Source organism: Gracilinanus agilis, chromosome 1, assembly GCF_016433145.1.
Source record: "Gracilinanus agilis isolate LMUSP501 chromosome 1, AgileGrace, whole genome shotgun sequence".
Classification (NCBI taxonomy): Eukaryota; Metazoa; Chordata; class Mammalia; order Didelphimorphia; family Didelphidae; genus Gracilinanus; species Gracilinanus agilis.
The window spans coordinates 138,886,006-138,943,559 of NC_058130.1; the positions used below are offsets into that span (position 1 = coordinate 138,886,006).

The 57,554-nt window shown below is 40.4% G+C and overlaps 1 protein-coding gene across 1 annotated transcript; it reads right to left on the reverse strand.

The window, feature by feature from the left end:
- Positions 1-22,230: 22,230 nt before the first annotated feature.
- On the reverse strand, positions 22,231-29,675 carry SOX8 (SRY-box transcription factor 8). Its single transcript, XM_044657115.1, has 3 exons — positions 29,196-29,675; positions 25,647-25,885; positions 22,231-24,551 (listed from the first exon to the last, which is right to left on the reverse strand). Exons 1-3 carry the CDS (start codon positions 29,642-29,644, stop codon positions 23,815-23,817), a joined length of 1,425 nt encoding a protein of 474 aa, XP_044513050.1. The 5' UTR covers positions 29,645-29,675; the 3' UTR covers positions 22,231-23,814.
- Between the last annotated feature and the right edge of the window lie 27,879 nt (positions 29,676-57,554).

Here is a 57,554-nt window from a genome sequence, read left to right on the forward strand (position 1 = left end):
TCTCTCTCTCTCTCTCTCTCTCTCTCTTTCTCTCTCTCTCTCTCTCTCTCTCTCTCTCTCTCTCTCTCTCTCTCTCTCTCTCTCTCTTTCTCTCTCTCTCTCTCTCTCTCTCTCTCTCTCTCTCTCTCTCTCTCTCTCTCTCTCTCTTTCTCTCTCTCTCTCTCTCTCTCTCTCTCTCTCTCTCTCTCTCTCTCTCTCTCTCTCTCTTTCTCTCTCTCTCTCTCTCTCTCTCTCTCTCTCTCTCTCTCTCTCTCTCTCTCTCTCTCTTTCTCTCTCTCTCTCTCTCTCTCTCTCTCTCTCTCTCTCTCTCTCTCTCTCTCTCTCTCTTTCTCTCTCTCTCTCTCTCTCTCTCTCTCTCTCTCTCTCTCTCTCTCTCTCTCTCTCTCTTTCTCTCTCTCTCTCTCTCGATTACATGCACTTTTGAGATTTGTAGACTTCTGCCTTATACCTATCCTGAGCATATACATTTCTATATTTCTTTACTAATTCTTTTTTAAAGGAAAAAAACCTAAACCTAAACCTTCACTAGGTAGCATCATCTATTTAACCTTTTAAATATGGCTATAAAAAGTTTTCCTCTTTAGATCTTGAAAGTACAAGCACAGATAATATTATTTTCCCATGGTTTGAACTGTCAAAGCAGCTGAAATCTTCTGGAAGAAAACTGAGGTTGCTAGGGTACCTCCCTACCTGCCTTATTCTCCTTCAGGAACGAAAGTCGTTCCTCCTAAATGCCTCTAAAATTAACATTCCTACCAAGATTCAAGAGGCTGTCATCTATTGACACTTACCTTTTCTGCGATCATACTTGACTTTCCATCGACTAAATGATTCATCCTGTGACACTTGTGCTGCTGGGAAGAAATTGCAACATCAAGCCACAGATAGCTGAATGTACCCTGTTCTCCCAGAGAATTGCCTTTCCTTTCCCTACCAAACCTTGCTTTAGAGACAGTATGCCATGGTAATAAGAATGTGGGCTTTGAAGTCAGAAGACCTCTATTTGAACCCTGGCTTTTCTACTTAAGCAACTTCCCCTTTCTGGACTTCAGTTTCCTCATCTTTAAAATAGGAAAATGCTTCCTAGTACATCGAGAACTCTTGGTTTAGAGCAGTGGTTCCCAAACTTTTTTGGCCTACCGCCCCCTTTCCAGAAAAAATATTACTTAGCACCCCGTGTCACATACTATCACTGCCCCCTTACAGTTATTCACTGCCCTCAAATGCACCTGTGGCCATCACCGCCCCCCTGGATCACTGCAGCACCCACCAAGGGGCAGTGGCGCCCACATTGGAATCACTGGTTTAAAGTAATAATAATAATTAATATTTTTATATTACTTTAAGGTTACAAAGCACTTTATAAATACAATCTTATTTGTGCCTCATACTAACCCTGGAACACAGATACTATTATTATCCTCTTTGAGGATGAGGAAACTAAGGCAGGCAGGAGCCAATTGATTTGCCTAGGATTACACTACTAGTAGGTATCTAAAGCTACATTTGAACTTGGGTCTTCCTGCCTCCAGATCCAGTGTTCAATCCAGTGTACCATTTAGCTACTTGGGTTTGAGTTATGCCTCTACTGCTTGCCACCTGTATGACCCTAGATAAGTCCCTTGACCTCAATGGGCTTCTATATCTATAAAATAAGGGAACTGAACTAGACTATGTATGATCACTTCTAATTCTAAACTCTATGATTTGATTGATGACATCTGATCCAATTTCTACAATACACAGTTACTTCCATCTTTAAATTCTCCTAAACTACTCATGAGAAGAAAATGCTTCTCATAAAGGGAAAGCATTATAGAAATAAGCTGTAAATAATCCTAGCTTACATTTACTATTTTAAAAATGGGAACTCCAGTTTCTTCATTCAATTCAAATTAATAAATATTTATTAAATGTTTATTTATTGCTATTCATAGTTGTGCCTACTATTTTTAAGGCATTCTGGATACAAAGACAAAGAGAAAAAAGTCCCCATCCTCAAAAAGTTTGCATTCTACAGACTTGTACGAAAATATTTATAGCTGCGCTTTTTGTGGTGGCAACAAACTGGAAAAGGAGGGTATGTCCTTCAATTGGGGAATGGCTGAACAAACTGTGGTATATGCGGGTGATGGAATACTATTGTGCTAAAAGGAATAATAAACTGGAGGAGTTCCAGGCAAACTGGAGAGACCTCCGGGAACTGATGCAGAGTGAAAGGAGCAGAGCCAGAAGAACATTGTACACAGAGACTGACATACTGTGGTAAAATCGAATGTAATGGGCTTCTGTACCAGCAACAATGTAATGACCCAGGACAGCTCTGAGGGATTTATGGTAAAGATGCTACCTACATTCAGAGGAAGAACTGCAGGAGAGGAAACATATAAGAAAAGCAACTGCTTGAACGCATGGGTCGGGGTGGACATGATTGAGGGTGTGGACTCGAAACTACCACAACAATGCAACCACCAACAATTTGAAAATAGGTCTTGATCAAGGACACATGACAAAACCAGTGGAAATGTGCGTCGGCCATGGGTGGGGGGAAAGCGGGGGGTGAAGGGGAAAGTAGGAGCATGAATCATGTAACCATGTTAAAAATGATTATTAATAAATGTTAAAAAAAATAAAAAAATAAAAAAAAGTTTGCATTCTACTGGAGAGGAAATAACATGTACACAGTTATGTGTATATCAAATATTTACAAAATACACACATATATATATATAAATAACTTTGGAGGCAAGAGAATAAAAATATCTAGGGATATTACAAAAGTTCTCCTAAAAGAAATGATACCTGGAAGGTAGCTACAGATTCTACAAGATGAGGTGAGGAGAGAAACCTTTCAGGCAAGAGGAACAACCCATTCGAAAGTATAGAGGTGGGAAATTAAATATCATTCATAGAGAACAGACTCATAGAGAACGTTAGTTGGACTAAGTCATTGAGTGGGCAGTGGGGAATCACATGCAATGAGTCTAGAAAGATAAAAAGGAGTCAGATGGTAAAGGGTTTTTAAATGTTGAGCAAAGTTTATATTTTAGCCCAGAGGCAATCAGGAGCCAGTGAATCTTCTTGAGCAAGGAGTTACATGATTAGACTGTGTCACCTGTAAGATACAAGTAAAACATAGGAGTTTTGTGAAGAAAACACTTTGTAAACCTTAAATTGCTACACAAATATAAGTTAACAATATTTATAATTTAGGCCTCTTTTGAAACTAACTAAACTCTTTCAAGACAAGTGCGTCCATACCCACTTAAATTGGCTCTAGGTTAATGATGACAATATTGATATAGATTGATGGTCAAAGTAGGTTAAGTCTGAGAGAATTGGCTCAGTATCTTTTATATTTACTCCATTGAACTAATGTTCCTTGTGTGCAACAATGGTCTTTATAATCATGCATTTTTGGTTCGCTCCCACTCTACCTCTGAATTTTGATGAGTGCATAAAAACAGGATTAGGTGGTCAAATAAAATATGGATACGTATAAAGCTGGGGCTCTGTGTAAATGCTGAGACAGACCATAAATGGGCTAATAATCTTCATCACACATAGATATTCCAAGACAGGTTTTCAAATGGATAATTGGCACAATAAGAGTAATAAAGTAAGAATTTGGAGATGGTGTGGTGCAATGGACAGAGAACTGGCCTCAGAATCAAGAAGATTTGGATTCGTGTCCTGTTTTAGATATACATTAGCTGTATGACTGTGGGCAAGTCACTTGACACCTAAGGCCCCTAACCAACTCCTTAGGGCTATTAATCACATGGACTTTTTTAAAAGCAAAGAAATAATAATAATTGTGAGGGGAACTAAAACTAGAAATAAAAGATGCTTAAAAAATACAATGTACTCAAAACACATTTTTAAGTTTAATCTACAGTATTAACATCTCCTTCACTTTCTTCAGTTTTAGACAATCAACAATAAAACAACGTTAGCCTGAATCTTTAACATTTGTTGACTTCTGAGATATAAATGTTCATAATGGAAATTTAACAAACTGCTCTTAAGATTTGCTATGAGCAGGAATCCACGAGAACCCAGCCAGGAAGAATCCATGAATCAATGCACCTAAACGCATTACAATTAAACTCCAACATTATCACAATAAGCAAAAAATATTTCAAGCTAAAGAAAAAAACTAAAGGGAAGAGTAATCAGGATTTTGTAGATGTTATAGAGACTAGACTACATGTCCAAAAAAAAAAGTTATGCAGAATCGTGAAATTGTCTGAATATCATGCAACTTTCTAAGTTTTAATTATGAATTTGTGATCTGTCTTAGTGGAATGAGCACCCCCACAATATGTTATTGTCACATAAATCAGGAACTTTGCATTATCTATCCCCGAAATGCCCTTAATTTTAAAAAAATTAATGGAGAGATTTTTATTTTGTTTTGTTTTAGGGCACTCAGAATCTAAAAGACATCTATAGTTTAATGTCCATATTACTCAAGGTATTAAACTTATGATCCTCAGTGAACTAAATTATACTGATAATCACTGCATAGTTTCAAAACACTAACTTCAAACATCAACTTCATTTTAGATACTTAACACCAAGAAAAATCCTATCTACTGGGCTGAGTCCTGCTGGATCTTCTAGCAATCAGCCTAGATAGTAAGAGAGTCTGTATCTCAGAATATTAATATTATATTAAAATGTAACTATAGGTCCCTTCATTTCCAGGTTACTCAAACCTGTACTTCCTTCTCCAATGGCAAGGAACTAAGAATGAATAAATAAAACATTTATTGAATAGTTAGTATTGTTTTAATTTAATAAATATTTCTTTAGTATTTACTATGTGCCAGGAATTGTGCTAAGTACTTTACAAATATCATCCCATATAATTCTCACAACTACCCTGAGAGATGAGTGCTATTGTTATCCTGATCCTACAACTTATATTGACCCAGGCACTGGGTTAATAATAAATGCTTGCTGATTGATTGATCTCGAAGGAGTTTTCCAACCCTAAACCCTCTAAAGATAAGCTGACATTTCTTTCATACTTTAAGAAAGGCAATATGGACTAATGGCTAGAGTCAAGAGCATAACAAGGAAGATCTAAATTCAAGTCCCGCTTCTGACACATACTTGAGACATTGGATTTAGATAACTGTTGCTGTTCAGTCAGTTTTTTTCAGTTGTACCTAACTCTTCATGACCCCATTTGCCGTTTTCTTGGCAAAGATACAGGGATGGTTTACCATTTCCTTCTCCAGTTCATTTTACAGATGAGGAAACTGAGGCAAACAGGGTTAAGTGACTTGCCTCGAGTCACATAGCTAGTGCCTGAGACTGGATTTAAAATCCAGAAGATAAATCTTCCTGCCCATTCAGACACCTTAAGAAGATTAATTGCAGAGAAGATGCTAACCAGTAATGGGCAACCTCTTGAGCTTGGTGTGTCAACATTTGCCAAAAAACCAAGCATAACTCGGGTGGTGTGTCAGCTGGAGAAAAAAAAACATAATTTCGTAATATTTATAGTTTAAATAACAAAAATGTATAATTGTAATATATAACTATATTTAATAAGCCAAAATAGGTAAATTAATATCGGTAGAATTGTCATCTATAGTGCACAAAGTGTCTATACTACACTACAGCAAATGTTTCATCCTCAGCATGCAGCCCCATACTTCTCTGCATGTAGCCACGTGTCATCAAAAATGGCTATGTGTGTCAGTGCTGACATGCATGTCATAGGTTTGCTATCAATGTACTAACCTATAGCGGTAAAGGGAGTTTCCTCTTCCAGAGTTCTAGTCCTAATCTTTTCCAAAAATCCCTATGTTTGAATTTCACCAAAACAAACAAATGTGTGTGATAAATTCTAGGGATATCATTATTCTCATTTTTAAAATGAAAAAAAAAGTGAGCTGGATTCAAAGTCCAGGGTTCTATGTAATACACTGCTATGTGAAATGGTCCAAATCCTTTCCTTTCTATGGGCTTCGGATTCTTTTTTATTAAAATTAAAGTTCCTGAACTATATGGTCTTTTATATGCCTCACGACTCTTCACAGTCTGGAATTCTGAGTTCAATGTACAAAACTATCCATTTACACCCAGAAAACAAATCAGTCAAATAAACTTAAGAACAGTACATTACTCAAACTCATTTTTGTTCAAATAAATAATAATTAGGTGGATGATATATGTTGCCAAAATAAATCAAATGATATATTCTAAACCAAACAGAAATTATTTCTGAACTATCTGTTGTGGTGAATTATCTGTAACAAGAAAGTTCTTTCTTCTTCATTCCTCTATTAAAAGGGGAAATCGAGAATTGGCTGCAGAAAGAAACCTTCCCCCATTATCTGCTTTCAAGTCCTTTACCATCAGAGTTGTGCTAGTAGATATTTAACAAGCAGGCTCTCCAAGAATGACTCACATTTAACTTAACCTTCATTATTAACATTTTAACATCACTTGATTAAGTAGAGATAGCCAACGAAACAATAAACCAAGCCCTGATTTGTAGCATTTGCTAATTTCCAAGGTATAAATGCTCATTCTGAAAATTTAACAGTCACCTTCTCTGGCATTAGAACTTGCTCCAACAGACCTATACTTAAAATGTCCATTCCACCACACTGTATAAAATCCACTCATTCTCATTTTTTCTCTAGCCTCCAAAGTAGATTCCTGACTGAAAACTGCAGCTAATGAAAATAGAGTGTTTTTTTTCCTGGTCAGAGAATATGAAAAATGGTCAGTGCCCCCTAAAAAGTACTGGAAACCATTGTTTATAATATGGCATTGCCCTGTTGGAGGCAGTGTTGTTTTTTTTAATGGAATGGTATTTACTGGGTTTGGGGTTTTGAAATCTGAGTTTCATTCCTATCTTTAGCCAGGAGAATCACTTAATCTCTTTATGCCTCAATTTTCCCATCTGAAAATGGGGGTCATATTTATAAAAATGATGGTGGATTTAATGTTCAAAGGAATGCAGAACAAAAGGAAGCAAGACAAAAGTTCCAAATGGGAGCCTTCTAGTCTTCTTCTACACCTCGCTTCTATAATTTGCATGGACCATGATTGGAATTATATGAATGAAAGGAGTCAAAAGAAATGTTCTCAATCTAGGTGAAACAAACATCTAGTCTGAGGAAACCTGAGCAAGAACTGGCTTAAAATGCTTTCTCTGGCTAGATGGGGGTCTTCAGCACTAGAAGAGCTAAGGTAGCCCCTGAAGCGGCTATAAGCTAAGGAGCTGACAGACCCTTCCCCCTACTGGGGAAGAAATTACATTGCTGAAGACTGGCAGAGACCAGCAGAGAGCACACAATAACACCCACAAATGACATCAGTGGCATTGTTGTGCTGAAGACACAAGCTTCCCCAAGCTTGTGTGGTTCTGGTTCTTAGCCACACATATTATCAATGCATGTAAAAATCCCTCATCCACTTGTGGTGTTGGTAACCTGAGAGGAAATAAACCACTGTGTGTTGGAAGCCTTTCTTGTCATTTACTTTTCTGTACTAGTTAGCGAAATATCTTTTGCTCTGAATTAATTGGTACTGCAGTTGACCTTGTCAAAGTTAACACATCAGCAGGAACTCATAGAAATTATTCTGAGTGGACACTGACCCACAAAAACCCTGAAATCTGGGGTAGTTTCTGGAGACCCACAAAGGAGAGCATCTCTGAGGGTTACACATTATTTACATAACCAACATCACAAAGTTATTGTGAGAATCAGATTTTTGTGGAGGTTCAGTCATTTCAGTTGTGCCCGACTCTTCCTGACTTGATTTCTTGGCAAAGATACCGGAGTGGTTTGCCATTTCCTTCTCCAATGAATTAAATAGGATGATGTGTTTAAAGAAAGTGCTTTGTAATACTTCGAATATTACCCAAGTGTCAGCTATTATCATATTGTTCTTTGACCTACTTAGAAACAGCTCCTTACAGAGTGCATCTGTACAAGGTAGGGGTGCAAATAAAGATTTATTAAGAGAAACCGTGCCAGTGTATACTTGTATATGGGAAAATTTAAAGGCCTAAAGTCCCATATAGCCATTAGGGTCATTCCAGGGCAGGAAAATCCAACAACTTTGTGTCTATGTTAAGTATAACACACACACAAAAGACCCAATTGAGCCCTAAGCGTGTACACTGTAGCTCAAAACAGAGACAAGATTAGCATGGTCTCTAAGAACAGGAAGAAAGCTGTCAGAAATTAAGTTATCAGGGATAGCTTTAGAAGAGAGCTCAGAAAAAGTGATCTTTATCCCCTGCAAGTCTTTGGGATTCCAGAAAGGTGATGGCTGCGTTTTAACTCAGAGGAATGAATCTGTAACAGAGTTGAATAATACACATCTTAATTAACAATGGCTTTTTTCTTTGGCTTTTTTCTAGGATGCTTCCCTAGCAGAAAGCAGACTGTTCTCTCTGATCCTCGCACCTCAGATACTCAAATTGAATTCAATATTCCAGAACCCTTTCCTTCTCTCAGTCTCAGTTTCCCCCTGTATAAAAATGACAGACACGCTAGATGACATCTAAGATCCTTCCTCTAAATCTGTTAGTTGTGCCACTGTTTGCGAGCTAATGCCTTGATTTCACAGGTGTGAGATCTATTGGTGAACGGGTCCCCAGGCCATATTTTTTCTGGGTAGGCAACACCAATAATAACTACAACAATAACAATAACAATGCTCATGCCTCAATTTCATAGGTATACTATCTGTGGGTGAATGGGTCCCCAGGCCATATTTTTTCTGGGCAGGCAATAATAATAATAATAACAGCAATAAAATAATAATAACCGTGATAACAATAACAATAATAATAATAATACCCATGCCTTGATTTTATATGTGTGATATCTGTGGGTGAATGGGTCCCCAGGCCATACTTTTTCTGGGCAGGCAATAATAATAATAATAATAATAATAATGCTGTTGCCTCAATTTTATATATGCGATATCTGTGGGTGAATGGGTCCCCAGTTCATAATTCTTCTGAGTGGGCAATAATAATGATAATAATAATTATAATAATAATGACACAAGTACCAGAACACACAATTCTGGCAGAAGCCCAGCCCCAGAGTCTCATGTATGCTGTGGGGAGCCCTAGGAGCTCCCGCCTGCCAACAAATCCATTTGGCCGACTACTCTGCACCATGCCACACCCGACAGCCCCCAGAACTGAAAGCAGCCAGCTTCCTTCAGACAGCCACTGTTTTCTCTCTTTTGGGGGGGTGAGGGTTAGGGAGTGGAGAAAGGGGGGCGGAGAGGGAGGAGGCTGAGGAAAGAAAAGTTGTCTTGGGACTTTGGGAGAAAACACGCACACACACAAAAGTTGTCCCATCTGCACCTAAATATTTACTATCCATTCTCAACCACACACACACAAAAAATTAATAAAACTATTTGTCAGACTGCTTCCAGTCCCAATTCTTTTGCCTTTGGAAAGTGAAAAATCCCACTTTGGGCATTCTTGTGGCAACCACAATGACTGCAATAGCTAAATCGACAACATAATAAATAGCGTCACAATGCCCGCATAAAGGACTTTCTGGTAGTGCATACAAAATATAAACTGTGCCCTTCCATTATTATTCTGCAGGCCTCGAGGAAACAGTGCAGTTGAAATTCCACCCCCAATGTGCATCTAATCAGCCATTCAGAGCCCCTTAATGACTTGTCAGTTCTTTGCCCTGCCATTTTCTGTCCAATTAATTCTTTTATTGTGCACCGGATAAAGGGAGACAAAGGCCTTTCCAGGCAATAATGAATCATTAAAATTCAGCAGCTCCTCTCTTGTGCACTTGGCTCCGCACCAGCGGCTCACCCTGTTTTGCATTCGTTTTGTGTGCGGTGGTTAAAATTCACTCTACCTCAAACAAGACCTTTCAAAATATTTAACCCCTTCCCTGGTACAGAATTTCACCACGGTCAGGGCCAGAAACAACACACAGACACAAACAAGCACCTTCCCTTCCCTCTTCCCATCCCTGGCCCCGTGAAGGGAAGAGAAGCCCACAGAAGCTACCTCTGCAGGTAAGAGGAGACTAGAAAGAAGAAAGACTAATACATTTGTAGGATTCCGCCCTGGAAGGCACCTCGGAGACCACCTTGCCCAACCCATCATTGGCAGATGAGGAGACAGAGGCCTGGGGGAGAAAATGAATTGCCCAAGTGATGAAGTTAGTAAATAGTAGAGCTGGGATGAGAACTCCGTCTTCTGGCTCCAAATCCAAGAGTTCTTGCCCCAGAATAGAGTATATGTGATGTGTGTCCTGTGTATGAGATTTGGTCAAACCAGTTTCCTTTTGAATATTCACAGCAGGCAGTCGCTTTTCTTTAGGAAACAAAAAATCCTCCTGGATATAGTTCAGTTAGGAAGAATCTTCATGAAAGGGAATTTTTTGGAAACCATTACAAAAAACTCGCAAATTGCTGTCTTCCTTAGGAAATCAATTGGCGATGCTTCATAGTGACTATGGCACAGGGCCCTGGGGCATAACTAGGGCAGGGCTAATGGGGAAAGTGGCCTGGACGTAAGCCAGAAAGATGCACAGAGCAATGCCATTCAATCCCAAAGTTCTTCTCTGCCACTCCAACCCCACAGGAAAAAAGGTCCAGGAGGAAATAATGGGCAAGCTGGGGAAATCCATTGCTAGGATTGGGCAAATAGGGGGAAGATTTAGATGACTAAAAAGTGTTGCACAGAGATCAAGGTCAGGATGGAGAGAGAGAAGTATAATTCCTAGAATTTTTCTTGGACATAGAAATACCAAATGATGCCTCTTCTGGAGACCAGCAGAGAAAATCTAGAGGCCAATTTCTTGATTCACACGCCATTCCCCGGCCCATTTCCCATCCCTGCCAGATTAGAAGGAAGTCATCAGGCCTGTGATAAAGAGAAACGAGGTCGAGTAGAATAAGAATATACCTCAACGCTTCCCTCTGCCCACCTCAATTTACTCCACATCTATCCCACAATTCACCAAGGTAGTGTCCTTTAGGATGGGTGAATGCTTTCCAAAATCATGCTGGCTTCCTTGTCAGCAACATATACAAAAGTATTCTCCCAAAGCAGAATTTCTCAAAATATTGGACACAGGAGAATTTTGAAGGAGCCCCAGAATGAAGTCAAAGAGCCCCACATATTTGTGTTATGATCTTGTATCCACAGGGAGTACTGTCTCAGGAGGAAGGGAAAGGATTCAGCCAACACAGTCATGAAAAGCGGATGCAGGGGCATCATTCACTACTCCGAAGGACTGTGTCTGGACTTTAAAGCAACACATTAACACACTGACATATTCACATAGACCACCCAAGTGACACAGACATCACTTGTGCTCCTTAGTGCTTCTCTTAGAGAAGTAATAACCAGTTTTGTGCATGCACACGTGTGTACACACACACACATAGATAAAGCAGTTCAAAACACCAAACTATAGCTGGACTGCTCCCATGAATATTTTCTGGTTCCTGGTCCTTTGTACATTTCTTGCAAAGTTCTCTCTATAATCGTAATTATATAAAGTCCAGTTTGGGTTCACCAGTAAGGAAAGCCCAAATTCTTCCAGTTTAACCCAGGCTAGTTGCAGGCAGACATTGTCATTGGGGAAGAAAGATTAGTAATTATCCTTCTCTTTCCACTTCTACAGTTCAGCTGCCTTGATTTCCCCACCTACTAACGGCTTGATGCAAATAGTAACAATGGACTGGTAGGCACATCAATAGTCTATTGGAAGAGTCTACCTTCATATCCCCTTAATTTTAGGAATAGATTTCCATGACAACCAAAGTATGCCTCATGAACTCTATGCAAACAATTGTGAAGATTAGGGTCAAGAAAACATTTTTAAAAATCTGAAAAAGTAGACAGGGATATGTCACTATTTAGAGGAACAAGAAAAGGTACGTTGTATATGTGGTTAGGTGGGAGAGACACAAAGGGTGAAATCATTTATTTTATTTTTATTTTTTTGTAGAAATTGAGTACAAATGGCCTAACAGAAAGTAGAGGGAAAGAGAGGGGAAAAGATAACAGATAAATTCTTTTTGAGGTTAAGGGAGTGACATAAAGACAACTGATTAAGCCAACCTAATGCAAGAAGCCACTAGGTGGTGCAGTGGATAGAGTCCTGGGCTTGGAGTCAGGAAGATCTGAATTCAAATTCTGTTCCAGACACTTATTAACTATGTGATAGTGGACAAGACACTTAGCCTTTCTCAGCCTTTCTTTCCTCATCTATAAAATGAGGGAATTGCCCTCCACGGTTCCTTTCAGTCCTAAATCTCTAGTCCAATGAGAGGGGGGAAACAGATCTTACTGACAATTGAGAAAGGTAGAAAGTAATTTCTGAAATAGTTATTAAAAGAAAAAAGAGAAGACCACTAGCTTAGAGGTAAATGCTGTGTCTATAGCAGTCTGCTTGGCACCTCAGTCATACAATCATAGAACACTAGAGTTATAAGGGATTTTAGATGCCAGCATACTTATTTTAAAGTGTGAAACCAGAATGACTTACTCAAGGTCACACAGCAAAACCAGTGAAACCAAAGTAGAAATAGGAATTTTGTTACTTCCAGCAGTTTAATTGTAAACTGTGAATGTTAAGGATATCTCTGAATTTTAGGATCTGAGCATATAAGTGTATATCTAAATAAAAGAGAATAATAATAAGTCCTTGTGTTTATAGAGGACTAAGAATCAAATTCATTTTCATAGCTTTCTCTTTTGTTTCCCATAGGTTTCAGTAAAACTGAGAATCAAGGTTTACTTGTCAAGGACAACCAGTGACATGGGTTGGTAATATTCATATCACTCTGCTGAACATTCACCAGGCAATCAGATTGTGCTATTTTTCCCAGGGTATTTCATGTCATGAAATGCAAAATGAAAATGCCAAGTAGATTTTATCAAAGGGAAATCACTAGACTTTTCCTGTTTCTCTCTCAGTTTTATGTGCCTTTAGAAATTAGGAACTCTTTCTCAAGTGCAAGTTTCTTCTACTCCTCGTCCTGAGCAAAGGACGCTATGCTCCAGCTGCTTAAAGAGTCCTTTTTTAAGACCCACTAAAAAATGTAGAACCGTGAAGGGAGACCCAGCTGCCCCAGTGAAACAAAATCATGCCACTTCTGATTATAGAACCACTGGATTTTCTTGCTCTATAAAGTTGAACCATTTGATAAGAACGAGTTCACCCTTTGACTTATTGTAAGAATAACCCAACCCTTAAGTAAACTAAGTGTAAAAATTGGGAAAAGTACAACTGTTAAAGTGATGAAGCAGGTGCTTTAAGTACCTACTATTTTCCCTAAGAAAAAGTGAGTCACTTTAGGATGTTGCAATAACCCACTTGTGGACAGGGACAACATATACATACCATGGTCTCTGCCACATGGGATGAGCTAGGCTTTCCTTAAAAATAAAAGCCATATTCAAGATTTGATCAGTCCAGAAGACTGGGAATTAAACCTTTAACCCACAGCATCAGGGCCGATTGCCCTGTAAATCAGCACTCCTTTCTGAGCAGATAAATTCTTATAAAGAGAAGAGGGGAGTTTCATGTACCTGAAACAGAGCTGTAAACTAGCTGAATATTCCATGCTACCATTAAGTATTGTTTCCAAGGCAGAAGAGCAGTAAGGGTTAGACCATGGGGGTGCCATGGGTAACACAGCTAGGAAATGTCTAAGGCCATATTTAAACCCAGGCCCTCCTGTCTCCAGGTCTGACTCCCCATCCACCGAGCCACTTAGCTGCCCCAAGAATCTTCTTTTTTTAAAAAAGTGCCTGATGGACTACAAGTCTCTTGTAGATGGTCTCTTTATTTTAATCCCAAGCAGTTCAAGAACCATGTCTTATTCTTTATGTCCCACTCCTCTCCTCTTCACTCCTCCGCCCAGCATGGTCAAACATAAATCTTTGCACATAGTAAATGCTCAATAAATTTATTGAGTGAATAAACTCACAGTTATTGCACTAAGGAAATAACTATTAATAAACATATTAGGGATAAGAATGAATATTAAAAAGACATAACTAAAAAAAGAAATAACTATCAGGATGCCAGGGAAGAGGGATAGCTGTTTTCAAGAGTTTCATGTAGAAGTATGTAATGGTCATATACCTAATGATTGCCAACGCACCATGACTTCTGACATGGAAGGAAGGAAACAAGCATTTATTAAGGGTCTACTGTGTGCCTAGCACTTTACAAATATTATCTCATCTTATGCTCACAACAACTTTGGGAGGCAGGCGCTATTATTATTCCCATTTTATTATTGAAGAAACTGAGACAGACAAAGATTAAGGGACTTGCCCGGGGTCATATGGCTAGTAAGTATCTGAAACTGCATTTGAATTCACATCTTCCAAACTCCGGGTCCAGAACTCTTTTCATTGTACCACCCTGCTGCCTCTAATGTATCGCAAAGGGACATCTCTCAGGGGTAAAGCTGCAGACCACAGTCTAACAGACTCAACCCAAGATCTTGCTTCTCTCCGCCACAAATTATTGTCTGTAGGACACCTCAGAGTAGAAAAGAGGCTGGTTTTTTCATGAATAATAGCTAGCATTTATATAGCACTTTAAAGTTTGCAAATTGTTTTATATATGTTAATTAGTTTGATCCTCCGAATAACCCCGTGAGGTAGTTGCTAATATTATCATCATCTCCATTTTTAAAGAGGAAACTAAGACCAAAAGTGGTTGAGTGACTTGTCCAAGGTCTATACTCTATAAGTATCCCAGGCAGGATTTGAACTCAAATCTTTCTGACTTCAAATTCTGTACTCTATTCATCATGACACCTAGCTGCCTCATTAGAGATATTGCCAACAGCTGCTGTCATACTGATCCCACAACTCAACTGTCCTGTTTCCTTTATGTTGACAATGCAGAGCAGCTGTACGGCTCAAATGCCACCTTTTCTAAGAAGTCTTCCCTTTATCTTTACCACCTCTTCATTCCCACCCCCCACCCTCCTGGATCTGTAATAATCTTGCCCAGTTGGACCTCAGTTCCTGGTTGGGACCTCTCTAATACACTCCCTCATGTTGTTTTGCATGTTTATGTATGAGTCAGACTAGATGCTAAGCTCCCAAAAGACAGCAATCACAACTTATCTAATCTTTGTATCTCCCCCCATGCCTGAGACAGTGCTCTGGAAAAAGTAAGCAAATAAATGTTTATTGATTGAATAAGGATTCTGCATCAGTGATAACAGAATGAATTCAATGTGATTTCCATCATTTTCTTCCCCACAGAGTGGTTGGAAGATTCCATATAATCAAAAAAGGACTGCAGACTCAAATATCTCAAGAAAGTATTTCTAGAAAAGAGTTCATTTTATGTTCTGTAAAGTAATTATTATATCATTAAGGATGAAATAAATGCCTACCAGTGGAAAAATTTAATGTAACATGTTCCTGACCAGTTAAAGATGGCCGGAAGGCTTTACACAATAAAAACTTGGGAGGTCGTTAGGTCTACTGTCTTGTGAACTAGGAAATATGTAGTCATATTATCTCCTTTTTTCTTTCATACCTCAGAAGAGAAAATAAGTAAATACCTACCAGATTCTGAACTAGCTCATTCCTATATACAACCAAACGTTTCCCAGACAAACATAAAGAAAAAGCAAAAATGAACATCAAGGGTCAACTGGGTAGCTCAGTGGATTGAGAGCCAGGCCTAGAGATAGGAGGTCCTAGGTTCAAATCCGGCCTCAGCCACTTCCCAGCTGTGTGACCCTGGGCAAGTCACTTGACCCCCGTTGCCTACCCTTACCACTCTTCCACCTATAAGTCAATACACAGAAGTTAAAGGTTTAAAATTTAAAAAAATGAACATCAATTTAGGGATGAAAAATAACATCAATTTCAAATTACAATTGCTTTAACCTTACCTATTTAAATAAACTTTTGAATCAAAAAATGGGAAAGAGATAAAGGTAAAGACATTGCCTCTGATCTTTGCCATTTCTTAAAAAAGTTTAATTGATGTAAAAACAGTGAGATAATAATGAGAGATAATGGAAAAACAATTTCCAGCTGAGGGAATCAAGGAAGGCTTCACAGAAGAGGAGTAATCTGAGCTGGGCTTTGAAGGGTAAAAGGCACATTAAAAGACAGAAGAGACACTAGAGGTGAGATGTATTTCAATAGTAAGGAATGGTATTCCTTTTCAGCTGCCCTGTGGAATTCAGGAATGAGAAGTTTTCAGCTCTAGAGGCAGCCTATTCAGAATTCCTAGTGTTTCTTGTTTCCTTTCTATAAAGTTGGGAGGAAAGATCATTTTTAAGGCAAATTTGACGTTCTACAATTCTGAGGCCCAGCTATTGTTGGGAGTTTCAAAAACTTTTGAGAATTTTCATAGTATTTGGGTGTGGAAGGAAAAATTAGAGTTATGAATGGAAGGATTATCCTTTCCAGAGTAGTTGCTTTGAATGAAATGTTCCCTTTTTCTTTTTCCTTCTTCCCCTCATGGATGGCAGACATTTTGAATCTGAAACTCCCCTTTCCTGGCCATAAATTTAATTGTGAACAGTAAAATTTACTCATGAAAGTTGATAACATTCCAGGAAAAATGATCATATAAAGGAGTAGAAGGGACTTTTTCCCATCTATCAGAAATTTGGGGATGGACCATAAAAAGCAATTTCCTCTTTCTTCTTAATAAGGTATTCTGTTCTGTTGAGATAAGTAGCAAACCACCATGCTCAGGGTGGAAAAAAAGAAAGAGGAACTTTTCCCACTGGACTGAAGAAGTTTCCTTAGTTAGCAACAAGTAATTACAAGTATACTGAGTACGTGAGTCATCTGTGACTTTGGCAAATGGACCAACACTACAGTAGAAGATATCTGGATAGATAGAAAGAAGTACTTCCTGGCACTTAGGGAAGCATTTGAAAGCATAACCGAGGAATTTGAGGAAACTGCTTCTCTAGATGACTTTAGAGATAAGGTGGACTGATTCTCTTCCTTGGGGGAAAAGTTTTAAAGTTGTCCTGGAGAAGAGATTACTTCCCTTCCCTGGCTCTTAGTTTCCCCATTAGTAAAATGACAGTGTTGAGCTGTGGGTGTTGATTCTTAACCTAGTAATGTCCATGAATTTAAAAAAATATATTTTGGTGAATATTTCAACATACTTGGCTTCTTTTGTAATACTATTTATTTCATATTATGCATTTAATAACATTATCTTAAGAAGGATGCCATAGGCTTCTATATAGTGCCCAAGAAACAGGACACAAAAAAGGTTAACAATATATAGTAGGGGGTATCTAAGTGGCTCAGTGGATTGAGAGTCAAGCCTGGAGACAGGAGGTCCTGAATTCAAATTTGACCTTGGATATTTCCTAGCTGTGTGACCCTGGGCAAGTAACTTAACCTTCATTGCCTCTCTTCTGCCTTGGAACCGATATACAGCACTGATTCTAAAATAGAAGATAGGAGTTTGGGGAAAAAAGAGAATGCACACAGATGATTTCAAATATCCCTTTCTGGCTCTATATCCAAAATATCCCAGAAGTCTTAGTGCAACTCTAGCTTTTTTAATAACAGAAAAATGGCAAAAAGACTTTTGGGACATTCTATATTATGATCTTATGTTACTATATCAAATTTATGGGATTGAGCTAAAATTTTGCTATTGTTTATCTATGAAGAAAGAGTTTACAAAAAAGAAGTAATGTTTCATTTCATTAGGAGAACAATGTATTTTCCTCAGATTTTAGCCCATTAACTATTAATATAAAAATAAAAGTTATATCTGCAAAAATACATTATTTATTCATTAAAGCAGGTCCAGCAGAAACTTCACATCAAAGCACTTTATAAGTTGTTCATTTGCATTATTCTATGTGAAAATAGCAAAATGGCATTAAAAATCAATGATTTAGTCTAGCCTCCCCAAAGCGACCTAGGATTTGTAAATTGCTTTTAAGCTGAATGTTGGGCAAAAAGGCCAGATGGTCTAAGGAAGAAAGAAAGTCCTCTGGTTTCTCTTCCCAGTTCCCCATTCAAATTGGTGAAATGTCATACCTGGACATGTTCTTTGTATAAATGAAATATCATGGTACTTGAAGAGGGCCTGGTAAAGATTAATTCTTACCTGTCCTTGAAAGCCTAACTCAAATGCCCTGTTCTCCACAGAGACTCCCATGATTCCTCCCAACTGCAAATGACCCTCCTCCTTTCAGACTTAACCAAACCATTTTGTTTCTGCTTCTCTTTTTAATTTATTTATATTTATAGAATGTATAGAAATTTTAGATTTTACTCATTTATAGAATTTATAGAAAAAACAAATATATATTTATAGAATTGCTATTTATATATGTTTGACATCTTCATATGTTTTACATCTTTATATAAGTTATTTGTATATATATTCAGGCCTTTATCTTTTATATCTTTTTTTTAAACCCTTAACTTCTGTGTATTGGTTCTTAGGTGGAAGAGTGGTAAGGGTGGGCAATGGGGGTGAAGTGACTTGCCCAGGGTCACACAGCTGGGAAGTGTCTGAGGCCAGATTTGAACCTAGGACCTCCTGTCTCTATGCCTGACTCTCAATCCACTGAGCTACCCAGCTGTCCCCTTATCTTTTATATCTTTATGCAATAATTGTTCATATTTTTATTTTATGCCTTCCTTCTAGACTGGAAGCTAGAAGCATAAGAATATTCTTTGATTTGTCCATATATTCCTTCTTCCCTACCAGTATCCAGAAGAGGTTCTTTGCACACAGTAGCTATTTAATAAATGCTTGCTGAAGATGTTGTTGCCATCTCTCTGTCTCTAGATTGGACACAAAGTTCACATTTGAGGGGATAGAATTAATGAACTTTTGCCTTGTTTGTTTTTTAAACCTTCCATCTTGGAATCAATGTTAAGTAATTGGTTCCACGACAGAAGAGCAGCAAGGGTTAAGAAATTGGCATTAAATGACTTGCCCAGGGTGACACAGCCAAGAAGTATCAGAAGCCAGATTTGGACTCAGAAAGATGAGTTTTCTGTCCTTTAAGCCACCTGGCTGCCCCTAATTTTGGAGTGGGACTGGCTAGTTTTCCCAACGGCAAAGGATGTGGTCCAAGAAGGGTTAAGATTTAACTTGCATAATATTTAATATAATATTTAACCTGTATAATATGTTCCATTTCTGAAGCAAGTTGGAACATGATAAAAATACAAATAGGTACAAATACTAAATACATGGTATGATGGGAAAAGCACAGGCTTTGGAGTAAAAGGCCCTGGGTTCAAATCTTGTCTTTGACACAACTTGTGAGACTGTGATCAAATCACTTAACCTCCTGATCTCCATCTCCTCATTAGTAAAATAATATGGTTAGACTAGATCAGCCCTGAGGTCCCTTCCAGGGCCAGATCTATGATCATATGATCATTGAAGAGAAGTAATATCAGTGGTTTGAATTCCAATGGCCCAGCATCATAGGGACATATTTGACCTGTCCCAAGGATGTCATCTGATTCAGACCTGCTAAGTTTAACTAAAGGTAGGAGCAATGGCTTCCACACAGTCCCTCCTTAGATGCTGGTAGATCCTCTTATGTCAAATAAACTGAATTTTCCAACAGGCTATAATATGGGAAGTTTGTCAAATAAAGCAGACTACAAAGCCTACAGCAAAATCCTCTGGGAAAGTGTAGCAAGATGTCCTCTGTTGGCATAGCCTTGTGGGATGTTTAAAAAAAAAGAAATAGAAGTCGACAAGAGCCTCACCCAGTGGGAAGAACCTTTGAATTCAAGTGGGACAAAGGACCTGAGAGAGTTGGGGACAAAAGTTATGACTGAAGAAATAGAGCAAATGTAGATGATAGAGAGGCCTTTCCTCTACCTTCTCCCAGCACCCAAAAAATACCCTCCCTGTTGTCTAGTGCATAGATGGGTGCTCAATAAATGCTTAGACTGGAGAGATCCTCTTCCTTTCATTTAAACTTTATTTAGTTTGTACCTTGGAAAAAGGGCCCAGAGAATGGTAGCCTGAGTTTTTGAAGGTTTGGAGAAGGAAGAAGATGGTGGTGGAGGAGGAGGAGGAGGAGGAGGAAGAGCAGAAGGAGGAGGAGGAAGAAGAAGAGGAGGAGGAAGAGCAGAAGGAGGAGGAGGAAGAGCAGAAGAAGGAGAAGGAGGAGGAAGAGGAAGAGGAGGAGGAAGAGAAAACTTGGGGAGGAAGGGAAGGATGAAAAGGACGAAGGGGGAACCTGTGTGGCCAGGCTCTGAAGAAAAGATCCCAAACGTCCACAGGCTGGGTGAGTCAGGCAGACCCTGTGACTCCATCAGGAGGGCTCAGGCAGCCCTTGTGAGTTAACATTCAGGAGGACTAGCCAACTTCAAACAAAACTGGCAAGTTTTGTCCAAGTCCTTGGGAAACTGGCAAGTCCCATAACCAAATCCCAGTGCTGAAAAGGAGGAGGATTAGCAAAAGGAGGATTGGCTTTGTCAGCAAGCCCAATGCCTGGGGTTTGCCTGGTTTCAAGGTTACAATATACAAGCTTTGTGAATCGGGTTGGCTGGCCCAGCCCTTTGCTGGACTTGGGACTGGCCCAGGCCAGGCTGGGGCTGATCCGGATTCCATGTGGTGGGGGGAAGGAAAAGGGAAGGGGTTTCCAATGGACATTGCGTCTAGCTTTCACCAACCCCATCCCAAGACGCTCACACAACCCGCTGGGGAGATTTGGCATGCCCCAAACCTCACGGACCATCTTAAATCAGGCATAGCTCTTCCCAAACACTGTTCTTGGCAGACGTGGGACTCCGGGGCCATCGTAATGCGCTTGTTATACAAAGTGAAGGAGAGAAGGATTCATCCTGAATAGCAGAGATGCCGGACACTGCATGCACTATTCCAGGAGATCATTACAGGGAGGGCCAAAGAGCTGAATGCCAACAGCACAAAGGTACTTGATTATACTTGCAGATTTGATATTGTCCCTCCCTTTTGTTCTGCTGGGTTTTTTTTTGTTTTTTTGTTTTTTTAACCATACACAGCCCATTCCATGCCCTGCCTCCCTGGTGGGTGAGTGAAATACAGGTTGTATTACCCAAAAGGAAGATGCTTTTAAAGGCCAACTCCATACACTTCCTGGATGTAACGTGAGACGTGTAGGCTTAACAGGGTGAAAGACCAAGTCTCCTCCCAAAGAGAGGAACTTTGGCTTAGAACATAATAATGTCATATTGCCAGAACTTTTTTTGTAAATGGGAACTGGAGGAGGAGGCCTGGGGGCAGCCACTTTCCATGAGGCCCAGGCAAAGAGCCAGTTTGCCAAATAGCAAATTTCATTTGGGTTGGGGGGGGGGGGTCATCCGCAGTCTGGTTGGTTACTATTCAATAACCACATAGAGTGTCTTTGCTTTTATTGTTATCATGAACATATCCTCCACCAAGCTACATAGCAACACTACATGCAAGCTCCCATAATTTGGCCAGAGCAAATTTTGTTTAAAACAGCAATGGCAGCACAATCACAAAGACTCTCCCCAAAAGGATCTAGGAGTCTTTCCATCTATGCCTCCACCTAAGAAATGGCACAGCTGCTTGTGGAGAGATTTTTCACACCTGCAAAGGTTGTGTTTGGCATTTGGAGGGAAAAACAATGTGGCTTCTGAGTGCCATTCAGCCTTTGAGTCCGGGCAATCCCATTTCCCAAAAAAATCCTAAAGGAAAGATCACTGGAAAGGCCCTCCAGAATTCTCATTAACTTCAGAAAACAGAACTGGCTTAAGACAAATTCATGTCTAATTCCAGAAAAGGTCCCAATTTGGAGGGAATGTAATTTGGCAAGATGGCTGCTGGAACCAAGAAAAAAAAAAGTATCTCATGATTTCTAACCCTGGCTGGGCCCCTGGCTTACTGTAGAAGTTTGGGCAAGGCCCTTTTTTTCTCTATAATGTTCAACTTCCTCTTGGGAAAAAACGAAGATAAGGTCTCTCAGTCTCCCACCTGCTTCTGTGTGGCACTGTAAGGGTTAAAGAATGCAAGCTTGTAAAGTCCTTTGGCAAAGGGTATATGCTGAATACTTTTTTGAGGGCATTTATGAGGGCAAAAGTCCCTTTAAAAACAGGATTTCTTATCTTAAGTCCCAATCCTCACTTCCAGTGTGAAGGACTTTAAAAACTACCACCAACAAAAAGACAGCACATGATAGATAAAAAGCATTTTTTTTAATTTTATCAAATTGATCTGTACAAAAGTTAGCATTGCTTGGTCAGAAACTAGTGAAACAGAGCAGGTAAGTAACAGCTAATGTCTTTCCAAACTTTACACAGAAAAATAGATTGCATAAAAATGAGTTTGCGATCATTTTCCCCCCAGAAGGAAATAGGCAAAAAAATAATCTTAGAAAAAGGTAGGAAAAGTAGAAAAAGTAAAAAGAAGATAACCTCTCAAATGTATTTAGATTTACAAAGTTTTAAAGGCACACATTACCATAAAGTAGGTGGTTATTATATGCTCAGCATACAATGGAAGAAATAGAAGCATATCAACAAAATATTAGTCTAAAACTAAGTACCTACAAAAATTTAGTGGAGAAGGTTTTAGTTTCACAGTTCGACAGGTGACATCTGGTCCCTAAAAGCCCAAATTAAAGTGTATCTCCAGCCCTCGTGGGAGAACTGCTCATTAAATTCCCCATTTCTAGCCACATGCTGCAGTACTTAAATCTACCAAATCCAGAGATGTCTTTGCCTTCCAATCTTGTTAAACACTTTGAAAAGTGAGTGGCATCATGACCAAATTAAAACAAAGGACCCTTCCCAAAAGCAATACCCTTTTCTTGACCTGTCCCCTCCACGTACTACTGAATTTAATTAGTCATTTTTGCAGCCATCTGAGTGAACTTCCTCCCCACACCACTCCCGTTCCCTTGCTGACTCCCAACCAGATGTCAATTCTACTTCTATGACTTGTACACAATCTGGACTTCACTCCACTCCCTTTGACACTACTGCTGCAGTGGTTAAAATAGACTCATAACACCGTTTTATTGTCCCATCGCCACTATTTAAGTCTCCGGTCTTTAATTTTTTTTAATTCTACTTTTTTTTTGCACAAATTACTTCATTAATTAAAGACAAAATAATACAGAACATAAATACATATTTAACAGATTTCAAAAAATCAAACACTTTTAAGCTCCCCCCAAAAAATGTTAATTACAGCCAAACCTTGTTTAGAAGAACTCTGACTAAAGCAAACACCCCCGACACTGAGATGGTTGGTCCCCAGAGCTGCTTCTAGGGATTTCCACAAGACTGTTAAAAAAAAATGGAATTGGAATTTTTTTTCATTGGTCCCAATAAGTTCTTGTCCTCAAGGTTGGTCCGTACCTCCAATTGCAGTAGACCCTTAAAGTCTTGTACCACTTCCTTCTGATTTTGCACTCACTGCAAGGCAAAACTAACATGTTCCCTTCAGTCCTCACAGAGGAGTCAAATGGTTGGCCTTCATTTATTTAAAAGGAATTATCAGTCATCTAAAAAAAAAAACAAGAAAATAGAACTCTGTCCATTTAAAGATGCTTAAGAGATTTAGAAGCAAAGGGACATGCATTGAAAAAAAAAAGTTAGTGTTCCCCGCAGATTTCAGCAGGCACTTCAAAAACTGGCATGGAATTCCTCTTACTTCTTTCCTTCAATAGTGCATATAGTTTGGAAGACCTCAAAGATTTCTTTTTCCTTTTTTTGTCTGGGATTTCTTTGTTTTTTGTTTTGTTTTGTTTTTTCATTTTTCCTCTGTAAAGTTCCCTCTTTCCATTCTCCTGATGGTATTTCCTCTAAGGCCTTGTCAGGGTCGTATAGACAGGCTGGTCCCAGTTACTGGTGGGGCTATGGGCAGGGGGAATGGATAAGCCATTGAGGATGGGGGTAGCGTAGGGCCGGCGGGAGGAATGGAAGTAGGGGTACTGGTAAATGCTAGAGGGGTAGCCAGAGTAGGGATTGTAATAGTTGGAGCTCTGAAGATCAGTGTAATCGCACTGAGAGCTGGAGAAGGAGCTGGCCGCGGTGGCTGTGGACGCTGTGGTCACGCAGGCTTGGGCACTGTAGGACCCGTAGTCGGAGTGCGTTGGGGAGCCGTGGGACTGGTCGCTGTAGTGGCTAGGGCTCAGCTGCTCGGTTTTAATGTGTGGCCGCTGCTGGCCTGGCTCGTTGGGGGATGATGAAGAAGCTGAGGAAGGGCTCTTGTGAGTCCAGACTTGGGGTCCCCCGCTCCCAGGTGCCGAATGGGAATAGGAAGCCCCGTAGGAGCCGGCTGTCGAGTTCTGCCCAGGGTCGGCGGGGATGGCGGAGTGGCCGTTGAGGGGCAGGTACTGATCAAATTCGTGGACATCGAAGGTCTCCATGTTATTGATCACTTCGCTGCTCAGCTCCGAGATGTCCACATTGCTGAAGTCAATGTTCTGGCGGCCGCTGTCCACTAGGCGGCGCCCTTCGTGTTTCAGCTCTTGCTTGTTGCCATGATGTAGGTCAGTTTTAGGGGTGGTGGGTGGAGTAGGTGGTCCGTGTGCCTGCCCTAAAAAGAGAACACATTTCAGAAATCAAAGATTTTGTTTTAGGGGAGGACAGGAAGAAAAAAATAGGGGGTTGTTAGTTTTGTCATTAAAAAAAAATATTTTAACAAATATGAAAGGAAAAAACGCAACAGAAATAATGCTGCCTGTGGTGTCAAAAGATAGACTTAAAGGCTGGCCCTGCAATTAATTAACTAATTAACTAAAAATAAATTTTGCTATTTCCTTATAAATCTCTTTAGCTTTTCCAGGTCTCGGTCTCTTCAGATATAAAATAAGGACTAGATCACTCAGGTCTCTTCTACTCATAAATTTACAATTGACCTATAAAATTGACATTGGCAGTCTAAATTTTTCTTTAAGTTTAAATTTTAAATTTAAATTTAAAGTTTAAAATTTAAATCCGTAAATTCTTTTCTTTAAAAGTCATAGAAATCCTAGGAAATGAACAATTCCTAATTAGGATAAATTCCGTTCTTTAGAAATGGTCTAGATTTTTTTATTTAAGCAAAAAAATTACTTTGCTTATGCTAATATTCAGCTTAACATTGTGCTTTGCACACAGCAAGTGCTCAGTAAATATTTGCTGCCTGTATCCTATAGAAAACTTTTATGGAGTGTGTGTATTTTCTATATCTCGACAATACAAATATAAAGAAAAGAATAAAATCCTTGAGACGGGATTTAAACTAGAAAGAACAAACACGTCTGAAGTTACAGGATGTTAGCAATTCTATTGGAATCTGTCAACACTTAAAGGTTGCCAATTCTGAGCCCTACTTTAGCATCAGGAATGGTAGTGATTGGACCCATTATGGAGGTCTTTCAGACTAACTTTCAGTCCATCTTAAAAGGCACAATTTAAGAATTAACCTCAATCAGGGGCCTTGATTAGTCCTATTCTGTTTCCCATCCTAGATTCTTTATGCTAGTAGTAAATTACTGAGGCTTAGCAATGCTATTTATTATTTTAGATTGTATTGGAATTTCCCTTCCCTCCCCTTCCAGTTTACAAAGGGCCTCTGCCGGAGGATATACATCCTGGCTCAAATTTCTACAGGGCCCAGCAGCTCTGGGTGAGTTTCCTGGTCTCCTACCTGTGTGATCATTATGATGGTGGGAATCTCCCAGGCCTCCCAAGCCTGAATCAGTCTTATACATGGGATTCCCTGGATGGTGGCCTAGCTCAGCTCCTGAATCAGAGTCACTCTGGCCAGTTTTTACGCTTTTCCTTCTCCGAGGTTGGTACTTATAATCCGGGTGATCCTTCTTATGCTGGACCCTCAGTCTCTCAGCTTCCTCTACAAAAGGACGCTTCTCATTTTCACTCAATAAGCTGCAAAAACAAAAACAAAAATTCAAGTTAAGGGAGAAAGATAATAAGGGTTTGGCAACATAGATAAGCATATGTATGTGTTTCCCAAATAAAAGTATTTGCATACTTTTCTTCCCTATGCAAATTTATTTTATTATAAGTCAATGTCATCCTGGGTCTGCAAAGAGATCTAAATAAATGTCTTTCCGGTCTTACAAAAGACCTTCTAAATCTTGAGATTTCCAAGTGGCAATATCTTTAGTTAGAACTCAATTCTTTGACTCTCTTCTCCAATGGATATAAGTTCAGACATTTACCACACAGTAAAAATGGGAACTGGGAGAGTCTACTGAGGTTTCAAATTTCAGCCTGATTTGTGTTTTTGTTGATTTGCTTTCAAAGAAATAAGCACTGAAATAATCCCCTAAATGTTTCATCTTACTTTTCCTGCTTATATGTTTTATAAACAGCCCCATTAAAACCAAAGGTGGTGATGGTGATCGGAGGAGAATGTCTTTCCTTTGGGCATCTGGGGTCAAGGCATTATGCCGTGAGACAAAAAGTATTACTTCTTGGGAACTGATGCACTGGAACTAATAGAACTGGCAGGGCTGGCTGTTCTTTGATTATAAATAGGGCAAAAAATATTAAGGCAAATGTGATCAGCCATCAGTTAGAAACACCACAAGAGTAAACCAGGCAACTCAGTACATACTTTCTGGAAACTTATCCTCAACTTAAAAATATGAAGCCTGTTGAAGTGTATAGAACCTATAGAGCTAGAAAGAAGTTGTAGCATTTATAAACCATCTTTTTTTTTTTTTAAGTCTGGGGGTGCTAGGGCTCACTGGATGACTGTCAAAGGGGCAAAATGAGTGATGTCCTTAATACCTACATATATTGTGCATAAAACACATTCAAAGCTCTGCAGACCCTAAAGAGGGATGAACCTTCCCCAAACCTATTGTCTAATTGATGCCCATTACAATTGCTCTGTTTTTAAAACCCCTCTCCTTCAACATGGGGTCAGAAGTCATATTTTGCAAATCGTAGCTCTTGACAATTATTTAAAAAAAATATATATATATATACATATATATACACACACACACACACACTGAATACGAAGGTTTGACGACAAGAGGAAAGAAATATCAGAAGTGACCCTGAGGATGATCTTTAAACCCATTTTCAGAGATAAAAAAGAGTAAATTCAGCCTCATTCTTTTGAGTTAAATGAAAAGTCAGTTAATTCTATAGCAAGACCTTCTTCCCAAAATATCCATTTCTCCTCCACCTTGGTTCATTCATTTCTACTGATGTGGGAAATGTAAGAGAGGAAGAAAAAAAAACTTGAAATACTGATGAAAACTAAATTTGTAAAATACAAATCAGGCTAGAAAGACTAGGTCCACAGCCTGGGCCATGTTGCTGAAAGACAGATTTAGATGGGTCATGTAGAAACTCAGGGAAAACTCCCCAAAAGAGTACGAAAACTTTCTCTTTAAAACCAACTGCTTCGATCTGCTTTGGTGGTTCCAACTTTTGCTTGGAAATGGACACAACTGGATCACTTCATAGGGTAGTCAAGAAGTCATATTTGCTTGGGGTATCTGAGTATATCCCCTGTGCTTTATTTCTGTCTTTGTTTCTCTAGTGCCTAGACTAGTGATTTGTATGTACATAAGGAGACGACGCTTAATAAATGTTGAGTTTAATTTAATGTAATTTAATTGGTACTGGGCTGGGTACCCTAGAGATTGGATGAAACAAAGCCAGTCTGTTTGGTGGGTTGGTGGGAAATGTAATAAATCAATCCCCCAAATTTAGCTTCAATTTCACTGAAGAGGTTTTTGTGTAGTATGGGCCCTGAATATGTATTCAGAGTTACCAGATTTAGCCCTCCAGGCTTCTCTAGGGAGCTGGGTGTTTGGATACCTGGAGATGTTGTCAAAATATACTCAGACCCCCAAAGAACACAGAACTGCTTCAGGTCTTGCCAGAGGGTATTTTTCCACTCAGACCAACCCTATAAATTGTCCAAGGTAGCAGGGAACTCTGGTTCTTGGAATGGTTCCCTCACCCCCCTCACCCCTACCCTACCCCCCCTCCTCTTCGTCCTCCTCCTCCACCTCCTTCTTCTCCTCTTTGGATTTCAACCACAGTATCCCTTCTATTAAAAAATAAAGCTCCAAACTCTAGGTTAATGGAGACATCAGAGCCAAACCCTCACTCTGTCAGAGTTCACTCGGTGGGGTGGTCCTATACCAAAACAGCCCATACATATCAAGGGGAGACTCTAGCACCATATCTTCATTTTGTTGCTCTTCTGTTTCTTTTGATTTGTACTTGCCTAACCCAGGCTAATGCCCTTTAAATTTACCCCTCTCGCTGCCTAAGTTCCCCATGAAAGTTTGGTCATGAAGACTCAGCTCCTCAGAACCAGGGGATGGACATAAAGAGGTTTGGGTTTTTTTTTTTGTTTGTTTGTTTTGTTTTTGTCTTTCCTGGACCACCTAAAAGAAAGGTGCTTTCCCTTATCCACAGAGAGCACAAACCCTAATATGCCCTTCCCGAGCTCCCTTCATTATGCAAGCCTTACAACTACACATCCTAGCAGAGGTTGGGGGAGGGTGGTACATATGAGAAGAAGTCTTCGTCCTTTCAGCCTCAGCACTGAGGCACCAAGAGTTTTGTGGATAAGAGTGTCACAAAGCTAGGCCTTTTGGAGACCGCAATCAAGTTGGTTCTCTTTTTGGGCTCTGTCAGCTACTTCTCTTTCTTAGGTTCAACTAATAGTTTGGGTAAGCCCGAGGGGGAAAAGGACAAACTTTTCGGGTCACCCAGAGGGAGGAACATTCTTATGTCATTTTTAATCCTTGTCAGAAACTATAGAACCACTGGTGGCAGGAGGGAGAATTTCAGGACTTTGGCTATCAGGATTTCCCCCAGGCAATGGGCAGATCACCTCTTGGCGCCCCTTTCTCCCCATCTCTAAAATGAAGGACTCGGTGCAGAGAGGATTTCTAACGGCCCTTCTAGGTCTAAAGTTGATCGCAGCAGGGTCTATGTGATTCTAAACTCTGGATAGGGAACCAGTTCCATTCTAATTTTCATCTCCCTCAGTCTAGCACAGAAGATATTGCAAAGCAATTAACTCCACCAAGTATTTGTTATACTGAATTTCTAATTAAAAGTCTGCTCTGGTCGGACTGTTTTGTTAGGAGTGGTCCGTCTAACTCCGGATGCACCCCTCTCCTTCCTTCTCTGGATCTAGGGGTCCATGTCCGTGACCCTCCAATTCCTTCCCCATTTCCCTGAGGTCACTCACCGCCACAGTTTTCCCAGGGTCTTGCTGAGCTCGGCGTTGTGCAGATGCGGGTACTGGTCAGCCAGCTTCCTGCGCGCAGCCTGCGCCCACACCATGAAGGCGTTCATGGGCCGCTTGACGTGAGGCTTGGCTTTGAGCGAGCCATTGCCCCGCACAGGCATGGGCACCAGACTCCAGTCGTAGCCCTTGAGCACCTGCGAGACGGCGTCTCGGATGCACGCAGGGAAGCGATCGTCCACTTCGCCCGGGTCCACCTTGGAGCCCAACGCCGCGCCCCCACCAGTCTGTCGAGGACCGGTCCCAGATGAGCAGCCCAGGCCCTCAGAGCCGGCCGGGGAGAGTGGAGTGTCTGAGTCTGAGTCCTCCACGTGCGACATGGAGCTGGTAGTACCCGAGGGGCTGCAAGGCGGCTCCAGGGTTTTCTCGTGTTCTTCGGTCATGTTGAGCATTTGGGATGCGGTAATGAGAGGATGGCGTGGGCAAATGGGCGAAAAGAAAAAGCAAAGCAAAACAAACAAATCCTGCAACTTAAGCGTAGAACTTGTAAGACTAACGGGGTTAAAAAAAAAAAATCACATCAGCTGCACATTTGAGCGGACTCTGAGCGGCAGGAGCTGCGTCTGGGTCTGCAAAGACCGGGTCCAGAGGGTCGGACTGTAAGTATCTTGCTGTTCCTCCTTTCTCCTTCTATCTCAATGAAGCTGGAGCCGCGGACCCCACCGGGGCGCGCTGGGCAGAGATCTCTTCCCCAGCTTTGGTATCTGGGATCTGCTCCCTGCACTCCTGGAGTCAAAAGAACTCGCGCCACTGGCAGCTCCTTCGCCTACGGGTCCGTCCCCCCCCCCAGATGGATGGCAGATGTGCCCTGCAGCTGTGGCGGCCGCTACTGTCCCCACGGACTTCGCCGAGGACGTCTGCCGCCCCTCCCCCTTGTCCTCTCCCGGGCAGTGGCTCTAGTGCTGCTACCTCCTCCTCCTCCTTCTCCTCCTCCTCCTCCTCCTCCTCCGCCTCAGCCGCCGCCGCTGCAAACTCGGTCACCCGTCCCTCCGCGCGTCCCTGGAGCAGCCGCAGCCGACACAAACACCGTTTCAAAGCGCAATCCCCACTTCGCGGTCCCTGCAACAAGTTTCTTTAAGCAGCGGGCGGGGAACCACGCCCCCTCCCAGGCTCCCAATTGGCCCTCGGGGCGATGGAATCATTTGCATAAACGGCGTGGCTTTATCCACCTACCCAACTCTTAAAGAAAGAGAGGTTCCTTTCTCAGCTCACTCCAGACACCCCCGCCCTTGCCTTCTTGTCTTAACCACGTGAGAGGAGTGTGTGTATGGGTGCATATTTGTATGTATGGGTGCATGAACCCGCGCTTTCTAAAGCGACTTTTTAACAGAAACTACCTGTTAATAAGATATTGAGTTTTTATTTTTATTTTTTTTTACTGCATCCAAGATGCAATATTCTATTTTAGGGGGTTGGAGAGAGATTGGGAAGATATCAATGGTAAAAGTGAAGACTTTGAGGGACAAAAATGAGAAAAGAGTTTTTATAGAGCTTGTTCTTATAGTCTTCTACGAAGATCATGAGATAGAGCTGGAAGGGACCTCAGAGATCATCCAGTGATGGGCAAACTTTTTAAAGAGCGGGCCAAAGCAAAGGAAATGCTCAACTGTCAGTCTGTTTCTAAGGCAACTCTTTCGATACACATTGTATTTGTCAGATTAGGAATAATGTCGCAGGGAGATAGAACATTTCAGGGGGCCGATCTGGCCCATGGGCCGTAGTTTGCCCATCACTGGAAGGGATTTTAAATCCCTTTATTTTCCAGGTGCGAAAACAGAGTGTCCGAGAAAGGTTAAGCTATTTGGGATGCCAATTGTTATGTGTACTTTAGCTAGAAGTCACCAAACCAAAACAGGTAGAGTTTTCATGAGGTCCTGACTGCAGCTAAGACTTATAAACCTGGACTTTCAGACCCCTTGCTTGGACAGACAGGGGAATTTTTGCAGCCCCAGATTCTAGTCGGGAAAAGAAGAGCCATGGTCAACTATCCTTGGATAAAGTTTGAGCCCGTTTTCTTCAGATCTACAGCACGCATCCCACCTTCATCCTTAATGCCAGATTTCCCGGGCCAACGAAGTTAGGGGTTGGTGTTTGGAAAGGAGGTTTGATTTTCGGAGGTTTCTTCATCCTGGCAAACCACGGGGAGAGATACTGGTACTCCTTTGCCTGCACCAAGTTATATTGAATATGCAAGCACGCTTGCGAGAAAAGAAAAAAAGATCGAGTTAAACTAAATATAAAATCAACAAACCCCTTCCCCTCCTTTTACACCCACCTACTTAGTGGGGGGTGGAGGGGTGAGGCGCTCCATCTAGAGCTTTTGCAAGACTTAGGATTCCAGGACTAGGGAGCGATGTTAAAAAAAAAAAAAAATCCCTACCTGCTACGTAGACTTCAAGGAAAGAAAAGGTCGGGTGCCGGGAGACGAGGTGAAGATGTGTAAGTGGGGGGGGGGGGTCTTACGTATGGCGGGTGCAAAGAGGAGTTTCGGAGGAAGGAAGAATCTCAGTGGGGAACTAGACCAGAGCGGAGTCTAGGTGGCTGGTCCGGATTTGTTTGGTTTGGCTTTTAAATCCCCCTTGTGGGAAGAAGTGGGGAAGAGAGCAAGCAACTTCCAAGCTCGTCTCGCCCCCAGATGATTTAAGAGAGCCTGTGCAGGATAAGGATCGGAACTGAGATGCGAGTTAATGAACTTAGAATCGCATTATCTGGAGGCTGCCAGAATCTTATAAGTTAAGGAGCCCCGCACCTACAGCTCTGAACCAGGCTAAATAAGCTCCCACCCCATAACCCTGATAAACTGAGTGCCTCTAGAGTGCTGGACAGAGGGGGAGAAAAGGGGACTGGGACTTGGACTAAGACTTTTTGTTGTTGTTTGCTTGGTTTTTTTGTTTTTGTTTTTGTTTTTGTCTTGCTAGTGGTGGCAGCGGGGGTCCTTGAAGGGTTGCCGAAGCCGCATTTGTCCGAGTCATAACAGATCCTACCAGATTGACTCTTCCTTTATTTTACAGCTGAGAAGCAATCGTGATGGTCTGGTATAGGTTGCAGGAAAGGACTGAAGAAAATCTCCTAGACTAAACTTTCAAAGGGTGATCCTGTTATTCCCTTCATCCCCCCCTGGCGTCTTCTCTTCACAGACGTAGAAACTCATTTCGAAAGAAATTCGCGAGAATTGCATTTGCTATGCATATTGGGTGCGTGTGCGTGGTTGTGTGGTTTTTTTTTGGGGGGGGGTGGATGGGAATGTAGTTCAGGGGCAAAGATATTTTTTAAACCCCAGTGATGATGAGAGAGGGCGGTAAGAGACAGAGAAGAAAAACTTTACATACGTGAAAAGTGTTATCTGCATCTGGGAAAAGATTCGTTCCTTCTGGGGAATTGGAATAAACATTTTGTAAACGGTAAAATGCTATATATAAAGTGGATAATTGATGGCAATGGTGATAGTAAAAATCAGTGACAGAATTGAGAGTATGGAGAAAAAACCTTCAAACAAGAGCAAAGCTTCACTTGTGAAGCCCAGGATTCCCTAAAAGCAGCAACCGTTTCTCTACTTTCCCTCCTGGCCTCTGCAGTTGAAAAATAAATGAATAAACAGGATGGGGACAAACCTCACTATAAACCTAGCAGAGAGTTATTGCGACCTCAGAAGAAACTGAGGATTTTTTTCCCAGATTACGTTAAAAGGACTCTACTATTTCTAAATAATAATAATAAATATATTCAATATGTTTAAGTTAAAAAGCAATCCTGATAAGCTTGTAAACCTTGCTCTAGCCTTCCACGAAGCATTGCCATTCTAAATGCATTATTTCCCAACTTGGGTCTTAAGGGACTTCGCTATATGCCCAAGTTGGAGGGGGGGAGGGGAGTTGGGTTGACTGGGTCTGCATTTTAGAATTCACTCCTCTCTATCCGCTTACATTCCAAACCTTAGGGAGCAAAACCTTTGCCAGGTTGAAAGTGGACACCGTTAAAAATTAAAAGGTATCGAGATGAAAGAGTTGAGACTTACAGGGAGAAGCTCATGCAGCTTCCTCTTTTATTCCCTGCCACAAAACAGATACGTACACACACACGCCCCTGCCTCTGGTTCCCTTTGCGGATTTCCCGCGCCATCAGCGTGCAAGCATGGATGGGGATGGAGGTGGGGGATGGAAAAGTATAAGACAAGGAGCCCCTGCCCAGGCCTCAACGCGGGAGGCGGGTCGAGTGGTTGCAAACTTTTCCAACCAAGTAAAGCCTTTTTACCCTCTCCCAAGGCAGCCTTCAAACACACTTCTGTGCTGCCATCGCCTCACCAAGTCGCAGCGCCAGTTTTTGACGCCTAGCACACACTCACCTCCCCGTAAACTAGCAGGCGTCGATTGAAGGCTGTGGGGGCAGACAGAACGGTGCCTCAAGGCTCACCCTACGTATGACTGGTCCTCGAGGGCCACCTCCGGGATGTGCCTCCTCCCGGGCTGATGGCCTCAGAGGTAAGGGGAGTTAATTCGTGGGAAAGCAAGCCGGGTAGCTTCTTTCTTTTGGCATGCTGGTCACAGACTTTTCCGCGCTGTGGAAAATGGATTTACACACAAGTTGAGCCGGGGCCATCGAGGAACAACTCGAAAGGGCTCTTTCCCTACCTCCAACGTTAGTGCTGACAACTTCATCCACAGCCCTAGGCCCGGACAAAGCTGGCTACAGAACTGCTTGCTATGGTTTGGATGGGAAGACGTCAATGAGGGAAGTTGCTGCTGTTGTTCCCCCCCCCCCCCCAGATAATCTGGGTTTGGAGTGAAGGCGCAAACATTACAGGAGAGGAAGGGGAGCTCCGGCCGGCCCATCGCACAAAAAGCTGTATTTCCAGGAAACGAACCGCTATAAAGTGGCAGAATTAGGGGTGAAAGGCTGTGGTTTCCTCCTTTGGTATTTGTATATCTGGAGCCTGGCACGGTTATCTAGCAGCTAATAGGTACTTTAATAAATGCTTATTGATTGCATCTTACAACTTACTAACACACGAGTTTTTACATCGGATCTCCCACTTCTCACCTTGTAGCTGGTTTTTGTTTTTGTTTTTTAATGGAAGTTCGAACGCTACAGCCCGAAAGAATAGAGTAGGAAAAACTCCGGCAACCGTAGTACTCTCCCGCAGTTCTGATAACCCCCAACCACCTGTTGCCTTGGCGGCGGCTGCTTCCGAAGGATAACTGCGCCCTGTGGTCTATCCCACTACCCATCTCCACCCGCCCACCACCATCCGCCTCGTGGTGCTGAAAGCCTGACTCGGGGAAACGCTGCACCGGAGGTTCCCTGGGGACCAAACACCCGCACCTGCTACTCTTTCTTGTACTTTGAAGCGCGATTTGGGGCTGTATAGGACTGGCCACCTATGCTGTCTAGCGCAGTCACCTATACTCTCCGAATGTAAATGCTTTTTAGAGGGAAACCTAGACTTCAACATCAAACCACAGCTGCCAGGAATCTGACCCCTTAGAATCTCCTTGGAAACTGTGGAGGTTCGAGTCATAGGATGCTCTTCTACCTGCCAACCGAGGCTAGATTAGGAAACGCCGGAAGGGTCAGTGAGTTGAAGGGCCGGAGCTAGATGGGGGCTACCCCATCTAGGACACCCCCAGGACAATTGTGTTAAGCGGTCATAAGCTGTAAAGGCAACTGATATTCCCAATGCTTCCAGCGTTTGTGAAGAGGCTAATTTGTGTGCCACTGATAACGATAAAATAATATTCTGTTGGGGAAGATGTTCCTTCCTGTTTGGCTTTTTTAAAGCCACTAAAAACTTTGTTTTGTTTGCTCCAGGGAACACAGCGAAACCTTCAAAATATCCTTGTCTTACATTTTTGTTTGTCCAGAAAATGCAAGGGAAACTCCTCAAAAGAATCAATCCTCCCCTCTTCCCTTCCCCTCTCTTCAGCAACTGACAGTCTCAGAAGAGTGAGTGACATACATGGAAATGGCTTTTCTAACTGCTCTTCCCTTCCCAAAGTGTTACTTCTCCATCCCTTTTTTTGTCTCATTTTTCTTCCTGCCTTCTGCCCTCTTTCCTTCTTTCTGTTCCTTTCTTCCTTTTTTCAAGCCAGCAAGTCACCCTCATTCCAAAGGAGAGGATTCCTGGGGCTGCTTCTGGATATAAGACAGAACTCGGCCTGCCTGGGAAACAGACAGAGATGCTCGACTCCCGGCAGACCTAGTGAGAGGCCTTTGCATAGAGGCCCTGAGGGAGAATCATGTGGGTTGCTGAGCCAGTCAATGCCAGTAGGGCAGAGATGCTGAATGAGCAAAAGAGGCTTGGACAGAGCAAAGGTATCCAAGGGGAACTAGAAAGACCACTCTGAGCCCTAGAATAAGAGAGGCCTGAAGAACACTGGTTTATGGGCATACCTCTCCCATCTCTCACCCCCAAGCTAGAATCTAGTGATGATAAGGGAAAATGGAAGGACTTCTTTATTGGAACCTATAGGCAGTCAACAAAACTCTTCCCTCCCTCCCTCCTTCCCCAAATAACTTAATGCAGTCCTTCCAATTTATAGTATTACCCCCTGCTACTCAGAGTTAATGGAAGTCAAAAGTTTGTTCCCTTTTAGTGAGCTCAACTTTTTCGTGTTAGATCATTAGGGGGAGGGGCCACTTCCCTTCCAGCACCTTCAGAGTCCATATGGCACTAAGGGAGAAAGGATCCTCCACCTGGCAGTTGTGTGTTTTTCTTGCTGCCCAGGATATGCAATTTCCTGCGGCTGCTTTCAGTCATCTATTCCACAGACATACATGCACGCGCGCACACACACACACACACACACATACACACACACACCCTAAGCTCACTCTAGGGTTTTCTGGTTTGGGTTGGGCTCCCTTGATTCCTTGCCTCTCAATAGGTCCAGTGTAGGGGCAGCCCCCTCGAAGCCACTTTCTCCCCATCTGGCCGGCTGCTGCCTCCAAGACTTGGGCGGGGTTCTAGTTCTCCTGCTGTGTTTCTGTAGAATCTTCAGCGTCTCCAGCTGGCGCTGGCTCCTTGGTGCATGTAGTTCCCTGCAGGGGCCGAGCCTGCGGGTGTTCAGGCCTCTCCAAGTCTTTAAACAGCTTGAGCTGCTCAGTGTTTCTGTCTCCTTCCTTGCGGAACCTAGAGTTCCTGCTTACACCTACATGCCTCCCCAGGAGTTCCCAGAGGACTGAGATTATGATGGGATGGGAAGGAGCTTACCTTCCCGTCCTCTCTTCTTTCTTCCTTTCCCGAGAGGGGACAGAGGATACTTATTGATTTCAGGGGAAGGACCAAAGTTGTATCTGATTTCAGCATCAAATGGAAAATAGTCAGCTTTACCCTGGTTTGGGCTTCTCTAAGCTATGCCCTGGGAGGAATTAGACTGAGAGAGAGGATTTCTTTCAATCACATCAGAAAGTCCTAAATTGTCTTCTATCAAGATGAAATTCTGTGTAATTTCAAACTGAAATTGCAGATGGCTTTTGAAGCAATTTCCTACCACCTTTTCTTTTCCTTTCTATTTTATAGATTATGATTTCCTTGGAAATAAATCCGTTTTCACTTTCTCCTTTCTCAGTTCTTCTTCTGGGCGCTTTCTTTCAGTATGGGAGTTTCAGCTGCAAACACATATTATAGTGCTTCCTTTTTTTTCCAAGCACTGCATTAGCAAGAACTAGTATGAGCACATTTTTGGAAAATTCAATTTCTGAGGCTCAGTTTTGAAGCTCAGAGTTTTCTGGGAACTATAAAACAGGGCAGAGTAGATGGTAGTGCCAAGAGGTTCCAGCTCCCCTGTTAAGGTGATATAGTGTCATATATCTGAATCCCTTCCCAGCTTCTACAGTGGGCTAAGCATTCTCAGAAGTATATTCTTGCCACCAACTGATAGGGAAGCAGATAATGATGAATCTCAGGAAATGGTACCTTTTGGAAAATAGCAATAATATTAGACTTTGTTGGCATTTTCTTTCCCTAAAGTCTAAGTAATAAGAAATTATTGGACTAAGTTGAAACCAGGTAAAGACCACAGGAGAAATTTAAGATCTAAGAGGTAAGAATGGGCTAGATTTCCTGAATTTGAGGTTAGGTTTTCTTTTTTTCTTTCTTTCTTTTTTTTTTTTTTTTGTTTAAACCCTTAACTTCTGTGTATTGTCTCATAGGTGGAAGATTGGTAAGGGTGGGCAATGGGGGTCAAATTACTTGCCCAGGGTCACACAGCTGGGAAGTGTCTGAGGCCAGATTTGAACCTAGGATCCTGTCTCTAGGCCTGACTCTCAATCCATTGAGCTATCCAGCTGCCCCTGAGGTTAGGTTTTAAAAGACGTCTTAGACCCAAATTCATATATAGAGATTGCAAGTACTTACACACTCCCAAGGTGACATATAGAATCCAAATGGAAGAAAAGGAATGGGATGTGGGGGTAGGTCTGCAAGGATAATAATCAAAGACTTTGTCATAGGCAAGCTGTCCATGGAGAGAGGTGGAGGGGGAAGAGACAGAGGCAAGAGGTATCCAGTCACTGTCCTGGAAAGAAAGAGTGAAAAGGATCTAGACCTTGTCTGTTTGGACACACCAAAAAATACAGACCCAAGTTGGCACTGGTCTTCATTGGCCCTGGGGTATAATTAGATAATTTAACTAAAGTTATATAGATATATAGATATAAATATTACACTTAGCCTGTCACTGTTAGTGGTGATACAATTTAGAAAAACTACATCCTAAGGCAACACAATTTTGTAAGTTCTATTGTTGCCTTATGTTTTTACATCCCATTCACTTCTGAATATATCCCCTCCTACTTCCCAAACCCATTGAACCTTTCATTGAAACAATGATCCTTTTTGGAAAGTCACATTAACAAGCACTTATTAAGCATCTGCAACATTGTGTTAAGCTCTGGGGATATGAAGAAAAGACTGAAATTGTCCCTGCCCTCAAGGAGTTCACAATTTAAAGGACAGAGAAAATATTTAAATAATTATGTATGAACAAGTTATACACAAGATAAATTGGAGGTAATCTTAGAGGGAAGGTGCTCACATTAAGGAGGACCAAGAAAGAATTTTTATAGAAGGTAAAATTTCAGCCGAAATTTGAAAAAAAAAGTAGAGGAAGCTAGGAAATAGAAAGAGTTAGGGAAAGAATTATGACATGAGAAACAGACAATGCAAATATACAGTGTTGGGAAATACAGAATTGAATATTTTATCCACAACTACCATTTGAAGTAATTCAAGAACTATCACCCCCATCTCGCAGATAAGAAAACTGAAACCTAGAGAATGTGTGTGACTTGTCCATGATTCTGCAGTAAATAAGTGGAACCTAAACATCTGACACTGTCTGATAGATGGTCTTTTCATTATAGCACAGAAGATAGCTGGCCCTTGCTATATCAAAAAAAAAATCTGCTATTTTTTAAGAGTGCTATTTTCACAAAAAGAAAGTGAAAGAGAAATATGGATAGCGTCTTTTACATTTCTCATCTGCTTATCCTATCTTAAATTGTAATTATATGTATAGGGTGGATTGTTGATGAGCTTCTTGAGGAGAGGGACTATTTGAATGCAATTGGATCCAAAATCAGAAGAGACTATCCATCATCTAGTGTTCCATCCAACTACCTCATTTTACAGTTGAAAAAACTGATACCTGAAGAGACTAAAGCTAAATAATTTGTCCAAGGTCACTCAGTTAGTGGCAGAGGAAAGGCTAGAATCCAGGTTCTAGAATCCCAAATCTAGTATTCTTTCTACTATACCATAGACCAGTGGTTCCCAAACTTTTTTGGCCTACCACCCTCTTTCCAGAAAAAATATTACTTAGTGCCCCCTGTCACATACTATCACCACCCCCTTACAGTTATTCACCACCCCCAAATGCACCTGTGGCCATCACTACCCCCCTGGATCGCTGCAGCACCCACCAGGGGGCGGTGGCACCCACTTTGGGAATCATTACCATAGATCTTATTCTTCATATTCCTCATAATAGTTATTATGATAATAATTATTAATAATAATTAACATTTACATAGAACTTATTACGTGCCACACTTTTAACAAATATTATCTCATTTGATTCTCACAACAACCCTAGGAGATAGGTGCTATTCTTATTTCCATTTTGCAGATAAGGAAACTGGCAGACAAGTCAAATGACTTGCCCAGGGTCACAGGCTTAGTAAGCACATGAGGTAAGATTTTAATCCAGATCTTCCTGACAGCAAACTCATCACTCTATCTACTTTTGCCACCTAGCTGCCAATTCCCAGCACAGAGCCCTGATTAGACTCTGTTTAATGTCTCTGTTGAATCAATGAATGAAGAAAGCATGCTTATTCTCACTTCTGGAAGGCCATAAGCATAAAAAGTTGCAGGGCAAATGAATTGTGTGTTCATAACTGAGGCACTACCATCTGGTGTCCAGGTATCCTAATTGCAGGCAAAACATTGAGGATCCTTAATACAAAATTAAGTTAGTCCCTGTCCTCAAGGAGCTTACATTCTAATAAGAGGAGTAACGCATAAAGGAAAATTAGCTTCAGAACATGCAGCAAATATGCTATGGAAACCAAAAGGAAAGATACAATAGTAACATTTCAACTTTGTGCTGGAGGTTGGGGGTTAAATGCAGGAAAGTTTGGGGTGGTCAGAGAGATTTCTTAATAGAATATAGCCCAGTCACAGGCTTAGGAACACTTAGATAAGACCCTGTCTAGATTGGCAATTATCTGAATATTTTTTATTTCATACCCACAGGGAGATGAGATTTCCCAGGATTCCTAGAATATCTTTTGATCAGTAAACTCAGTCCCAAGGCATTAGACAAAGTCAGAAGAGAGGTTGTACTCTTATTTGCCCAGAAGGGGATTGAAGAGTCCTGGGATTCTAGGGAAATTTCTGTAGGTGAAGAAAGCAGATGGTGAGATTTAAAAGTTTCATCAGTCACATTTACTAAAATGCAAAATATGTTATCTAGAAGGGGTAGCATATCGACATCACTCATTAACACCTTAAATTATAGTCATTTTTATCAACATTCTGAAAAGACCCAACAATGATAAGTTCAGATGAGGAAAGAGGTGACCAAACCTGTACGCCTACATGGACGGGATAGCTAGAATGATAGGATTCAATTCTATTTCATTAATTTGATTCAATTCCTTGGTTATTCCAATTCAATTAAACAAAATAAGAGGAGTCTAGATTATAGCCTGGTGAGCAATAGCCTAGATGCTGTTGCATCAGAAGAAGGGAGCAAGGTAGGAGGAGAAGGAAGGGAAAGGGAAGAGGAAGGAAGGTAGACTAGCTGGGGTAGCCCCAAGCCCAGAGGGGGAAATTGACCCACACCCTTCAAAGGGTAGGCTAGGCTCTTTAGGTAGAAAAAAGTCAGGCTAGTCTCTGGGGTTTTATTTAGATTTAACTAGGTTTTATTTAGATTAGAAAAAGTTATGTAAGGGAAAGGCTAGGAGCAGATCTCCAATGGGTTCTGTAGAAAAAACTGCTCTGGGGGAAAAAGGCACCAAAAGCACAGGCCCCTCTCTCTTTTATACTTTCTCAGACACCTCCCACAGAGAAAGTGAGAGGTGTCTGAAAAAGTTGTGGTAGGGAGTCCTTGGAGTTGTAGTCTCCCAGGACTTTGAACATTTTAAACTACACAATGCCCCCTTTAAATGGAGGTTTAGGAAAAAACCATCTAATCAGCATAGAATCATAGATTTTAAAACTATCTTAGGGAGCATCTCATCTAATTTTGTTTTTTTAACAAATTAGGAAACTGAGACCTAGAGAGTTAATTGACTTGATCAAGGTCATGCAGGTGGTGGTATAGGCATGATTTGAACCCAGGTCCTATGGCTTCAAATCTGGTTCTCCTTCTAATTCATACTCATAAATGTAACAAACAAGTGTTGTTGTTCAAAGGTTTCAGTCATGCCCAACTCTTTGTGATCTCATTTTGTTTGGGTTTTTTTTTTGGCAAAGATACTGGAATGGTTTGCCATTTCCTCCTACAGTTCATTTTACAGATGAGAAAACTTAGGGGAAAAGGGTTATGTGATTTGTCCAAGGTCATATAACTAGTAAGAATCTGAGACCAAATTTGAGCTCAAGAAAGAATCTTTCTGACTCCAGGCCCAGGTCTCTATCCACTTCATTCCTAGTTGCCCAATGAATAAATAGGAAACCAAAGTAGGATGGTCCTTGGACTCTAAAAGGCAACAAGAAAATGCAGAGCTATTTGATGGTCAAACAAAAAGGGAAAGAAGAATGAAACAGCTTTTTCTTTCCAGCTTCCAAACTTTACTGAAGATTACACACACACTCCTTCTTCTGGGAAATAAAAAACAATAAAGGCTCATAGTTTCTGTCAGAAGCTGGATTAGGGAAGATGTAAGGAAATGGAACTGAGGGGAACCCAGCAGGAGCCAAAGGGGGAAGGGACAAATGGGAGTAATCCATTAAGAAGGCTGGGTGCAGGGGTTGAATGAAAGGGGAAAAAGAATGGAATGCTTAGAGAAGGAAAGTTCTTTCTCTAAGGTTTCGTTTCTCCCAGGAACAGGCTGTATACCTGGGCTCCAACTAAAGCTATTAGTCACTTGTTTTTATGAGCTCTACACTCATCCACTAATCTTTTTTTTTTTTCACATGGGATTCCTGCCTCACCCTCTCCCCCTGATAGCTGGGTTAAGAGTGTAAAGGTGACTGCATTAGAGAGAAAATGATGAAGGAAAAGAACAAGCTAAACTCTCTCAAATCCCTATGTAGAATTGAACATTGAGAGGATATAGAAAATGGAAAGTGATGATCTGGGCTTAAAAAATATCATTTTAAAAGGATCTGGGTGCTATTTTTGTCTCCAAAGTCTAGAAAATTTGGATCAAGACAGACCAAATTTCCCCTTGGTGCCCCTAGAAAATCTATATAGGAAGGAGAACCCTAATCATTAAAGTTACAAGTGCTCCAATTATATGATCCAAGCTATAGGATACTTGGCACTAAGTGGATGCCAGTAGTATACACATGGCCAAATATTCAAGCAGTAGTGTCCTGCTCTCCTGGGAAAATCCAGGCCATTCATTGAGACCCCCAATGACTTGTTGCCATTCCAAATTTCATTAACATTAACTCTTGAACAATCACAGAACTGCTTCTAAGATTAATTGGGGCCGTTAAGTTGCTGGCCAGTTTGGAAATGATATATACAAAGGAAGGATAAGTAAGCATGGCTTGGAAAGAAACCATCCTAAAAGAACCAACTCTTATTTTGGTCTTTTCTTACTCTATGGAGACATTCATTGTATGATTTGTGGTTCCTTCATGCTCAGGAAGTCATTTACTCATCCTTCCCCATTCTATTTGAAGTTTGGCAGGAATATTTCTTGACAAAGTCATTTCTGGATCCCTACCCATTTGCAAACTGCCCTATGGAATTTAGCTGGCCTAGCTGAAACTTCACAGTTGTGACAGGCCTACCTTCCTATCTCATTTAATGATGTTTTACAAAACTGGAAACAAATATGTCTGAGTAAGTTCAGGCAGCTCTTTTCAAAGTGTGAAAGAGAAAAAAGAGTTAAAGCAATATAGCTTGAGTGGTCAAGGAAAGAGAGTTGTGATTGTCATTGTTTTAAGGATAGAGAAGACCAAAATGTTGGTGAACAAAAAAGAAGGGGAAAGAGAGAGAGAGAGAGAGAGAGAGAGAGAGAGAGAGAGAGAGAGAGAGATGAAGATAATGATGATGATATCAGTAGTATATTATTTCCTCCACAACCCTGTAAGATAGGTGGTACAAATATTTCCATTTTGAGGAAACTGTGATTAGAGAAACTAAACTGCTTACTCAGGTTCATATAATTAGTAAGTGACAGAATCAGAACTTGAATTCTTATCTTTTTTTAAATTACAACAGGATCCAAGGCATGAGAAAGAGAAGATGATAGATGGAGTGAAGTTAGGGAGGAATTGATAGAAAAGGGGTTGGATAAAAGTACTTACCTTGGCAAGTAGGAGGCAGTATATCACCTTCCCTGAAGCCAGAGGCAAATAGGAGAGGCCAGCTGAGGACACAGAGAGGATTCAGTGGATTGAAGGGAATAGAATTGTAATTTAACACATATTAGCTGTTACCATAGAACTCTTTTCTACTTCTTATCCTGTCCCTATCCAGTGTGACTGTATAAAGAGAATGTTAGGTTGTAGAGTCCCAGGTCTATTGCAGTCTACCCTTGGAGGAACCCATGGAATAGAGCTCCTCCCTTAGACTCTTCAAGCCTTCTTCCTTACCCCAATTGCTTTGAGCCACTTCTATGAAAATCTCTAAGATGTTCATTACTTGGATGTTCATAACAACGTTCGAACTAAGAACACTGCTCTCTATAGTAGTGGAAGCTCAACAAATATCCATTGAAGTTACCATTTCTTTTTCCCTCTTTCATTCTTTGCTTAGGCAATATGGCTATTGTTCATCGGCAGCAAGGTGGTACAATGGATAGTGTCCAGCCTGGAGTCAGGAAGACTTGAGTTTAAATCCTATCTCTAATACTTTCTAGGGGTGTGATTCTAGACAAATCAGTTAGCCTCTGTCTCTTTCAGTTTTGTCATCTGTAAAATGGAAGATGATAAATAGCACCTAATGATTATTGTGAGGAGCAAATGAGATAATATTCATAAGTCATTTTTGTAAGCATTAAAGTGGATACAGCTTGGTGGCACATTGGATGGGGCACTAGCCCTGGAATCAAGAAGACATGGGTTAAAATGTGGCTTTAGATGTTTCCTAGCTGTGTGATCCTGGGCAAATCACTTAACCCTGATTGCCTGACTTTCACTGCTCTTCTTTTTAGAATTAACATTAAGACAGAGGGTAAGAGTTTAAGGGAAAAAAAACCTTAAAGTGTTATAAAGATGCTAGTTATCATCGTTACTGGAAACCCATATAGCTCTACCCCTTTGCTTTAAAATTTTCTTAAATTTTATTTAAAAATTATTTTAAAATATTGTTTCAATATAGCTGACAAACAAGCAAACCTGTAAACTCCAAACGCAGTAATGCTTTTAGCATTAGTTAAAAGATAGTTAAAAGTTAAAACATAGGCTAAATGTTTTAACTTTAAGGGAATTTTCTAATCTAACTCCCACATAGATCCATAGTGATTTTCCTAAAACAGAAATCTTACTATGCCACTCCTCTGTTCAAAAACTTCATTGATCTCTAGGATAAAATAAAAGCTGTTCAATTTAGCACTGAAAACTCTTCACAGTCTAGTTTCAATGTATCTTTCCAGACTGATTTCACATTCATCCCTCTCATACTCTATTTCCTTTTTAAAAATTAATTTCTGAATTAAATTTTCATCTCATTGTAAATTTAACAATCCCCAATAAAAAACAAACACTTTGATATGCAAAGTTCAGCAAGGAGGACTATATTAGAAAAACTTTGGTTAAATACACTTGTTTTTAAAGAAGTTTATAAGCTTTAATCCTTAAATCTGCACAAAGACTTTTGGAACATGTTGAATATCAAGACTGACAAAATAGGAATGAAATTGTTCTATTTGTGTCCCCTTCTACACTTTCCCTTTGGTTTCCCCTCCACTTGAAGAATGTTTTATTAATTATTTCCCCCACCAAATCAATAATTGCCCACTATCCTACCATTCTACCACACCTCCCATAATCCCTTCCTGATAACAAGTATGTATAGGTGGTCAAAATAAATCAACACATTGGTATTATCTGAGAATGAATATCTGACTCTGCGTCTCAGTTCCATTATCTCTTTTGCCAAGAAGTTTAAAGTATATTTTATCATCAGCCTTTTGAAGTCACTTTTATTCACTCCTCGATCAGGACTCTGAGACCTTTCCAAGTTGTTTTCTTTCATTTTATGTAAATGATTCTCTTGATTCTGTCCATTTCACTCTCCAGTACTTGGCAACAGTTTCCTCAGGTTCCTCCAAATCTATTATATTGGTCATTTCTATCAGCACAATAATATTCCATTACATTTCTATGTCATGATAAATGCAGCCATTCTTTGATTGGGGGGGGCACACTCTAGTTTCCAGCCATGCTAATCTATTTGCTTCATACAGGATATTCCATTTCCTGCTTACTGTCTTTGCAAAAGTTATCCCTCAGGTCTAGAACATTCTCCCTCTTTGCTACTACCTCTTGGAATCTTAGTTAACTTAAAGGATTATTTCAGGTGCAACATCCTCCAAAGGCTCTTCATTTTTCTTGCTCTTCCAAAAATGTACTTTGTATATATTTTATATTTACTTACCCATGTACATGTGGTTTCAGATAGGGTGAGGAAAGTGATTCACTCAATTCTATCCCACTTCAGGGAAGTGATGGGATACCTTATCAGTCAATTCAATTATAGACCCTAGACTAAATGGTAGGGAGGGAACTAGAACTTGAATGTTCAACTTAAAACAACTCTGAGGTTGTATTTTACATCCTAAAAACTGGCAAAGATGACAAAAGATGAGAATAGTCAAAATCAGAGGGATTATGGGGAGATAGGCACAACACCAGTGCATTGTTGGTGGAGCTATGAATTAGTACAACCATTTTGAAGCAATTTGAAATTATACAGATAAAGTGATTAAAATGGTTATATCCTTTGACACAAAGATTTCATTACTAGGCTTAAACCCCAAGGAAGCCATTTATATACCCCACAATATTTATAGCATCACTTTTTGTAATAGGAAAGAAAGTCTCTGCTCATTGATTAGGGAGTAGATAAACAAACTGCAGCACATGAATGTAATGGGATATTACTGTGCTGTAAGAAATGATGAATGTGATGAATACAGAAAAACATCAATATTGATACAGAGGGAAGAGAGCCAAGAACATAATGACTTTATATACATGGGGGGGGGGAACCATGCAAAACTATAAAAGCAAGCATGACTAGAAGGAATGTGAGAAGACACTCCCATCTTTCCTTTTTGGGATACTAATTCTGTAAGTGTTGTATATGATACATATTTTAAAATTTTTTTCCTATATTGATCAGTTATCCTTATTTTTCCTCACTTTTTTCCTCTGAAAAATTCTAATTGTTGCCCAAGATCAAACAGCTAATAAGTGTCTGAGTTATTTCTCTGGACGGAGGTAGCATTCTTTGTCAAGTCCTTCAGAATTGTCCTGGATCATTGTATTACTGAGAGTAGCTACATGTTTCACACGAACTCCAAAGAATGTCTTCTCCCATAAAGCCTGATCAATAGATAAGAAAGAAAATAAAGCTCATCCTGATGCCTACCTGACTTTACAACATTGCCCAGGGAATGGGAAGATGTTGAGAATTTTGATAGACTATGTCACAATTGGCTATTTACCAATTAGAGATGTATCCATCTCCAGATATCTAGGCTTCAGATTTCCTTAGCTACAAAATGAGGAAATTGTATTCGAGTGTAATGTAGTAGAAAAATCACTGGTTTGGGAGTCAGACAATCATGTTTAGATTTCCAGACTTGCTCCTTGGGTTAGGTTGCCTGACTTGTCCATCTTCAGAAACTTCTTCTTCCTGGATGATTGCCTCAGTCCAGGAATTTGCATCCTGAAAGTACACTCTGCCTTTGAGCCACTTTCCAGAACTACCACTTAAGCCCAAACTATGGAGCCACATCTTTGTGTTTCTCATCAGGCTGTAATTCAGACTTCTCTATCATGGCTCTTTATGACATAACTTCCCCTTTCCCTCTCCCTTCTCCTTTCAGCTTCCTTTTATGGGTTATCTTCCCCTGCTAGAATGTAAGCTCCTCCAGGGCAAGGATTCTTTTTCTTTTTACTTGTATTTGTATGACCAGTGCTTAGCACAGTTCCTGGCATATAGTAAGTGTATAATAAATGTTTGTTGTCTGATAGACTGAAAAAAAATCTAATTGTTTTGTAGGGTAGCTTTTGGTAAGGAGAGGAGATATACTGGGGAAACTATAATGATAGGAAAAATACACCAATAAAAATGTACTTTTAAAAATCAAACCTGGAATGACATTGCACCAGAACTGTGTAGAATTGTGTTCAGGTAAGCTGAAGAAATCTGAAGAGCCCCAGGCATCATTCATAAAATATCAAATGAATTGAAAAGGGACAGATTTAAGAAAGTGGAGCAAAAGTGGTTTCCTAGCACACTAGTAAGGAAAAAATGCCTTGTGGGATGAGAGTGAGTGTGAGTGGAGTGGGGTAGGAATTATGAGAGAAAGAGGGGCATTGGCTTGAAAACCTTTCTTAAGTTAAAGGGTCCATAGGATTTGGGATGCTCCATCTTCCTATCAGTGTCCTATCTGAATCCCTGGTTAAGTCGATGGCAGTGTCTACTTTGGGAGTCATGGCCAGAAGTTTGTAGATTTCTCTATGCCTTAGGGATACTACAGGGGCATATCCAAGAATAAGAAAAAAGGACTTCCAGCAACTCCAAGCTCTGAGTTACCCCTCTGACACATCTGTTCTCTCTAAGCTTAAGCCAGTTTTCCCTGTAGTATGTGCTTACTTGCCGGAGAGTTAGTCACGAACAACTGGCCTTATTGTTCCATGTTAATAAATATATCTTTCTAAAGGCTAAAGCAGCTCCACCTGAGCCCCTCTGCCTTTTTAGTAAAGAACTCTGGAGGGAGGGGTAGGGTGGCCGCATGCCCAGAGAAAGTGCTCAGCATACTATCTTTGGCACACATGCCATAGGTTCACCATCACTGCCTAAGGGAATCCCTAGAACCCTGAAGGGAAAATGTAGCCAAGCTCTGGGGTTTTGACTTCTCATTGAGAAAGTTGGGATAAGTATCCTCAGAACTTCCATTCCTTGAAAACAGAAACTGTTTCATTTATGTCTTTGTATCTTGAGCATTTAGTTCAACACATGTAGGCACTGATACACAGTAAATACTTAAATGATTATTGAATTGTGATGAGCTGTATTTAACCAGAGTTTTATGTTCTTTAATATTATCTTCATTTATGTAGGCATGGTCAGTTTGCACAGTAATCTTTTGTATATACTTTCTATGCTCTGCATCACTTCATAAAAGTTTTTCCAAGCTTTCTTGGAATTATTCATATTTGTAGTTTCTCGTGGCTCAGCCTCCTCTTTTTACAGATGAGGAAAATGGAGGTATAGAGGGAAAGTGACTTACCCATGTTCACACTGAGAGATATAGTGGTTGAACTTGAGACTAGAACCCAGATTTTCTGACTCCCAGGACAGAATTCTTTCCATCATGGCTGCCTTGCAGCTGCTTTCTTGTTAAGTCAGGTAGGCTGTCGGGTCAAATTGTGGGTGATGATTATAAATTCCAAAGATTCTTCTTCCCCAGGCTCTCAAGTGACCCCAGACTCACTTATTTCCTTTTCTCTCTAGGACTCGGCTTCTCCATCAACCCAATGACATGAGGTAGTGGAGAGAACACTGGTTTTAGAATCAGATCATTTGAATCCAAGTACTGGCTCTGTCACTTAGTAATGGGGTGACTTTTGGGCAAGTCTCATTTTTACTCATCTGGAAAATAGCATGAATACTTGAACTACCTATCTCAGGACTATTGTGAGACAAGCCTTCCCTTACAAAATGTTAAAATGCCCTATGTAAGTGTGAGCTATTACTATTATAATAATTTTTGTTTTATCTTTGTAACCTTAGTGCCTAGCATGCTCTCTTGCACATAGCAGGCGCTTTTAATAAATGCTTATGAATTGTATTGAATGAAGCACTTTATGTGATCTATCTTTAGAAGAAAAAAAACTGGTAAAAAACGATAGACTTTCTGCTTAGGAAATCAGTTTATCTGTATCCAGTTAGGCTACTGAAAGCTAAGTTCATCTCTACAAAACTCATTTTCCCCCTCCAGGGACTTAAAGTCAGACGGAGCTAATAAAGGACATTGCTTGTAACATTCCCCTTCCTTTGTCCCCAGGCATTAGAACGATGGCTCCAGAGATTCTGAGTCTTCTCAACTCTAAATACAGCTTCTTCCCTTAATTACAAGAGACTGAACAATCACACTGGCTTTTTGGTTTATTTAAACTGGTTGCCAGAGATTTCCAACTTTTTTCTCCTCCCAAATCAGGGATCTCAATTATTGTTTTAATTGTAACAGGGAGAAAGGAAAACAGTTGATTAATGTAAACATGTCAAATAAGAAAATTGCTTCCCTTCCATGTGAGTGAAGCTATTACTACCTACAGAGTTATTTGCTCCCTGAAAAGCTACTGAATTTGGAGATCCCTGTGGCCAGCCCACTAAGATGATCATATATTAGTGCTAGAAATAACTTTTTCAAAAGACTTGGCACTATATTAGTTGCCTCTGATATAGTTATTTTTTCTGAATACGGCTTAACAAGCATTTAATTACTACCATTTTCTTTTTTTTTTTAAACCCTTAACTTCTGTGTATGGGTTCCTAGGTGGAAGAGTGGTAAGGGTGGGCAATGGGGGTCAAGTGACTTGCCCAGGGTCACACAGCTTGGAAGTGTCTGAGGCCGGATTTGAACCTAGGACCTCCCGTCTCTAGGTCTGGCTCTCAATCCACTGAGCTACCCAGCTGCCCCCTAAATACTACAATTTTCTGAAAGAAAAAGAAAATGTAGCCTTACTTTCAGAAGACAATCTCATAAATAATGTCCGTGAAGCTTAGTTTATTTAGGGAGTCTGGTACAGAGGGTTTACAGAGGTGTGGCAGTGTTTACATGGTATGCATGTATGGAGGGGGAAAGAATTACATTTGGACACCTGTGTTTAAATCCTGTCTCTATGACGTACCACTTGTATCAGTTTGAGACACTTTTCTTGAGACACTCTTCTCTGGGTTCCAGTTTCCTCTAATGATGGGATTGGAAGGCAGGATGGTACAGTGGGAAAAATGCTGGATTTGGCATTTGATGCCCTGGGTTCAAATCCTACCTTGATAATTATTGCCTTTGGATAATCAGCTAATCACTGTAGGCCTCAGCTTTCTCAGGTGTAAAAGGGAGGGAGATTGGACTAGAATCTAATTTAAATTCTTCAAGCTTTAAATCCTATGACTTTATATCTGTTTAAATGAGCAAAATGGAGGAAGAAGAACAGCCTGACATCATCCTCAAGTAACAGTATGGCTGGGCCTTGCAAAGATCCCAGATTTGTCAGCAAGGAATCCCAGGGGATCAGTGTTGTTTGAATGAGGATCTTTCCCCCTGAAATTTCCCTATTTCAGAAATAATGAATTTTGAAAGCAAAAGAAAGAATACCTGAATTCCCCGAGGGTCACTCCACTATGTAGGAAACCAAACCCAACAAAGAAGAAATGAAGTAGAAAAATGAAGTAGAAATAGAAGAGACCTACCTTAATACCACAAGTCATAAGCTTTGAAATCAAGGGCAGTTATTTAAATTTTAAGGGATATGCACAAAATGGTAGGATATACTTTTCACATTAATAGAGCATTCTGGTTTTAAGTGGTTCCTTTATGTTTTTCTCTCACCCAGCATAAGGCATTCCTTTTCTTAGAAAAGGACTGATTGGATACAGTCATCCAACAAGGGGATTCTAATCTGTATATTCCTTGATTTGGTGGTTACAGGTTTCTGTTCCTAATTCTGCCACAAACTGATTGTTGCCCTGGACAAGACCCTTAATTGATTTGTTTGGTCTATCTGTGAATAGATACCAATGTCATCCCTCTACCATCAAATCACAGGGACATAGGGTTTTGAGCTAGAAGGGACCTCAATGGTCATCTAATCCAACCTCTTCATTTTAAAGTAAGGCCTAAAAAGGTTACATGGATTTACCCATGATCACACAGGGAGGCAACATCTGAAACCAAGACTTCTGACTCCAAATCAAGCATTTTTTTCGATAGCAGAATTATACTGGGCTTCGTGCTTCTCCTTTCCCAGTATTGCCTAAGACACCTTGGGAAACAGATTCATCCTGGCCAAATTGGACCATGAAAAGTTTCCCAACAATTCAATTCCATTCAATAAGCACTTTCTAATATGCTACTTCAGTTTTCAGAAGAAATAAAAAAAATCTGTAATCATATTTTTGAATTAAAAAATTTTATTTAATTAATTGATTTAGAATATTTTCCCATGGTTACATGATTCTTTCCCTTCCCTCCCCCCGCCCCCAGCTAACAAGTAATTCCACTGGGTTTTATATATGTCATTAATCAAGACCTATTTTCATATTATTAATATTTGCATTAGGTTGATCACTTAGAATCTATATTCTTAATCATATCCTCATTGACCTATGTGATCAAGCATTTGTTTTTCTTCTGTGTTACTACTTCCACAGTTCTTTCTCTGGATATGGATAGTGCTCTTTCTCATAAGTCCCTCAGAACTGTCTTGGATCATTGCATTGCTGCTAATAGAGAAGTCTATTACATTTGATTGTACAACAGTGTATCTGTCTCTGTGTACAATGTTCTCCTGGTTCTGCTCCTTTCACTCAGCATCAATTCCTGGAGGTCATTCCAGTTCACATGGAATCTGTCCAGTTCATTATTCCTTATAGCACAACAGTATTCCATCACCAACAGATATCACAATTTGTTCAGCCATATAATAATATTTCAAAATGCTCTAAATCACTATTGATTACAGAAATGCAAATGAAAACCCTTATATCACCTCACAACTATCAGATTGACTGTGTCAGAAAAGGAAAACAATAAATGCTGAAGGGGATGTGGAAAAATAGGTACACTAATGCTCTGCTGGTGGCGTAGTGAAGTGGTCCAACCATTCTAGAGAACAAATTGTAACTATGCTCAAAGGACCATAAAACTGTACATACCATTTGACCCATCACAAGTACCCTTACTAGTATCCCAAAGAGATCAATGTAAAAGAAAAATGACCTATATAAACAAAAACATTTATAGCAGCTTTTTTGTGGTGGCAGAGAATTGGAAATTGAAAGCATGTCCATCAACTGGGGAATGGCTGAAGTAATGATATATGACTATGATGTTATAAGAATGATGAGCAGAATGGTTTCAGAAAAACCTGGGAAGAACTCTATGAACTGTTTCAGTATGAAGTGAGCAGAGCAAGATCATTTCACATAGTAATAGCAAAATTGTAATGATGATCAACTACGAAAGATTCTGATCACTACAATGATCTAATATATTGCCAAAGACTCATGAGGAAAAATACTATCTACCTTGAGAGAGAAAATTAATTAACTCTGAGTGCAAATTGAAGCATAACTTTTTCACTTTCCTTCTTTTTCTTACTTTAAAATTATTTTCAACATGGCTAATATGGAAATATGTTTTGGATGATTTTACATTATGATTGATATCATATTGCTTGCCTTCTCAAAGGGTAAGGGAGGAAGAAGAGGGAGTTCCAAAAGAATTGGAATTCAAATTTTTAAAATAAAGAAAATTAAAAATAAATAAATAATAAAATTTTAGAAAGGAGAAAAAATAAAGTGATGCCTGTGAGAGACACTTTGTCAGGTTTTGGGATGTAAAAATGAAATAGTCCCTCCTCTCCTGGGAAGAACAATACGCAAACATGGAGGAACATAGATACACACATTAATTTAAGTTCCAAAAGAGGAACTACAAAAGATAAACAAAGTAATTTGGGAAGAACAAGGGAAAGCAGCAATTCCAGGAGAAATCAGGAATAAGCACCTGAAATGAACCTTGAAGACAGCTAGAGATTCCAAGAAGCAGAGAGAAGGGAGGGAGAGAAGTATATGAAATTCTTCCCCAAAACCTCAGTTTTCCTGCCAGTTGAGAAATAAATCTCCCAGAATTCCCCTTGATCTTTTGTGACCTAGAAAAACAGTGTTTCCATAGTTACAACTACTAATGCACATCTTTTGGCATATTATAAAAAGAGTAATCTTTCAGATATCCAAAGCTTCATCTGGTTTGAACACTATAAAGAGCTCAGAAAATATCTATTAATGGATTGATTGTCTGTATCAAACTATTTCAGCTTCTGAAGTGAATTGCCTTTTCTTATTCTGGCAACCCACAGAAAGGTGGGTAGCTCAGTTGGTCAGAGCCAAGTGGTAAAAGAGACCAGTTTGCAAAATTGATAACATCTTAGGACAAGAGAGAAAAAAAACAGGTTCACAGTCCTAGACTGTACCATTAACCTCTGATTAATGCTATTGAGGGGCAAGGGAGATTGAGTATTTTGCTACAACTCATTGTCACAAGAAAGAAAAATGAACATGTCCTACCACTGGGGAGTCATTAGTAGTATTTTTAATTGCCAAAGGAAAGTTCAAAGATGTCATAGTTGGGTCCAAACTTTCATTTTACAGATGAGGAAATTATATGAAATGGCTTTAGATTAACTGAAGAAATTAATTGAGGAAGCTGAAGCCCCAGAGGTTAAGGGACTTTTTTAGAGAGTCATAACTAGTCAAAGTCTGAGGCAGGATTTGAACTTCAATCTATTTCACTCCAAGTTCAGCACTCTTATCTACTATGCTCTGGGATCAAGCAGTTGACTTTTAGGGTAAAGCTAGAATTCAAGCCCAGAGAGAATGATTCTACTACTTCCTCTTTTACAAGATTTGCCTATATAAGCTTTGTCATGTGGTAGGAGGAGGGCTAGACCGGATGTCATAAGAACCCTGGATCCTGATGCTACTTTTGATATTTATTCGAAGCATAAGCTTAAGCAAACATTGCTTTTGGAACCTCAGTAAAATGAGGATATTAAGACCTGTAATGTCCGAATCATAGTGTTTTTGGGAGACTCAAAAACCTTTCAAGTGCTTAGTATAGTGCCTGCCACATAGTAGATACTTAATAAATGTTTATTCCTTGATCTACTGAATGCTGTTATTATTATATATTCTTTTTAAAAAATCTTTACCTTCCATTTTGGAGTCAATACTGTGTATTGGCTCTAAGGCAAAAAAGTGGTAAAGGTAGGCAATGGGACACAGCTGGGAAGTGTCTGAGGTGAGATTTGAACCTAGGACCTCCCATCTCTAGGCCTGGCTCTCAATCCACTGAACTAATCAGCTGCCCCTATTATTATACATTCTATAGGAGATATCTGTCTCTCTACTTAGCAAGTCACTCTTGGGAGGAAAGTCCTCAAACTTATCAATCACACATTTAGAAAAAGAAATGAAATGTGTATTCCTTATGCTGTATACTGCCTAGAAATCATTATGTCCTTTGCACTGGTACTCCTTCCAACTTCTCTGTAATTATTTAACTTGTTCTTACTCATATCTGTTGTTTCCTTCAGGAGAATGTAAGCATTTGAGATCAATAGTAGTTTTTTCTATCTCCAGCATAATGCCTGGCATAGAGTAAGAACTTCCTGAATGCTTGTTGATTAAACTGATTTGAAAAGCAATACTAAGCCTAAGGCCAGAGCAAAGCAACTAGAGTCTCTGTCTCACAGCATGAAATTGGGTGAAGGAGCACATCTTCCCCACTTGAGTTGCCTCGGTCTTCAATCCTATACTTTGAGGTCCTTCTTGACAATTCTACATCTACAGAATCTATCGATCAATCAGTCAGTCAATCTATCTATCTATCTATCTATCTATTTCTCTCTCTCTCTCTCTCTCTCTCTCTCTCTCTCTCATGACAACCTCCTTTTTATTTATTTATTTATTTGTTTGTTTGTTTGTTTGTTTATTTATTTATTTTTGCCTGACTTTGAGGATCTTAATGGATAGAGAGCTGGACCTGGAGTCAAAAGATTCCTCTTCCTGAATTCAAATATGGCCTCAGACACTCACTATCTGTGTGACCTTGGGCAAGTCACTTAACCTTGTTTGCCTCAGTTTCTCATCAGTAATGAGCTGGAGAAAGAAATGGAAAAGAAAGAAATGGCAAACCACTCCAGTACCTTTGCCAAAAAAAACCCAAATAGGGTTGAGAAAAGTTAGATTATGTGACTGAACTGACTGAATCTCTGAGGGTTCCATGATCATCATGCCTACCTTTTCCCATGACTGAGTCTCTGGTTACTGTCTCAGATTATGATGGAGTCATCTCAGGACCCTGAACCCTAGAGCCTTGGAAATAGCAGTATCTTTCAAGTCTTCAGTCTTGCATCTAGTCCAGATCCTACAGCCCTCAGGGAAGGAAGAAATCAGAGGGGAAAAAGGGTTCCTTCCATATTAATACTAGTAACAGCTACTAGCCAATTGGGTATTTAAGTGCAACAGCCCTGTGGGTGGTCAAATCCCCTAGACCACCAATTCTTCTGGTTTAGCCCTCATAGCCATTGTCCAGGGATCTAGACATTTCCATCAACTGCCACCCAGTGAAAAGGCAAGCCAACCTATTTGAAGCTGAGAGTACCCTTAAGGAGAGCAGGGGAGCAGGGGACAGTATATGTCAGGCAAGTCAGGCTATTATCATGACAACCACAGTTACCAACATCTCCCCTCAGACTGATAGAGACAGTCTAGGAACCCAAAGTCATTGAAAGAGAAGCGTTTCCAGCTAGGATCAAATTATTCAACATCAGAAATAGACACGATTTTTTTTTTTCAGCAGAAAAGACATGAAAAAAGAGGCATTTCCATCTGCTTTGGGGTTGCACTCTCTGTAATCATGGGAACTTTCCATCTGACTTGCAAATCAAACAATCCATATATTCTCATCCCTCTCATTAGAATGTGAGCTCCTTGAGAACAAGACGTGTTACTTTTCTGTTTATATTCTCAGCACTTATCATAATGCTTTACACATGATAAACACTTGATAAATGCTTGCTTCATTCATTCATTGATTCTTCTAGTCTACTTATGCATCCTCAAGGATGAGGAGAATCTTCAACTGGGCTTTGAAAACATGATTTTCTAGGCTCAAACTGGGGCAACCACATTCTCTTCAGATACACTATCTGTTGCTCTTCTCTGTAATCTAGCTGACTTCAACTGATTTCCCCCTAGGTGACAGATTCATAATACAGTTATGCTTGGGCTATTTCCTTTGGAAAGTCTTAGACAGGCTTGTGGCTAGGAAAAGATAGCCTAAGGATCCTACTAGAGAGCTAGAGCTAAATTTCTCTGCTGTGCCAGAAATTTCCCTGTTACCGCCAGGCAGTAAAAAAAAAGTTGGTTACAAGGTCCAGAACAAATGGCATGTGGCTGCTGGGATTCTAACTGTATTAAAAAAGAGGCCCCACTTGCCTTATCACCCCACACCAGGTCATTTGGTGGTTGGGCAATTATTTAAGACACTTCCCCCTAATAAAACAAATCAAATAAACAGAGTGAAAAATAATCACGTTTTAAGAAGGAAGAGACAGATTTTTGCATAGACTTTTAATTATTGTTTTTTTTCTCAGCATAAATGATCCTCAAGAAATGAAAAATTGGGGGAAATGAAGGGTGTAAGATTAGACTCAGGCACAAGCTGTGTCCTTTTGGGTGCCAGAGACAGCTGCAGTAGCATGCCAGGGACAATTGGTCTGGGGTGCCAAGGAGAGCTAGGTTAGGATGCCAAGGGCAGCTGGATTAGGAACTCAAGGACAGCTGGATTGGGCGCTGACAGTAAAGGTTCATTCCTCTGTGATACCCTTTTGCAGCTGCTGGGATGGCAGCCAAAGTGTAAGTGTGTGTGTGTGTGTGTGTGTGTGTGTGTGTGTGTTTGCAAACCCCACATATGAGTAGATTTCTTTCTTTTTCGTTCTTACTCCTCTAAAACAAAATAAATCAGCTAGTTTTTAACCAAGCATCTCAAGAAGGGCAACTGACAAATGAGATCAACAAATATGGTGTCTAAAAACCTAACTGTCCTCCACAACTAAAGTCACACTCTTACAGGGTCATCAAATGTCACAACTGGAAGGAACTTTTTAGAGATCATCTAATTTCATCCTCAATTTATACACGGTGAAACAGAGACCTAGAACACTTGTCAAGATTCAAACCTTAAGTCCATGTCTTTCTAGGAAGTCTTATAAAAGAGAGAATCTAAACTTTATATTTTATAATCACATAAATAATCTCATTTGATCTTCGGGCATTGCTTTTTCTGTTACACATTGTTCTTTCTCTATTCTCTAAGGATTGTCTCTGTTAAAGAATGAAGTTGCATCCTGAAAATTTGTCCTGTTCAGAAGACTCCGGGTAAGCCTGTTGCACTGGTAAAGTAACAGTGGCAATGACAGCAACCACAAAACAGCAACCAGTTACATTAATATGGCATTTCAAGGTTTACAAAATACTTCACATATATTATCTCATTTGATTTGCATCTTTGGTACAAGGGACTCCTGGCTTTTTGGACAAGAGACAGAGACAGAGACAAATAGGCACACAGACAGAGCCTGAGAATGGGGGGGGG

What these genes read in the sequence shown, in the direction of transcription:
- SOX8 (XM_044657115.1), bottom strand. Translation starts at nt 29,644, where the DNA reads ATGCTCAACATGACCGAAGAACACGAGAAAACCCTGGAGCCGCCTTGC. An exon ending in ACCCTGGGAAAACTGTGGCG is followed by an intron (nt 25,886 to 29,195) that starts GTGAGTGACCTC and finishes TTGTTTTTGCAG; the next exon opens with CTTATTGAGTGAAAATGAGA. An exon ending in CCATCATAATGATCACACAG is followed by an intron (nt 24,552 to 25,646) that starts GTAGGAGACCAG and finishes TTCTCTTTTTAG; the next exon opens with GGCAGGCACACGGACCACCT.